This window comes from Mytilus edulis, chromosome 3 (assembly GCF_963676685.1).
Source record: "Mytilus edulis chromosome 3, xbMytEdul2.2, whole genome shotgun sequence".
Lineage (NCBI taxonomy): Eukaryota > Metazoa > Mollusca > Bivalvia > Mytilida > Mytilidae > Mytilus > Mytilus edulis.
In genome coordinates this window covers 74,363,383-74,435,471 of record NC_092346.1, presented here as the reverse complement: position 1 = coordinate 74,435,471, position 72,089 = coordinate 74,363,383, and the positions used below count along the sequence as shown (strand labels likewise).

The following is a 72,089-nucleotide window of genomic DNA, read 5'->3' as shown; positions in this document are numbered from 1 at the left end:
AGGCGATTTCCTTCGTGTGTATCGCCAATTAATATATTTTACACAGAAGCAAAAGAATTAGTTTCGGCAACATGGTTAATCGAAGTGTAAAACCTAAAATTTTCATCCCTAGGTTTACATTTCGATAAACCATGTTGGCGAAACTATTTCCGTTACATCTGTGTAAAATGTATCCAGGTACACACACTAATGATATTCACCGCTTAAAAAAACTTTGGTAAAAAATAAAAAATAAAAATATTTCGGTCAAGAAATATGAGAATTAGACAAGTTTCCCCCCAGAGAGTTTCGGTGTGTAAACTGGGTCGCTGGCTAATAAACCCACCCGTTTACACGACAAAAATTTCTAGGTATAGTGTAAAATGCGTTAAAACTAAATTGATTGCGGTCAAGTTTGTTTCACTTTGTCAAAAAGGTTTTAATGATTTTTGTAAAAGTAATAAACAGCGATGGGTGCAGAGTGAGGAAGAAAGCTCTCTTAATTCTGTGTGCCATGTGATTTAAATTCGTGATTTCGAATTCAAATAATTTTATACTTTTGGGAGGTCCTAAATGGGCTTCCGTAGAAAGCAATACTACTGAATGTTTCACGATTGTCATGTTAATAAGATAAGAAATCCAAAAATTAAAAAGATAAAGACAAATATTTTATGTATTGATATCAAACATTTTAATCCAATTCTTTTTACACGGGAATAGTTCCGCCTACTGCATTGAGTGACAGTTTTTCTGATTAATATAAATAGTATATCTTGGAGAATTCTTACAGTTGTTATAAACATGTATAAGCAGTTAATTATTTAAGAGGTAGAAGATTCTTTTCAGAATTATCACAGACTTATTACCTAGGGGTTGGGTAAGCGTTTGTCAAAGACAAATTCTCGTCCATTTTTGAGAATATACCGTCCACTTTTAAGGGTATGACGTCACTTTAAAGGGTAGTCTGATGCAACATTAAGGTATAGCGTCCAAGTTTAAAGCCCAAATATGGCGTCGGTGTCTCGATGTCCGAATCATACGGTCCAACCTGAAATTCGTGTCCCGATTTCATAGTCGACCATGGCGTCCGCGTTAAGGCCCAAATATGGCGTCGGCGTTTACACCCAGGTCCAAATATAGCGTTAGCGTCCGACGTCCACCTTTATGGGTTCATTCTGTCCCACAAACACTACTGACAACTCTCCACAAGAGACCAAAATGGCACAGAAATTAACAACTAGAGGTCACCGTACGGCCTTCAACAATGAGCACAGCCCATACCGCATAGTCACCTATAACAAGTCCCGAAATGACAATGTGAAACAATTTAAACGAAAAAACTAACGACCTAATTTATATACAAAAAATGAACGAAAAACAAATATGTAACATATAAACAAACGACAACCACTGAATTACAGTCTCCTAACTTGGGACAGGCACATACATAGAGAATGTGGCGGGGTTAAACATGTTAGCGGGATCCCAAACCTCCAATAATCTGGGACTATGGTGTAACAGTACAACATAAGAACGAACTATAAAAATCAGTTGAAAAAGGCTTACTCATCAGATGGAAAAAAATACAAATATATCAGATCCATACAATACATACAGACCATATATCGAAACCAATATATACTAAGCATTCAGCCAATCAAACAAAATGCATCTTAGAACCAAAGATCATTTTCACACTGTATATGGGTTAGAGATCTTAAAACAGTTTTTTTGGACACTGTATATGGGTCAGAGATACAGTTTGTATACAGACTGTATCTAAAAATTAGACCCATAGATAAAGCATACAGAAAATGCATACAGACTGTATATAAGAGCCACAGGCAGTGAAACACTTTATCTTGCAGTAACAGGCAAAACATACAGACTTTTATTTCAACTTGGAACAACTTACAATGCATACATACTGTGTCTCTGGTTCATAGACAGTGTTAACCGACTAAATCTAAGATATACCGACAATAGAAGTATCTTAGACTCATAGTCAAAGCATATAAACAATGTATAAAGACTAAGAACGACGTACAATACATAAACTTAGAAAATGCATACAGACTGTATCTGGGAAGCACAGACAATGCATTGACTGTGTGTAATCAAAGAACCTTTGTGAGCACGCTCACATACTTCACAGCCCGACATTGTCACTAAGCAAACAAAATTTCAACAGATTATTTAGTTCAAACACGCATGAAATTCTGTTGTGTAATTTCAGAAGATATGCAGAAGTATATTTAGGCCGAAATTCTAAGTTCAGAAGGCATAGTTCCTAATTCCTAACAAGAGTACAAACGTTGAAATTTCTCTCCTTATTTATGTTGATAGACCTAAATATAAAGTTTTACTACAATTATCACATAAACTTATTAATAACATGACCAAAGAAAATGAGATCAAGGTCATATGACCAAAATGAGGAATACATTTACACCTTACAATCATTCAATACAAATCAGGTCAAGGTCAGATGACACTTGGCACAAAAACTAAACACTGAACAATGAACCTCGAAAATGAGGTCAAGGTCAAATGAGACTTGCGAGGCTGACATCATAAGATATTTTCAGACACCAAATAAAGTTGACCTATTGCATATAGTATTAGAAAAAACGAACAAAACTCAAAAGCTTAACTTTGACCATTGAACCAAGGAAATGAGGTCAAGATCAGATGACACCTGCCAGTTGGACATGTACACCTTACAATCCTTCCATACACCAAATATACAAGACATATTTCATATAGTATCTGAGATATAGACTTGACCACCAAAAACTTAACCCTTTTCACTGATCCATGAAATGATGGCGAGGTCAAGTGAAAACTGTCTGATGGGCATGCTGACCAAGGTACGCAAATACTAAACATAGTTACCCATAATATGAGAGAAATTACAAAAACTCTTAACTTTTTTTCAAGTAGTCACTTAACCATGAAAATGAGTTCAAGGACAATGGACATGTGACAGACGGAAACTTCCAAACTTAAGGCATCTGTATTTAAAGTATGGAGCATCCATGTCGTTCGCCGTCTAAAATATAAAGCTTTTAAGAAGTGAACTAACGCTGTCGCCGCCGCCGCCGGATCACCATTCCTATGTCGAGCTTTCTGCGACAAAAGTCGCAGGCTCGACAAAAACAAGAATGTGTCCATCGTACACCGTTCCCCACTTGCCCTATCATTTTCTTTGTTCAGTGGACCGTGAAATAGGGAAAAAAACCTTCTTTGGTATTAAGCTTAGAAAAAAACATATTATTGGAAACATATGTACTAAGTTTCAAGTTTATTGGACCTGACCTTCAACAAAAACTACCTTGACCAAAACATTTAACCTGAAGCGAGGACGAAGGAGCGGACGCATAGACCGGAAAACTAATGCCCATTTACTATCGTAGGTGGGGCATAAAAAAAATTAATCATGATTTTCTGCCAATATGCACATTTACATAGCATGTCCTAACTATCTAAAAAATTCATGAAACTCTGTTGTGGTCTTTAGACAGATTTTATGACAAACTGTTGTAGGAGTATATAGAAAATCAATGAATTGATAATTTCATAATTTCCTCATTATCTACAAAGATTTATAAAACTCTGTTATGTGGTTTCAGAGGAGTTGCAATAACGAGAACAGGACTGACAGACCGATGGATCAAAAACATTGTACCATAAAGAACTTTGTTTGGTTTGGTATAATAAAAGGTCTGCTAAATAATGGAAGGCTGAGATAAATTAGTCATTTGGTCACAACAGTTTTTTGGCGAGGTTCGTTTTGTTCAGTCTGTGATGTTCTTTGTTGTGTTTTGCATTCTGTTGTTTGTTTTTTAATCCTTCTCTTTTTTTTTCCCCGTGGTTTTGTCAGTTTATTATTGACTTATGTGTTTGAATAAGCCTTTAGTATCTTTCGCCTCTCTCTTCGGTCAATTTGATTATGTGGGACATACAGATTTAGACCCAAACTTGTCTCTGATTGTTTCGTGATTATTGCAGATGTAAATCATACTATAAAATTGAGTATGGAAATGGGGAATGTGTCAAGGAGACAACAACCCGACCATAGAGCAGACAACAGCCGAAGGCCACCGATAGATCTTTAATGTAGCGAGAAACTCCCGCACACGGAGGTGTCCGTCATCTGGCCCCTAAACAAATATGTATACTAGTTCAGTGATAATAGACGTCATACTAAGCTCCTAATTAAACACAAGAAACTAAAATTATAAATCATACAAGACTAACAAAGGTGAGGCTCCTAACTTGGGACAGGCGCAAAATTGCGGCGGGATTAAACATGTTTTTTGAGATCTCAACCCTCCCCTATACCTGTAGCCAATGTAGAAAAACAAACGCGAAACAATACGCACAGTAAAACTCAGTTTAAGAGAAGTCCGAGTCCGATGTCAGAATATGAAACAAAAGAAAATAAACAAAATGACAATAATACATAAATAACAACAGACTACTAGCAGTTATTGACATGCCAGAACCAGACCTCAATTAAACTGATTGAAAGATTATGTCTTCATCATATGAATATCAGGCACAATCCCTCCTGTTAGGGGTTTAGTATTATACCGTCATGAAATATACAACCCTCTTATTTACAATATCATTTGATCAACACCTATTTACAAGGGTCTATTTGATATGATTTTTCTCATTGTTGAAGGCTGTATGGTTGCATATAACTGCTTACATCCACTTTATTTGAACTTGAGTGGATACATGTAGGCGTCTCATTGGCAATCATACCACATCTCTGTATTTTTACAGTATTGTATCAGTACTGTTACCTAATAACAGGACAAAACAAGACAACAATTTGACAAAACTAAAGACATACATACTTGATTTTACTTCTCTAAATAAAGGCAACAGTAGTATACCGCTGTTCAAAACTCATAAATCCATGGACAAAAAACAAAATCGAGGTAAAGATATAAACAAAATTTTCATAGTTCGTATCTGAACATGTACACAGCCATGGGAATTTTAAGGGACTATATTTCAGTGTGCATATATTTAGTAGCTAATCTAGCTACTTCCTGTTTATCAGACCGGTACCTTAGAAAAGAATTGTGACAATATATCCAATCTTTTCAAAAACCAAAGACTAACGTCACTAGGAGCAGCAGTTAGTTGTCATAGATACTCTAGATAGAAAGATAATCTGCCACTTTTATAAAAAGGACTACACATAGTTTTTGAAAGGGTATAATCGGTTTGTGCCGAAATTACTTTCTTTAGTCCAGAAACTCATTTGTGCTAAATGGTAATCTCCACCCACATTTAGGACTGGCAGTTATTTGTAGTTTTTATCAACAGCTTGCACGTTTTCTAAATTATATTTGCTTCTTTTAAGACTGTCAGACCAAAACTGTTTTTTTACCATTGTGGTTTGATTAAGGTAGTGTATATCAAACAGCTGTTGCAAATATTTTGGACAACCCTTTTATTTACAATATCATTTGATCAACACCTAGTGGTCTTTGGTGGTATCTCGCATAACATTAATAAGGTCTTATTTAAAAGGCAACTTGAAATTATTGGTCCCATATTTATGTGCTATAGCAAATGTATGGGCTGCTGATCTGCATATATGATAGCAATATATTCTTATGTTTTCAATGACCCCTTATTTCTTCACTCCACTTTATAAGATAGAAATAAATATTATTCCATATTTTATTGGTTTTTTTAAAGGTATCATAATTTAGACATAAAGACAAAACTAAGCACAGTGAAAAAAGTCTACTCTGTCCTGTAAAGTTTGAGATGTTTTTGTTGTTCAATCTTTGTCACTTGTATGGAAACACTAAATCTTGATAACCTACAACAGAAATATTATCACTTTTATTTCAATTCAATTGTTGCAGTTATCATGCATGTAATAAAGAAAATGATAAATTAGACCAGATCTCCACATTAATAATATCAAAACTAGAGGCTTCAATGAGCCTGTGTCACTCACATGATACTTTTATTTACAATTGATGCATGATACAGAAATTGTCCATACCAACCGTCAGTGTTTACCATACAATACAGTACTTCTATACACTGTCTGTATACAGTATTTGTTGGATTTTGTCCATACCTATCGTCGATGTTTGACATAAAATACAATACTCCTATATACCGTATATCAACAGTATTTGTCTATACCTACCGTCGGTGGTTAACATACAATACAGTCCTCCTATATACCGTCTATCAACAGTAAATGTCTATACCTACCGTCAGTGGTTAACATACGATATAGTACTCCTTTGCACCGTCCATCAACAGTATTTGTCTATACCTACCGTCGGTGGTTAACATGCAATAAAGTGCTCCTATATACCGTCTATCAACAGTATTTGTCTATACCTACTGTCGGTAGTTAACATACAATATAGTGCTCCTATATACCGTCTATCAACAGTATTTGTCTATACCTACCGTCGGTAGTTAACATACAATATAGTGCTCCTATATACCATCTATCAACAGTATTTGTCTATATCTACCGTCGGTGGTTAACATACAATATAGTGCTCCTATATACCGTCTATCAACAGTATCTGTCTATACCTACTGTCGGTAGTTAACATACAATATAGTGCTCCTATATATACCGTCTATGAACAGTATTTGTCTATACCTACTGTCGGTAGTTAACATACAATATAGTGCTCATATATACCGTCTATCAACAGTATTTGTCTATACCTACCGTCGGTGGTTAACATACAATATAGTGCTCCTATATACCGTCTATCAACAGTATTAATCTATACCTACTGTGGGTAGTTAATATACAATATAGTGCTCCTATATACCGTCTATCAACAGTATTTGTCTATACCTACCGTCGGTGGTTAACATACAATATAGTGCTCCTATATACCGTCTATCAACAGTATATGTCTATACCTACCGTCGGTGGTTAACATACAATATAGTGCTCCCATAAACCGTCTATCAACAGCATTTGTCTATACCTACTGTCGGTAGTTAACATACAATATAGTGCTTCTATATACCGTCTATCAACAGTATTTGTCTTAACATACCGTCGGTGGTTAACATATAATATAGTGCTCCTATATACTGTCTATCAACAGTATTTGTCTATACCTACCGTCGGTGGTTAACATACAATATAGTGCTCCCATATACCGTCTATCAACAGTATTTGTCTATACCTACTGTCGGTAGTTAACATACAATATAGTGCTCCTATATACCGTCTATCAACAGTATTTGTCTATACCTACCGTCGGTAGTTAACATACAATATAGTGCTCCTATATACCATCTATCAACAGTATTTGTCTATATCTACCGTCGGTGGTTAACATACAATATAGTGCTCCCATATACCGTCTATCAACAGTATTTGTCTATACCTACTGTCGGTAGTTAACATATAATATAGTGCTCCTATATACCGTCTATCAACAGTATTTGTCTATACCTACCGTCGGTATTTAACATACAATATAGTGCTCCTATATACCATCTATCAACAGTATTTGTCTATATCTACCGTCGGTGGTTAACATACAATATAGTGCTCCTATATACCGTCTATCAACAGTATCTGTCTATACCTACTGTCGGTAGTTAACATACAATATAGTGCTCCTATATATACCGTCTATGAACAGTATTTGTCTATACCTACTGTCGGTAGTTAACATACAATATAGTGCTCCTATATACCGTCTATCAACAGTATTAATCTATACCTACTGTGGGTAGTTAATATACAATATAGTGCTCCTATATACCGTCTATCAACAGTATTTGTCTATACCTACCGTCGGTGGTTAACATACAATATAGTGCTCCTATATACCGTCTATCAACAGTATATGTCTATACCTACCGTCGGTGGTTAACATACAATATAGTGCTCCCATAAACCGTCTATCAACAGTATTTGTCTATACCTACTGTCGGTAGTTAACATACAATATAGTGCTTCTATATACCGTCTATCAACAGTATTTGTCTTAACCTACCGTCGGTGGTTAACATATCATATAGTGCTCCTATATACTGTCTATCAACAGTATTTGTCTATACCTACCGTCGGTGGTTAACATACAATATAGTGCTCCCATATACCGTTTATCAACAGTATTTGTCTATACCTACTGTCGGTAGTTAACATACAATATAGTGGTCCTATATACCGTCTATCAACAGTATTTGTCTATACCTACCGTCGGTAGTTAACATACAATATAGTGCTCCTATATACCATCTATCAACAGTATTTGTCTATATCTACCGTCGGTGGTTAACATACAATATAGTGCTCCTATATACCGTCTATCAACAGTATCTGTCTATACCTACTGTCGGTAGTTAACATACAATATAGTGCTCCTATATATACCGTCTATGAACAGTATTTGTCTATACCTACTGTCGGTAGTTAACATACAATATAGTGCTCCTATATACCGTCTATCAACAGTATTTGTCTATACCTACCGTCGGTGGTTAACATACAATATAGTGCTCCTATATACCGTCTATCAACAGTATTAATCTATACCTACTGTGGGTAGTTAATATACAATATAGTGCTCCTATATACCGTCTATCAACAGTATTTGTCTATACCTACCGTCGGTGGTTAACATACAATATAGTGCTCCTATATACCGTCTATCAACAGTATCTGTCTATACCTACTGTCGGTAGTTAACATACAATATAGTGCTCCTATATATACCGTCTATGAACAGTATTTGTCTATACCTACTGTCGGTAGTTAACATACAATATAGTGCTCCTATATACCGTCTATCAACAGTATTTGTCTATACCTACCGTCGGTGGTTAACATACAATATAGTGCTCCTATATACCGTCTATCAACAGTATTAATCTATACCTACTGTGGGTAGTTAATATACAATATAGTGCTCCTATATACCGTCTATCAACAGTATTTGTCTATACCTACCGTCGGTGGTTAACATACAATATAGTGCTCCTATATACCGTCTATCAACAGTATATGTCTATACCTACCGTCGGTGGTTAACATACAATATAGTGCTCCCATAAACCGTCTATCAACAGTATTTGTCTATACCTACTGTCGGTAGTTAACATACAATATAGTGCTTCTATATACCGTCTATCAACAGTATTTGTCTTAACCTACCGTCGGTGGTTAACATATAATATAGTGCTCCTATATACTGTCTATCAACAGTATTTGTCTATACCTACCGTCGGTGGTTAACATACAATATAGTGCTCCCATATACCGTCTATCAACAGTATTTGTCTATACCTACTGTCGGTAGTTAACATACAATATAGTGCTCCTATATACCGTCTATCAACAGTATTTGTCTATACCTACTGTCGGTAGTTAACATATAATATAGTGCTCCTATAAACTGTCTATCAACAGTATTTGTCTATACCTACCGTCGGTGGTTAACATACAATATAGTGCTCCCATATACCGTTTATCAACAGTATTTGTCTATACCTACTGTCGGTAGTTAACATACAATATAGTGCTCCTATATACCGTCTATCAACAGTATTTGTCTATACCTACTGTCGGTAGTTAACATACAATATAGTGCTCCTATATACCATCTATCAACAGTATTTGTCTATATCTACCGTCGGTGGTTAACATACAATATAGTGCTCCCATATACCGTCTATCAACAGTATTTGTCTATACCTACTGTCGGTAGTTAACATATAATATAGTGCTCCTATAAACTGTCTATCAACAGTATTTGTCTATACCTACCGTCGGTGGTTAACATACAATATAGTGCTCCCATATACCGTTTATCAACAGTATTTGTCTATACCTACTGTCGGTAGTTAACATACAATATAGTGCTCCCATATACCGTCTATCAACAGTATTTGTCTATACCTACTGTCGGTAGTTAACATACAATATAGTGCTCCTATATACCGTCTATCAACAGTATTTGTCTATACCTACTGTCGGTAGTTAACATATAATATAGTGCTCCTATAAACTGTCTATCAACAGTATTTGTCTATACCTACCGTCGGTGGTTAACATACAATATAGTGCTCCCATATACCGTTTATCAACAGTATTTGTCTATACCTACTGTCGGTAGTTAACATACAATATAGTGCTCCTATATACCGTCTATCAACAGTATTTGTCTATACCTACTGTCGGTAGTTAACATACAATATAGTGCTCCTATATACCATCTATCAACAGTATTTGTCTATATCTACCGTCGGTGGTTAACATACAATATAGTGCTCCCATATACCGTCTATCAACAGTATTTGTCTATACCTACTGTCGGTAGTTAACATATAATATAGTGCTCCTATAAACTGTCTATCAACAGTATTTGTCTATACCTACCGTCGGTGGTTAACATACAATATAGTGCTCCCATATACCGTTTATCAACAGTATTTGTCTATACCTACTGTCGGTAGTTAACATACAATATAGTGCTCCTATATGTACCGTCTATGAACAGTATTTGTCTATACCTACTGTCGGTAGTTAACATACAATATAGTGCTCCTATATACCATCTATCAACAGTATTTGTCTATATCTACCGTCGGTGGTTAACATACAATATAGTGCTCCTATATACCGTCTATCAACAGTATCTGTCTATACCTACTGTCGGTAGTTAACATACAATATAGTGCTCCTATATGTACCGTCTATGAACAGTATTTGTCTATACCTACTGTCGGTAGTTAACATACAATATAGTGCTTCTATATACCGTCTATCAACAGTATTTGTCTATACCTACCGTCAGTGGTTAACATACAATATAGTGATCCTATATACCGTCTATCAACAGTATATGTCTATACCTACCGTCGGTGGTTAACATACAATATAGTGCTCCCATAAACCGTCTATCAACAGTATTTGTCTATACCTACCGTCTGTGGTTAACATACAATATAGTGCTCCCATATACCGTCTATCAACAGTATTTGTCTATACCTACCGTCGGTGGTTAATATACAATATAGTGCTCCCATATACCGTCTATCAACAGTATTTGTTTATACCTACTGTCGGAGATTAACATAGAATATAGTGCTCCTATATACCAAGAGGGATAACGGATCTGCATCTAGAATTTATCATGCTGCCCTTTTTTTGGATTTTTTAAATTCTTGTTATCCCTCAATTTTTACATTCATCCCAAATAATACAACAGTAGTCAATTAGGGGCAGAACACCCATTGTATTATGTTTTCTTGCAGTTATATAAAAAAAAATGTATTTAAGAAAGATGGGTATATTCAGGATGATATATTACTAATAGCACAACCTTGGTCAATTTCATTTCTCCAGTTACTTAGTGGGCTGTCAATTTTGAAACTTATATTTTTTCACATGAAGAATTTTGTAATACTTTAATTTATTATCAAGTTTGGTTGAAAAGTCTGAATAGTTTCTGCTTTGTTCCAGTAATCAAACATTTTGTTTCATTTGCATCTATGAACATGTTATTCATTTTACACCACTCTTCAACCCTGTATAAATCTTCTTGAACATCATCATTTATATTTTCTAGATGTTTCCCCCTGATTTATGAATAGTGGTGTCATCAGCATATACAACGATATAGGTCTGTTTCACAATTTTTAATGCATAAGGGAAGGTCATTTATAAATAGCACAAACAATAGAGGACAAGGTATAGAACATTGGGGAACACCAAATTTTACATGTTGTTGTTCAGAGTTAACATTACAAATGTATACCTTTTGTTATTCAGGTACGACTTAAAAAAACTAACAGTAGTCTCACTAAATCCATACATGTCGAGCTTTAAACAAAGAAAGTCATATTCTACCAAATCAAAAACTTTTTTTTAAATCTTAATAAAATTGCTAGGTTTAAATTACCATCTTTCATTTCTTGCAACCATGTGTCAATGATATTAAATAAATGTCAAGCTCAATCCAGTATATATTCCAAGTTATGGACAAATGATAATGCTATTAAAAATACCAAATCATAACCAGTGCTTTTCTCTTTTTCTATTTACAGTATATGACTAGGTAATAATGATTACTTTTTTCAACTATTTTCATACTTTTTTGTTTCCTCTGCTTTTGTATCAAGGGCATAATTGTTTATGGCAAACTAAGCATCTGCATAATCAAACTATTCCTAACTATACTCTACCTCAAATTCTGGAAACTGCAGAATTTTTGTCATAGCAGTCTTATGGTAGCTGAACTATTTCTATTTTTTGTAAATCTGGATTAATAAGTCTTTTGTCACATTCTGGGGCTATAGAAAAAAAAAACATTACAGAATTATCAAAATTATGTGTGTATAATGTTTGTGTACAGTCATTCAACTAAAAAAGGACAAAAATTATTTTTTTGTGTATAAATAAATAATTGTGATTTTAATGTCTTAATATTATAAAAAAAACTTCAAAAGATTAAATTTAAATTATAATCTAAACATGAAAGAGCACATATAAATCAACCTTTTACTCAGATTTATATCTAAAACCAGTTATAACTAGCTATAATATCTTTGACTTCACAAATATCATCATCTAATTTTACAAATCAGTATTTATTTGGTGGCACTTCCTGCACACTAAGTATGTTATGCCTTAGGTTTAATTTTGATGCAATCACATTTCAGAAGGTACATGTCTTGAACTGTTTTAATGAATAAATTACAGTTTTAAACTCAGTTTAGGCTGACCTGAGGTCAATAGTCTTAAACAATGTCATCAAACTATCAGTTTTACTGTAATATATTGATATTGTGACATTTATGGGAAAGAGCATATGAGTTAGTCATATTGGTCAATACAATGGAAAGTTTATAGCTGAGACTACTATAACACTATGTGTTATACTAGTAGTCTCAGTTTATAACTATGTTAATGTTAATTATATACATGACATAATAATTAAATCATTTAAAAAACTATTCCAAAGATTTCTCTCAAATCATGTTTACATTTTTTTTAGAGAAGAGTCTGTCTGAAATATATTCAGGGGTAGTCCAAATAATTATGACTCCTTAAAAAGCTATATTATGGGGAAAAAGGGGGGGGTCTATTATGTTTTTTTCATACAGGAGGAAGACGTCAAAGCAAAAAAAAAAACCCAACAAAACAAAATAAAATAATAGCCTGTCAAGACGTCCTTATATCATAATAATTTGGTCTAATTTTGGGATAATACATTTAACTTCCTTTGATGTCGGGGAGGGGAAAAGTTTCGACGATTAATTATTCTTGAAACTAACCATCGCGAAGAGAGACTTTGCAAAAAATGCAAAGTACTAGATGATGAGAAACATTTCTTAATAAATTGTTCTCATAATTCAAATATTAGATTAACAGAGAAAGTAATTCATTTGCTAATCTCACTGACAATGACAAAGTTATATATATACTTAACCCATCAACACCAACACAAGTGAATAAACTAGGATCCTTTATAAAAAAGTCAATGGAACTGAGGACAGGGGACCCTTTAATATTTACCTGAATTTGTGTATATATATTGAGTTACTTAGTTATTGTCTTTATTTGTTTTTGTTGTTGTTGTATGTCACAAAATGTATAGTTTATATGGCAATAAAACTTTGAATTGAATTGAATTGAATTATTATTTCTTATTGTTACTTTGTTAAGCGAGCGCGATGTGTGGTTCTCGAGTTATTCAAAAAAAAAAGGGGGGGGGTTGTTACTATATATCAAATTTACCCAGTTTGGAGACAATAAATATTTAAAATCTAACCATAAACTCCAATGTTCCTGCTTTTTTTAGCAGAACAAACACGATGGCATTCTCGTCTCTGTTATAATCAATAGTTAACTCATTTCTTCTTCCAGGTTATTTCTTAATCAATTATGATTATCAGCTGTCTATCTATTTACCATGTTTATGTTCAAAAACTGGTCCGTAATTCCATCGTAGTGTATCGATAAGTGAACACAACAGGGATCCAGTTTATTAAACGTCTGTAAACCGAGGTATATAATATACAAGGTTCCTGAGTCAGTAACCGTAACTATCACCGTGCTTTGTGCGCATGCGCAAGAAACACCAACAATAAGGATAAAACAGGGTACATAGTTCCGTAATTTCGTATATTTTTCTTACCTTCATACTAAAGAGCTCCAAAAGTAGGCGTGCTTAGGTGCACTGGGCGGGTCTAAAAACCGACTCTCGGTGGTTAACGTCTCTCGATGGTTAACTTTAAGTGCCTACCTAGTTCGTTCATGCTAAAGAACCAGACGATTATATCAAGTTAATACGTCCACCGGAACCAATTACCGACAGGAAATTAGAAAACTATATCATTCCAAAAATATTTGTTAAAACAAGTAAAAAAAAAAGTGTTTCGGCATTCCAACAAGCGTAATTTCTCAATATTTTAACTCCATTTTTGTTTAAACATTGATGGATAGAAACAATCATTATCTAGAAGGTACTAGTGCTCAACTGTCTGCTACATCAAACTGTCTGCTACATCAAATTATCGGGACAAAAAACAAAATTATCGGACAAGAAGCAAAAGCGGACACCAAGCAAATTCGGACCAACAGCATCGTATCACCCGTAGATAAATTTGACGGCACTCTCTGCATCATTGTATTCATTGGCATCAATATATAACTTCTATGGTATCAACAACGTTTTCAAACAGAACTGTTTGCTCTTTTATTGACACTTGCATAATAAAGAGGATTAACCATGCAGTATTTGATTGGTATAAACAGAGACATATATAGTTTTATATGTCTCTGTTATAAATAAATGACTTGACAATACAACTATTTGGAAACTGTCTCAGTGGCCCGGATGAAAATGTATATGATATGACACTGCAACCGACAAATGCGTGTCATATATAAAAGAGGAACGAAATATATCAGATGAAAGTGAAAATCATAGATTGAAAATAAACTAACAACGCCATGGCTTAAAATAAAAAGACAAACAGACAAATAATAGTACAGGAGACACAACGTAGAAAACTAAAGACTAAATACACGAACCACACCAAAACTGGGGTTGATCTCAGGTGCTCCGGAAGGGTAAGCGGCAGATCCTGCTCCACAAGTGGCACCCGTCGTGTTGCTTATGTTCAAGTTATTACAAATTTGGTAAATGATCTAATTCGGTAGGGCACATTCGTGAAAAGGGAAGGGTATAGTTGTTACGACATAAGGAACATATCCGATATCATCTGTGAAACGGTTATTCCACAATGGTCAACCTACTACTAAAATTTACGAAGGGATGATTTCAACATCACCATTTGGAACTCTTGGTTTAATAGCTTCCTTGCAGAGGGGGGAGGGGCAGGCCAGTCATTGGGCCCCCACTTATTCAAATTTCTGGATCCGCCACTGCCTTGTGAGTAGCAATCCATTATCAAGGAAATCATGATAGGAAATACAAGCCGGGGAATGTCGTATCAATTGGGAGATATATACTCCGTATGCTGGCGCTGCTGGAATGTTGCTACATAGAAATGGAAAGTTCACAATTGGGAAACTGAAATCATCTCTTTTGTCGTTCAACCGACCCTCAATGTCAATTTCTTGATGTTAGTCAAGATATGAGGCAGACTTAATTGCATCTGCAGTATCCTCTTTCAGTAGTTCGATGGGATAGATTCGTTCAACACAGTCACCAAATTTTGTATTATTTAGTGAGAGAACATCATCTATACAACGGAACATAAGGTTAAAGGATATTGATAACTTCTTATCTTTCTTCCTAAAACGTTCCTGTATGAAGCCAGCCTCATAATAATAAAGAAACAAGGCGCCAAAAAGAGTGGCACAATTGATTCCCTTTAAAATTCCGACAGTCTGTTGAAAAATATGTCCTCCAAACGTAACAAATATGTGGCAGTCAAGAAATCAAGCATCTTGATAATGTCAGTTTCAGAGAATTTTTTGTTTGAAATCAGAATGATTCTTTACAAAGTAGGAGTTATTCCTCCCCTTGGACAATAATGAAACAAAGTAATACCAACTCTTTCAATTTGTCTTTTAGTTTAGAATGGGGAATACTTGTGTAAAGTGTAGAAAAGTCAAATGTGTTAATACTATTGCAAGATTAGAGAGTCTTAGATTGTTTGTACTATAAGGCTTTAATGTCAAAAATTAAAATATCGTTCTTCGCTATCAGATTAAGAATAAACTATGACACTTCTCAATCAGATTATTATTCCTCACAATCAAATAAAAAATAAAATATATTGCCTCGAAACTGAGACTGCTATAACACATATGTTAAAGAAGTCTCAGCTCGAAATCAAAAATAAAAGTCAGCGCATCCTTCTCCCTCCCCCCAAAAAAGTTATAACAATTCGTTTATAATCTCGATTAACAGTCGTCGATCCCCACCTTGGTCAACTGGCAATTATCGATATATATATATTGACATATATATAATTACATGTGGTATACTAATACATATATGGTACTACATGTCTGATAATATCTTTAATTGGCTGACAGAAAATATCATGCAATTCTGCTTTCGCGCTCACTGTTTTCCGATTGATAAGAAACAAGTCTGAAATAACATGAATCGACGTACTGCTTTCTTTGTATAATAAATTATTATTTTATTCCGAGGCTTTTATTGATCAGTATAATTATCAGTTTGAATTTTTCATTATCACTTCATCTGTAGTTCAGCTGTGAATCAATACACTGATTCACGACACCAGATCAGAAGAACTGTGGTTATATATGACTTTTTAATGGTTACATATCTCTTTTATCAACAATGTGTATGTTTATAATCGGTACATGTAAACATAAATAATAGGTGTGTAGGACATGACCTACAGGTATACTGTTTTAAATGGACTACTTAATATGTACGTATACAGTTAATGTACCTGTATTGTCACCAGCTTTGTGTATGCATTTTACCCCGAGTATAACAATCAAGGACGCGTATTATTACACAAACATTTAATCCAAAGTCTATAGATTACAAGAAAATCGGATTAACTCGATGGATTGATCAATATCGGAATTCTATTACTATTCTAAACATGTAAAATTGGAATATATAAAGAGAACAAAATGTGGAAGAAATTTAGAGAGGCGTCCTCTGGAGTAACATTTACTTCGGTGACAAATTTACTACGTGGTAGGAGTTATTCTAAATTCAGTGAAGAGAACGAAATAAATGATGATCACAGTACAGCTGGAAGTGTTCTGGATCAAGACAATAATGTTATAACATGGACAAAAAATACTCAGATGTCTGACCATAATGATTTCCCTGTACGCGACAGTACAGTTCAAAATGACGATTCGTCTGACGATGAATACGGGTTTGAAAACAACCAGGAAACAGCTACAAAGTCAAGATTTCATGTTGAAAAGGATAATACAGATTGTTCAAAACAAACATCGAGGCCAGTTAAAAACAGTCCGACGCTGTCCCAGAGAAGTGGAAATATTCCAAACCCTAAAAATGAAATGAAAGAAATTGTGAACAGTTTTTCTCAAAAACGTTACCAGCATTTAGATGATTCTGGCGAGTTTTTCAATGACCGTGAAGATGATTTTGCGTCCAGTCAGTCAAAAGGTGAAAATACTAACGGTGTCTTTCACAAGGCAGGAGATGTACACCAAAATATTAAGCAACCAAATCCCTCATTGAGAAATAGTCTGAACTCAAGTTCTCAGTCGAACCAAAATGTACTCATACGAACTTTTGAAAACGGACATAGTGTGCCAAACCCCAAAAAAGAAGTCAAACAGCTTGTGGACAGTTTCTCACAAAGAAGATACCAACAATTAGAAGAATCCGACGAATCAATTGATAGCAGATCTTCAACTGCAGAAAGTGCAGAAATTGAAAACATAACATTTCACAAAGCTGAAGATGTACATGAGGATATAAGACATAAATCAAGCAAACTGAAAGGAACAAAGAAGGTACAATTCTTTAAACTATTCCGTCGAATGCCATGTGTCACGGGCACTAATAATATGTCACTGAGATAAACAAACAAAACAGAATCATTCCAGGGCTTATTGAATCAGGAATCTCAGGCAAAACTTCATTTCTCATGACGCCAACTCATTGTCATGACGCTTTTTAACATTTATTAACTGTTACGATTTTTTTACATGTATTGTTAAACTTGTTGCTGACAGCTGTTTATTAATTTCATTAATGCTCGATCAAATTTTGTTTCGTTTGTTTGTTACAAAAAAAACCAACAAAAAAACATCAACACAAAACTGCCCATTCATTGTCTAGCTCTAAAAACAAAAACAAAAAACAACATATACTTGTATATATATGTACATCGACTTTAAAATAATATAATATCAAAGGTACTCTGTTGGACTTGTGATATACTGATGAATGGAACTAGATGAGATCAATCTTTTAAACGGGTGGTAACAAAGACGTATACATATCAATGGCTAAAATATACTAAAAATTGGGATAAATATCCCCAAATGCATGTGATATGTACTTTAGGTGCAAAAACATATTGTTGAAAATATCAAGAATTGATTTCATAAGAAGCAGCAACTTTTGTCAAAAACTTTCTGGAAACATAATGGTTTATTAGAAGATTGGAATTTTTTGAATGTATCACTCTAGCAAATAGTTATATCATAAAAATACTCCGAGGAGAATGAAAAATGGAAAGTCCCTAATCAAGTGGCAAAATAAAAAGTGCACACATCAAATGAATGGATAACAACAACCATATTCCTGACTAGATACAGGCAAATTATTCACTGGAATTTTTTTAGACCCAAAACTAAAAGCCACTTTTGATTATTTTTGCTTAAAAATTAATATTTTAAGTCTTTTTTAATTTGCACTGTAAATATAAATTTCTTTTGCCCGAATATTATTCCCAACTGGTATGTTATAACACTTATGGGGAACTGTTCCAACGTTGAACCTGTACCAGTTCATCACTACCTTTTTGGGGAGATGGCTTAGTTTACATATCAAAATTTCATCTCAGTGAAGACGGTCAAACTCGTTCAACATGAAAATAGATGGACATACATGTATAAGGTAAAATGTTACAAAATAAATTGGTTGAAGATCAATCCAAATGTCAAAAAATACACGAATAGTCATGCTGAAATGTCTCGCCCACTTACTTATGAATTAATTCATGTTGAAAGTCTTAGACAAAAAGGTTAAACAATAAGTATTTATTAAAATACACATTATCAATGATCCATGTAAAGGCAAAGGTCAGTTGAACCCCGCCTGATGAACATGTACATCTTACCATCATTCCATACAGTAACACTAAATGTAGTTAACGTTTTTCTTATAGTACAGTATCTGAGAAACAGCACAAACTAAGAATACTCAACTCTGATCAATTAAGCATGACGATAAGTTCAAGGTCAGATGAAGTCTTCCTAACCAAGAATTCTAAGCTGATCAATGAACCATGAAAATAAGGTGAAGGTCAGATGAACTCTTCCAGACAACTTGAATTCTTTGTAAATATCACATCCACCACCTATAGTAATCCTATTGTTTTACTATCCGAGAAACGAACTCAGCCATCAAAACATAAAAGTTGACTTTGAATCATGAAAATGATGTTAAGGTCAGATGAACCTGCCAGACAGACATGTACACCATGCAATCATTCCATACACCAAATATGGTTTACCTAATGCTTATTACTAGCGTCGGAATAGACCGTACTGATCCGTACTTAACATGAAGAATTAACATTCACCAATGGGTCATAAAAATGCCGTGGGAACCTGCCTGACGGATATGTTCACTTTACAACATACACCAAATAAATGTGTTCAACTGCATATATAGTATCTGAGATAATAATTGACCAAGAAAACGTAACCTTTCATTCCTGAATAATGAACTGAGATGGAAGGTGAACACAGTCTGAAGGGCATGTGGCCTTTGAAGGTTTAATTCATCTACCAAATATAGTTATCATATTGGTCATATAAATGTCAAATTCACATGAACAAAAATAGTTGTTTTAAGTCTTCACTGAACCGTATTAAAGATCAGGTCAAGGACAATGGCCATATAACAGACGTATACTTGGCAAAGACGTTAATAATGTAATACAAATAGACCGGAAATACACACCAAAAAAATAAGAAAAAACATTTACAAAATTATAATCTTTTAACTTATGGCTCATAAAGGAAGAAATAAAAAAAAGAAGTTATACTTATAAATGAAAGAAAAAAGACACCTAGAGGTCTACATACAGTCAGATGCATATACTACAATGATATATGTCTCATAAACTGTCTTCAACAATGAACAGGTGTCTTATAATATAACTACTGGAAATAGTATGACTCTACTAGAGTCCAGATATTTGTTTAATGAATCAAGTGCATTCATGGAATTTTTATCTCCTCTAAGGTATAGCAACCATTAAGTTAACTTCAAGTTTTTTTTCGAACAATTTTATTTAGTTTTTCAAAGCTATCGATCAGATTATTTTTTTCAATATATTTACTACTATAAGGTATGGGGGAAAATCTGGATTTAGAATAAATTTTTTTGTCATCTGCTTGACCAGAATATACTTTTGTCATCAAATTGGGGATCAGAACTGAATATTTTTTTTTATTGAAAAAACATAACCCTCCCCTTGAAGTTAAATGGTCGTTCCCTAGATATGGCACTAAAAAAATACACAACGCAAAAATAAATATGTAGGCTTTCCAAATATGAATTAGCTTGATTTTTTGAGACACAAACTACAACATGATACCCTCAGGTAAAATACAAGGTATGTTTTGTAGATTTGGTATCATTTGAAAAGTGCAGGTTATAATGTTCTAAATACTCTGAAAAAATCGTTTATATATGGATATGCTACTCCTATATTCATGTCTAAAGATATGGAATTTCCAAAGAGAAACAAATAAGGTAACATTAAAACAAGTGCATGTCCTATGTTGTATTTACTAGTGGCAAACAGTGCATGTTGTATTTTTTTGTTTGTTTACTAGTGGAAAAAGGGTTTGTTTTTCGTTTACTAGTCGCAATCAGTGCATGTTGTTTTGTTCGCTAGTGATAACCAGTGCATGTTGTTTTGTTCACTAGTGGCAACCAGTGCATGTTTTTATTTGTGTTTTGTTCACTAGTGGTAACCAGTGCATGTTGTATACCGGTATTATTTTGTTCACTAGTGGTAACCAGTGCATGTTGTTTGTTGCTTTATTTACTAGTGGCAATGTGCTTGCTGTTTTGTTAACTAGTGGTAAACAGTGCATGTTGTTTGTTGTTTTGTTCACTAGTGGTAACCAGTGCATGTTGATTTGTTGTTTTGTTTACGAGTGGTAACCAATGAATAATGCATTGTTCACTAGTGGTTAACAGTGAATGTCGATTGTTGTTTTGTTCGCTAGTGGTAACCATTGCATGTTGATTGCTGTTTTGTTTACTAGTGGTAACCGGTGCATAATGAATTATTCACTGGTGGTAACCAGTGCATGTTGTTTTTTTTTGTTTTATTTACTAGTGAAAGTTGTTTTATTCACTAGTGGTAACCAGTGTGTGTTGCATGATTTTGTTCACTGGTGACAACCAGTACTTGTTGTATGTTGTTTTGTTCACTAGTAGCAACCAGTGTTTGTTGTAATTTGTTATCACTAGTAGCTATTGATTCGTTCATGTTGTATGTTATTATTCACTAGTGTTAATCAGTGCTTGTTCTATGTTAGTTTGTTCACAAGTAGTTACAAGTGCCTATTGTATGTTGGTTTGTTCACTAGTGGTAAATAGTGCATGTTGTGTTGTTTTGTTCACTAATGGTAACAATTGCATGTTGAATGACGTTTGATTCATTAGTGGTAACCTTGGTAACCAGTTATTTGAAATTGTTTGCTAGGTGTAACCTTGGTAACCAATAAATTGTTCACTATGTGTAACCTTGGTTGCAAGTGTATGTTGTGTAATTTTAGCAGTAATTTTGCTAATCAATGCATGTTGTATATTAGTTACGAGTTTTGAAGTTTCTGTTCACCACATGAGTGTACTTTCAGTTTTGTGCACAGTTTGTTTAGAATTTGTACCTTTTGTTTTGTTGAATTATGTATGCAGTTTTGTTTCTGTTCAATATCATGTAGAGTTTTGTTCCTGTATAAAATTATACACATTTTTTCTTTCATATCTAAAGAAAGCATGTTCATCTTCTTGCATAGTCAACCAAAGTAAAAGTTAATGACAACTGTTTTAATTTGCCGTTTGCCTGCAAAATGTCTTTCAGTGAAGTATCAATCTGCAGACAATATTTAGAAAATGCAGAAACTATCAATTTAATTCTTAATTTATTTCTTGAATGGTTAAGATCATTTTAAAATGTGATAAGTACAAATCAAATACAATATGTTATTGGTGATAGAAGTTTACATGTTTCAGTCAATGTTTAATATATTTTTCAGGTTTGGCAGTTTACATGTTTCAGTCAATGTTTAATATATTTTTCAGGTTGCCAAACGTACAAGAAAAATAATAAGAAGATCCTGGAAATGGTTAAGACATGGATTTGCGGCATATGCACAGGGAATTCAGTTTTCAAATATATTTGTAATGGTACATAAACGAAGCTGATGCTATCAAGTAAAGCAACCAGATTTTGTGAAATTGTTTACAATTTGTATTTTTGATGGCCCAGTAGCTTATCACCTGGAGAATTAGAAAAAAAAAACACCGTTGTATGACAAAATGTTTACAAATGACAACTTCATGCTTCCAATATATATCTTATATTTTGTGGTGCTACAACTTCAGATAATTTTATATGCAAGATTCTAAATCAAACAATTTACACCCATTATCACATAATTCTTTAATTGGTTGATTTGCCTGCTGTTATTCATTCAAATAATGTTCACATAACTAATCCATATACAATGTAATTCAATGAGAACAATACAGGTCCATCTCATCTGTATATTTTATGTAAAATTCATGATGAGAAATTCAAGAATTATATTTCACTTGAATGAGAAAAATATTAAAATCTCATTCTCTTTCAACATGTATCATAAAGATATAATATCAACTGTCCACTTTGTAAATGATTAGTCCAGTATTAACAGTAAACCTCATATTCAAAATGTGACACAGTTGAAATGGTATTGTGGTAACTATGTAGATATCCCTTGCAATTTCAGTAAATTTCTTATGTAAATATCACTTTTCAAGTCGGTGCTTTAATCAGTGAAATCCAATCATATTCTTTTTTTTTTAATATATATCATGTATGTTGAAGATTTTATTTATCAAAACAAAAATGAAATCCAATGGTTTGATAGCTTTATATATATTATATGTTATTTAGATTTTTATTAATAAATGATGTTATACTTTTCTATAGCTAGTTTTATTCATTTCTTTTTAAGGTATAGCTTTGAATTGGACACAGACTCATCTATTCTGAACCCTTTAAAAGGAGGCTCGAGGGTACAAAAATTTCAGTCAAATTTTAAACATTTTTTTTTTCATTACAAATTTAATTTATTACACTTTAACATGTTACTTGATGATATGATACAAAAACCAACCAAACAAAATAGTTCGTTTTGGCCCCTATGGCCATATGCCTATTAAAATGTTTATATCATTGAAAAAGCTCCAAATTATCTGCCTTTGGTGCAAAAGTGCCATTTTTTTTGCAAACATGACATAAGAAAAACCTGGACTACCTTCACAAGCTAAGGCTTTTAAATCTGGGCTTCTTTTTACAGAAAATTTTGACTAAAATTGATTGTGAAATATACTGCATCAGTCATGACATACAGCTAATTTTTCCGAAAAAATGGATATGGGAAAAAACCATAGCATTTTATGAGAAGAAGACTTGAAAAATTGCTCATAGCAATAATGCATAACTGTTGTGTAAATATTTTTCATCACATATGATTTCTTTTTTAGTTAGATTGCTAAAAAATAAAAATACATTGTGTATAAAATAATAATATAACATCTTCCCACACTTAAAACACAGGTCTTATGTCTATCTGTGACAAGGTAACACTACGACTATTGAAGTTATATTTTTATAAAGCATAAATGGTTGAGTGGTCTAGAAAGCTGGACATGAGGCTAAGCGATTGGTGCTCAGGCGCGGATCCAAGAGGGGGGGGGGGGGGGGGGGGTTGGTCCGGGGGTTGGAACCACCCTTTTTTGGGACGATCAATGCATTTGAATGGGGACTTATAGTTGAAACCCCCTCCCCCTTTTGTCCTTGGTTAGGAACCCCCCTTTTTAAAATGGCTGGATCCGCCTCTGGTGCTGTAGTGTATCAAAAGTGTGAGTTCGAATCCCGCTGAGGCTCAGGGACAGACAACAAATTGTCAACAGAAAAATCTAATTCTAACACTAATGGGTGTAATTTTCGGACTTACATAATAAATTGCTTTGCTGAGCACAGCTGTGAACGACCGCAAATGTTAAAACCTGAAAAGTTGGGGCCAAAATGAACACAATAATCACGCTTGATACAGGTCTGAATTTGGATTGTAATTAAATTTTTGACACATAACAGGTTTCTGATACAGAATATGATTTGAACTAATATCCAATCTTTATACGACCGCAACAAATTTGCGGTCGTATATTGGTATGACGTTGGCGTCGTCGTCGTCCGAAGACACATTGGTTTTCGCACTATAACTTAAGTTTAAGTCAATAGAAATCTATGAAATTTAAACACAAGGTTTATGACCACAAAAGGAAGGTTGGGATTGATTTTGGGAGTTTTGGTCCCAACAGTTTAGGAATTAGGGGCCAAAAAAGGGCCAAAATAAGCATTTTTCTTGGTTTTCGCACAATAACTATAGAAATCTATGAAATTTTAATACAAGGTTTATGAACACAAAAGGAAGGTTGAGATTGATTTTGGGAGTTTTGGTCCCAACAGTTTAGGAATAAGGGGCCAAAAGGGGCCCAAATAAGCATTTTTCTTGGTTTGCGCACCATAACTTTAGTTTAAGTAAATAGAAATCTATGAAATTTAAACACAAGGTTTATAACCATTAAAGGAAGGTTGAGATTGATTTTGGGAGTTTTGGTCCAAACAGTTTAGGAATTAGGGGCCCAGAGGATCCAAAATTAACCTTTGTTTGATTTCAACAAAAATTGAATAATAGTCTAAACACGTACTTAGATTTTTGATTATGGTTTTCAAGTTGGTCCAAGTCGGGGTCCAATATTAAACTTTGTTTGATTTAAAAAAAAAAATGAATTCTTAGGGTTCCTTGATATGCCGAATCTAAACATGTACTTAGATTTTTGATTATGGGCCCAGATTTAAGTTGGTCCAAATCGGGGTCCAAAATTAAACTTTGTTTGATTTCAACAAAAAATGAATCCTTGGGGTTCTTTGATATGCTGAATCTAAACATGTATTAAGATTTTTGCTTATGGGGCCAGTTTTCAAGTTGGTCCAAATCGGGGTCCAAAATTAAACTTTGTTTGATTTCAACAAAGAATGAATCCTTGGGGTTCTTTGATATGCTGAATCTAAACATGTATTAAGATTTTTGCTTATGGGGCCAGTTTTCAAGTTGGTCCAAATCGTGGTCCAAAATTAAACTTTGTTTGATATCAACAAAAATTGTATCCTTGGGGTTCTTTGATATGCTGAATCTAAACATGTATTTAGATTTTTGATTATAGGCCCAGTTTTCAAGTTGGTCCAAATCGTGGTCCAAAATTAAACTTTGTTTGATTTCAACAAAAAATGAAGCCTTGAGGTTCTTTGATATGCTGAATCTAAACATGTATTAAAATTTTTGCTTATGGTGCCAGTTTTCAAGTTGGTCCAAATCGTGGTCCAAAACTAAACTTTGTTTGATATCAACAAAAATTGAATCCTTGGGGTTCTTTGATATGCTGAATCTAAACATGTATTTAGATTTTTGATTATAGGCCCAGTTTTCAAGTTGGTCCAAATTGGGGTCCAAAATTAAACTTTGTTTGATTTCAACAAAAATTGAATATATGGGGTTCTTTGATATATGCTGAATCTAACCATGTATTTAAATTTTTGATATTTGGGCCCGGTTATCAAATTGGTCCACATTGAGGTTTAAAGGGTCCAAAATTGAACTTTATTTGATTTCATCAAAAATTGAATTCTTGGGGTTCTTTAATATGCCGAATCTAATCATGTATTTAGATTTTGGATATTGGAACATAATAGGAAAATGTCCAATTTAAAATTTTTAAGTTTTTAAGTTTAAGTTCTTAGACCACATCCATTCTGTTTCAGAAACCTATGTTGTGTCAACTCATCTGGTTTGCTTTTGCGCAAGACACTATGTTGTTGTGAATTTACCCCACCCCCAAATAATACACTGTGCTGTTGAAATTTAACCCCCAAAAATTATTTGAGGTAATTTTCTTTTAATTTCTGAAATCTGAAATGAGAAAAAATGTCACCTCTCCAATTTTGTTCACCTCCCCCTTTCAAAACAAAATCTTTCTCTCAAGATAAGGTCAGTATCGCAATTCAAATTTCTAATGGAGTCTGCAACCATAATTACCCATTTAAATACATCATAAAAGTTTTAAAATATAAAATGACATACATAGTCGTGGCTAAAATTAATATTAATTAAAGAACCTTAGTGAGCGTGCTCATATACCCCACGTCTCCACATTGTCATTGGAGAAATAAGATATTGAAGTGTAAGATGAAAAAATTGTACAAGAAAAAAAAGTTGAATCGTAATTTCCTGTCAATATGCACACCTACATAGCATGTCCGTATTATCTACAAAGTTTCATGAAACTCTGTTGTGTGGTTTCAGAGGAGTTGCAATGACAAACTGTTCCAGAAGTAATTGAAGAATTATGTTCAAAGGGGCGTAACTGCTAGAAAAAAAATTATATCATAATTTCCTGTCGATATGCACATCTACATACTACTGTCCTTATTATCTACAAAGTTTCATGAAATTCTGTTTTGAGGTTTCTGAGGAGTTGCGATGACAAACTGTTGCAGTAGTACATTAAAGCAAATAAGTTCAAAGGGGCGTAACTCCTAGAAAGAGCCTGTGTCGCTCACCTTGGTCTATGTGCAAGCAGCAATTAAACAAAGGACACAAACTATCGAAGAGAATAGAATTCATGATAAAATTGTGTTTTGGTGATGATGATGTGTTTGTCAATCTCACTTTACTGAACATTCTTGCTGTTTACAATTTTCTCTATCTAAAATGAACTTAGCTCAAAGTATCAAAGGAATACATTTTGTAAAAGTTTACAAAAATTTACGAAAATTGTTTAAAATTTACTATAAAGAGCAATAACTCCTTGAGGGGTCAATTGATTGTTTTAGTAAAGTTGACTTATTTGTAGATCTTACTTTGCTATACATAATTGCTGTTTACAGTTTATCTCTATCCAAGATACTAAGTAATATTGAAGATATTAACCAAAAACTGCCATTTTTTTTTAAATTACCAATTCAGGAGCAGCAACCCAACAACAGGTTGCCTGGTTTGTCTAAAAATTTCAGGGCAGTTAGATCTTGACTTAATGAACAATATTACTACTGTCAGATTTGCTCTAAATGCTTTGGTTTCAGATATATGCGCCCAAAACTGCATTTTACCCCTATGTACTATTTTCAGCCATATTGGCCATCTTGTTTGGTTGGCGGGGACACCAGACATATCTTTTTTAACTAGATACCCAATGATCATTGTGGCCAAGTTTGGTTTAATTTGTCGTAGTTTCAGAGAAGATTTTTTTTTAAAGATTACTAAAATTTTAGATAAATTGTTAAAAACTTACTATAAAGGGCAATAACTCCTTAAGGGGTCAACTGACAATTTGGTCATTTGACTTATTTGTAGATCTTACTTTGCTGAACATTATTGTTGTTAACAGTTAATCTCTATCTATAAAATTATTAAAATAATAACCAACCAGGTGCTCCGCAGGGCGCAGCTTTATACGACCGCAGAAGTCGAACCCTGAACAGTTGGGGCAAGTATGGACACAATATTTACGCTTGATGCAGCTCTGAATTTGGATTGCAATCAAATTTTTGACATCATATGAGTTTCTGACAAAAAACAAATGTCAAGATCTTACAAATCTATTGCGCAATATTGTGCAATTAAAGATTTCTTCTTTTAACTTTTCAAAAATTTGAAATTTGAGAAATTTGTAAAAAAAAAATTTAAAACAAAAACCACCCTTTTTTCGCAATTAGTCCAAAACCTGACATTTCTTTATACATAATATACAAGTAGTGTAACGGAGGTAAATCCAAACATACCTAACATTGTATGTCAAATGTTTTAGAATTACCTCCCTTACACTGCTTTTAAATTGTCTTAATTGTCCATTGACCAGAAATACCTAGTTTTCCCCTTTTTTGCCCCTAATTCTGAAACATTTTGAACCGTAACACCCCAGAGTCAATACTGACCATCCCTTCATTGTAAGGAAACTTGTGGTTTAATTTCAGAGAGATTCATACACTTAAACATAAGTTATTGTTTGAAAACTACAAAAAATTATTAAGTAGGGCCCCCTTTTTGGCCCCTAATTCATAAACTATTGGGATCACTTTCCTTAAAACCAATCCCAACTTTCCTTTAGTGGTATTGAACCTTCTTGTAAAAATTTATAGAGATCCATACACGTAAACATGATAAACACAAATTAATGTCTGTAAACTAGAAAAATTCGTAAGGGTTCCACGGAACCCAGTGTCTCGCCTACTTTTGCTGTTAATCGCAGACTCAACAAAAATGAGGAAAAACATCAATAAAAATTTCCCTCTCAATACTGTCTTTTGATTGAAAGAAGCTTCCAAGTTTGGTAAAAAAATCCAGGATAGTTTATGAATCTAATAAATGTTTTATAAACTTTAACTGCAGACTGTATGTAATGTTTCCTTGCAGAAAAACTAAGTCCATTTATAAGTCAAATACGGAAAAAGTGAATTTTTTTTTTACAAAATTTACTTCTGAATAATATCTTCTGATCAGAAACAAGCTTTTGTCTAAGTTTGGTAGAAATCCAGGATAGTTTAAGAACATTATAAAAATTTTAAAACTTAAACCACAGAGTGAATGTTTTGTTTCTGGCAAAAAAACTAAGTCCATTTATAAGTAAAATACGGAAAAGTGGAAATTTATTTTTACAAAATTTTCTTCTTGATACTATCTTATGATCATAAACAAGCTTCTGTCCAAGTTTGGTACAAATAAAGGATAGTTTATGAAACTTATTAAAATTTTAAAAACTTTAACCACAGAGTGAATGTAATGTTTCCTTGCAGAAAAACTAAGTCCATTTATAAGTAAAATACGGAAAAGTGGAAATTTATTTTCACAAAATTTTCTTCTGGATACTATCTTATGATCATAAACAAGCTTCTGTCCAAGTTTGGTACAAATCAAGGATAGTTTATGAAACTTATTAAAATTTTAAAAACTTTAACCACAGAGTGAATGTAATGTTTCCTTGCAGAAAAACTAAGTCCATTTATAAGTAAAATACGGAAAAGTGGAAATTTATTTTCACAAAATTTTCTTCTTGATACTATCTTATGATCATAAACAAGCTTCTGTCCAAGTTTGGTACAAATCAAGGATAGTTTATGAAACTTATTAAAATTTTAAAAACTTTAACCACAGAGTGAATGTAATGTTTCCTCGCAGAAAAACTAAGTCCATTTATAAGTAAAATACGGAAAAAATGGAATTTTATTTTTATAAAATTTACTTCTGGATACTTTCTTATGATCATAAACAAGCTTCTGTCAAAGTTTGGTAGAAATTCAGTATAGTTTAAGAAAGTTATTAAAATTTCAAAAACTTTAACCACAGAGTGAATATTTGTGGACGCCGCCGACGACGCCGATGCCGAAGCCGACGGAATGTAGGATCGCTTAGTCTCGCTTTTTCGACTAAAGTCGAAGGCTCAACAAAAATGTTTCATTTTGGCCCTTTTTTGGCCCCTTATTCCTACATATTCGGGAAAATTAACCCCAAACTCAATCCCAGCCTTCCCTGTGTTATATGGAAACTTGTGGTACAATGTCAGAGAGACCCATACAGTTACACACAAGTTATTGTCTAGAAACTAGAAAAATGCTTGTTTTTGGCCCCTTTTTGGCCCTTAATTCCTAGACTGTTTGCCTAATAACCCCTTAAAATAAATCCCAACCTTCTACTTATGGTATGAAACATTGTGGTACAATATCAGAACAATTGAAATACTAATACACAACTTTCTGTCCTGAAACTAGATAAATGCTGTTTTTGGACCCTTTGGACCCCTAATTCCTAAACCTTTGGGACCATAACCCCCAAAATCAATCCCAAGCTTCCTTTTGTGGTCATAAACATTGTGTTAAAATTTTATTGATTTCTTTATACATATTTAAAAGTTATTATCCGGAAACAATCTGTCTTTGGACAACACTGACGACAGCGACGCCCCTCACGCAGACGATACTGACGATGACGACGTGATATCAATATAAAACCAAATTTTTAAAAATTTTTGCAGTCGTATAAAAACTGCAAAATTTCCTTAATATTATTAATTCACGGGCAGCAACCCAACAACGGGTTGTCCAATTTGTTTTAAAATTTCAAGGCAGAGAGATCTTGATCTAATAAACAACTTAACCCCTTGTCAGATTTGCTCTAAATGCTTTGGTTTCAGAGATATAAGCCAAAATCTACATTTTACCCTTAGTGTTCTATTTTTAGCCACAGCGGCAATCTTGGTTGGTTGGCCTGGTCATTAGACACTTTTATTAAACAAGATAACCCAATGATTATTGTGGCCAAGTTTGGTTAAATTTGGCCCAGTAGTTTCAGAGGACAAGATTTTTGTCGGACACCAAGAGATGAGAAAAGCTCACTTGGACCTTCAGCCAAGGTGAGCTAAAAATTGAATCATAATTTCCAGTCGATATGCACAACTACATAGTATGTTATTATCTATCAAGATGCTCCACAGGGTGCAGCTTTATACGACCGCAGAGGTCGAACCCTGAACGGTTGGGGCTGAATTAGGATTGTGATTAAATAGTTGACACAGCATAGGTTTCCGACACAGAATGAATGTGGTCTAATGAACTTAAAATGTTTTTTTTGCTTTTGAGAAATTGACTATGCTGTTGAAAATTAATCCTTTGATATTTGAAGAAATTTTCTTTTTCATTTCTGAAATCTGAAATAAGAAAAATTGAACCCCACCAATTTTTTTTCACCTCCCCCTTTCCCTTATTCCAAAAATGATCACAATTCAAATTTCTAATGGAGTTTTCAACAATAACTACTCATTTAAATACATCATAAAATATAAAATGTCATACAGTAATGATTTAAGTTGATTTGACTACTATTCTGGACAAAGAAAGATAACTCCAATGCAACATTTTTATATTGGCAAATTTCCAATGAAGTTCATTAAACTAAAGTTTTTGGCAAATTTCCAATTGAATTTATTTTAAATAACAAAGTTTTTGGCAAATTTCCAATATACATAATTTAAGAGCAGTTTAGGTGAGCTATTAAATTGAGTGTCAACTACTAACCTTACACTGCTTTTTAATTATGTTTTGTACTTAAGTAATTGTCCATTTACCTGGAAACACCTTTCCTCCCTTTTTTGCACCTTATTCCTTAACGGTTTGAGCCATAACTCCCAAAGACAATTCTTACCATCCCTTTGTGGTATTCCAATATCCAAAATCTAAATACATGGTTAGATTCATCATATCAAAGAACCCAAAGAATTCAATTTTTGATAAAATCAAATAAAGTTCAATTTTGGACCCTTTAGACCTCAATGTGGACCAATCAGATAACCAGTCCTAAATATTAAAAATCTAAATACATGGTTAGATTCAGCATATTAAAGAACCGCATATATTGAATTTTTGTTGAAATCAAACAAAGTTTAATTTTGGACCCCAATTTGGACCAACTTGAAAACTGGGCCCATAATAAAAAAACTAAGCACATGTTTAGATTCAGCATATCAAAGAACCCCAAGAATTCAATTTTTGTTCAAATCAAACTAAGTTTAATTTGTAGACCAATTTGAAAACGGGACCAAAAATTAAGAATCGAAATACACAGTTACATTCGGTATATGAAAGAACCCAAAATAGTTCAATTTTTGATGAAATCAAATAAAGTTTAATTTTGGACCCTTTTGGCCCCTAATTCATTTGGACCAAAACTCCCAGAATCAATCTAAACCTTCCTTTTGTGGTCATAAACCTTGTGTTAAAATTTCAGATTTCTGTTAACTTAAACTAAAGTTATTGTGCAAAAACCAAGAAAAATGCTTATTTTGGGACCTGTTTTTGGCCCCTAATTTTAAACTGTTGGGATTAAAACACCCAAAATCAATCCCAACCTTCCTTTTATGGTCATAAACCTTGTGTTTAAATTCCATAGATTTCTATTTACTTTTACTAAAGTTAAAGTGCGAAAAACCAAATGTCTTCGGACGACGACGAAGACGACGCCAACGTGATACCAATATACGACCAAAAAATTTTCATGAAATTCTGTTAAGTGGTTCGAGAGGAGTTGAGATGACAAGAAACAGGACTGACAGAGGGATGGACAGACAGACGGACAGGTCAAAAACATTATACCCTCCGCAACTTTGTTGCTTGGTTTGGGTATAATTAATAGTAACAGCTAATCACCTCAAGACAATCATCATTTCTCAATACATAATTTACAAGCAGTGTAAGGGAGATAATCAAACATTGTTCTTTAAATAAATTTGGATTGCCTCCCTGACATTGCTTTTAAATTGTCTCAATTGTACTTTAACCAGAGAAACCTTCTTTTTCCCCTTTTGTTGCCCTAATTCCTAAATAAGAAATGGTTTGAGCCATCTTCCTCCAAAGTCAATCCTAACCATCCCTTTGTAGCATGAAAACATGTGGTATAATTTCAGAGATTCCTACACTTTATTTTTGCGGTCGTATAAAAACCTACCGTACAATACTAGGACTATAAAAATAAGTATATTGCCAATCAGACAGCTATCCACCAGAGACCAGAGACCAATGATGTAAAACACCACAAGACATTCAATAATAAGCACAACCCATACTGTATAGTTAGTTATAAATGGCATTGGCATGAAAAAATGTGAAGGAATAAAAAAGAGAAAACCATCATCCCTATTGATGCTACTTCAGTTAATGAAAAACAAATATAAAAGACAGACTAACAACAACTTCTGATAGCACACCCCTCACTTTGGAATGTCACATAAATAATGAGGCGGGTTAACATGTCTTTCAGTGCATAAACCACCACTAACCTTGGAAAGTGGTGTAATAACACAATATAACAAAAAACTGTAAAAATCAGTTGTAAAAATCATGTCTTTACTCATCACATCAGCATGAAGAACAACACAAAATCTAAACAAATAGGCAAAAAACACAAATTATCGATCTTATATAAGTACATACTGGATGTAGGATTAAATGTGTCAGTAACTGTAATGTTTGGTTTGGATTGGCCTGTCTTTCTCTTTATCGCACCTCTGATGACATTATGATTCGTTTAACTTTGTCACGGGGTGTCCCCCTATGCATCAATAGCTAGGGGGGGGGGTCAGTAGATTTTATATGGGGTTTATGACTCATGTTTACTTTCAATTGTCATCTACAGTATTGATGTTGTATTTCATAGTAATTTTTTACAAAACGCAGTTCAAAAGAAACCTTTGATGTGTCTTTGTAACAAAATAAGCAAGGAATCTCATGAAGAAGTTTCATTTTGTAGTTCCAGAGACAATATTTAAACACTGACTGACGGTGACTGACCCCTGATAATCAAGCATTGCCCCTTATGGCCATGCTTTTCATCCAAACTTAACAAAATGATTAATTTTTTTGTAATACCTTTCACTTAACCTTGCAGTTTCAAGAGAGTTGACAGAATCATAAAAGTTAAGATGCATTTGAAGTGATGCAAAATGATGGCAATTGCTTACATGTTTTTCCCTCTTTTTATTGAAAAGTAAGAAACTCTGCAATGATAAACTGTTATACAAGTTTCAAACTTTATGAATTGATTTTTTTAATTCTATCATCTTAAATAAAGACAGGAATGCAAATCGAACAAAAATAATATTCATACAGTAAAACAATATTTTATAATATAAATAATCACAAATATCAAAAGATACCATTAATGAAAATTCACTTAGTTTTCAGACAAGCATTGATCACTCCCCAATTTCCATTTACAAGCCAATCTTTATCCTGAGCCATAACTTCTTCATCCCTACCCTCTGGTAATCCAACAAGAACATCAGATTTACTGGTTCTTAAAACACATAATGGAGCAGGATAGAAACCACGTAAACATGTCTCAAATGATGATGTAAATGGCCATTTTAAATCGCCTAACAATTTTCTATAATTAAGGTCTCCTTTGAAAAATATCATGTCTGACTTCTGGAGTGACTGGTATAAATCTGGAGCATAGGTTTCCATTTGGCTGTAATCATAAGGCAAGGTCCAAAAATCATCAACTTGTAAAATCCATGTATTGTTATTTAATCGTTCTTTCCAAAGTTGAGCAAAGCTACTAACAGCAATATGATTTATCTGGCCTAACATTTGTAAAGTCCAATCGAAGTCTTTCTTTGTGACATCAGAAACAAACCATGGAAATGCTTTTGCATGTAAATATATTGTTGAGCATAAGCCAGCAGATAAAAGGAATTCGGCAAAACACAAATCTGATATCAATTCAAACCCTGCATTGTCCAATACGATATCTATTCTTTCACACTTCCTGCTACGTAGATGATTTAGAACTTCATCAGAATCATTAATCAGGATGTTTGGTTCTAGTTTATCTAGCTGTTCTAATGGTGAGGATGTCTGGGCGTTATCTTCTCCACCAGATATTGATAGGTCACATTTATTACCCCATAGACATACCTAGTTTAGAATTAAAAAAAATCCATTTTAATCAGGGGCTGGTATCATTTCAAAATGTATGTAGATATATAAGATGTGGTATAAGTGCCAATGAGACACCTCTCCATCCAAATCACAATTTGTAAAAGTAAACCATTAATAGTACATGTATATCCAAGGTGTATAAAATGCAATACACTCAAATTGAAATATTAACTTCAATCATTTCGTTTTCAGCATATTGCTATGGGCAGTTGATAAGATGCACCACTTTAAGGCTTTTCACCATTACTTTTTTTTAATACAATTGAAATCAAGTGGTGGTGACACTTTCCCAAGCTTTACCTTTTTGACATACCATAGATAAAACATTATTTACAACAATTATTCAAGTGTTGTCTTGCTAAGCATACCCCAATCTTTGTCAAGGTATTTGCAAGCAGGAATTGGGGGTTTGACATTTGAAATTGCTGAGCTCAGAGACCTTTCAATAGACATATTTACACTGGAATGCTAATTTATCAGCCATTACGTAAAATCACCATACCATTCATACCTTATAACTATGTTATTGGCCAGTGTTTCTGTCAAGAAGGTGTCATAAATGAAGTTTTAATCAAAAAGAACCCATAACCAAACTTTAAGCAATGTTGAATTTTAGACAGCAAAGAAAATAAGTTCCGGTGTTCCTAACCCTGAAAATGAACAAGAGGTGACTTGATTATACAAACCTTTAAAAACAGTTTGAAAGCTTCAGGTATTAATTCTTCATTCTCTTTAATCTTCTGTTGTGTTTCTAGAAGATGCATCATTACTATTTCAGTAGGATACACAGAATCTGTAAAAGATTTCTCTTTCTGCTCTCCAAACACATCAAACTCCTTCATCATATTGCTGAAATTAGGTAAATCTGAATACTAGTAGGTCAATTGACACTAAATGGAAATTAAGGTTACTTACATTCCTTTAAATTAGTAACTATCAGAGAGGTATTAAAAGCTCTGCTTACCCAAATGAATTGTTCTAAAAGCTTATAAGCAAAGGGAACTAGATCATAAAGCAAAAGGTATTTAAATTTCATTAATCCTTCCATCTTGATCATCTTATTTTATCCAACCCTTGTCTAAAATGCTTCTTCCCATATAGGTTCTGCAGTGATTGTATAAACTACAAAATAAAATTCATTAGGTTGTGGCAATACCTTCAAGCCATCAATGTAACACCATAATTTGAATTGACTTTTGATTTTTGCTGAAGACCACTGCTTTACTAACTTTTTTCAAACAGGAACAGGGAGATAGATGTATAAAAGAGTGTTGTGCTAGAAGGTATTGGGGGAAAACTGGGACACAACTGAGGCTCCAGCTTGAATATAACGTAATAAAGGGACATAACTCTTACTCAAGAATGGCAAAGTTGGTGTCCTGATCTGTGTTTTATGGTAATAAGCATTGTAAATAAGTTTTATAATATGTTGGTGGGTCAAATTAAAGTTGGAAGAGCGAAAACTAATTTTTCGACGTATGTACACAGGTATGGACCAACTTAATGCCTCTAGTAAATTTGGAAATATTTTTAAAACTTGTCTAAAAAAGTTGATGATGTAAACTTAGACATAAATTTGATTAAACTTGTATTAGAAATAATTTACAATATTCATTAATCTATAATTTCTATAAAAGTTCAACATTTACCACTTTTCAACAGATTCCTGAATTCTTCTATACATATAGCATTCCATATAAAGCCATGCAGATTTAAACCAACTAGGAGGACTCCCTTCTCTCTCTGTAGCTGCCTGAAGATACCGGTTCCATACCTGTGTATCATTTCTACTGTCTTGTAAAGGTACAGCTACTTTATTGGTTTGTACTTCATTTCTAAGCTTTGAACAAGATCCTATAATACTTTTCAATTCTTCACTTACATCCTGAAAAAGGTCATACTAAGTCTTATTCATTTGTTAACAAATATTACCATGGTATGAGAAAGTACATTGCACTAAACTTCATGCTAAATGTAAATACATCTTGGTTGCAAAAAATATCTGCCCCAAATTAAAACCTGAATTATTCCTACTGCGAATTTACATTGATTTTTTTTTACAGAGATCAGAAAGTGATTCATTTTATTTAATTTCTTATTTTTTAGCTACTGAAATAAAGATGTTTATTCAATAGAAACTGTATATATAAACCACTTTCTTTTGCAGGCAAGTGGATAATAGGGGATGGCTTTAGATAGGCTGTATGAATACATGTACTCATAAGCTTTTAAATTTTAAAACAAGAAAGCAAAAAAATACACTTTTATTAACTAGAAGCTTATAAAATTCTCTTTAAAATGCAAAACAGAACTTTCCTCGAATTGTACAAAAGCATAACATTACCGGTGATGCAAATGAAATGAGAGATTGGAAATTGCTTATTCAATAGGAATATATGATACTGTAAAACAACTTTTTATCATGTTTCATCCTTTTAAGTTCACTTCACGGTTAATTAATTTTGTGATTTTCTAATTTACTTCTTGTAGTTTAACTTCTGTAAGTTTAAAGTGTAGAAATTATCCAAGTATTACATAGTCTACTTGTGAAAGTTGCAAAAATAAATTGCTCGTGAAAATAAGTTGGTTTGTCTTTAATTAAAGAAAATTTTGTTGTTAAACATTTCAACTACATGTAATAAGTCAGACAGAGTCTTACCTCCTGATATTGACTTTTGATCTTATCCCTGGTTCTATACAGAGTATCAGCGATCTTGGCTAGAATTACAGGAAGTCTTTCCTTGATTGTGGGGTAGGCAAACGAACTGAAATTAAAACATGAATATTTTATTAACTTAAAGAATAAACTTTACTTTTGTGAGAATTTTATTTGTATTTGTAGTGTGACAAAAAATGTGTATTGATATTTATCTTTCTTTTGGCTTAAATAGTGCTGTGGTTGAGAACAATTGTATGCCAGAAAGTTTTGTAATTACCATAACTGGCCATACAATTCATCAGTTCAAATACATATACATATACATATCAAAAATTAGTTTTGCATGCTTGTGGCTACTTGGCCATACATTTTTACTACTCGATGAATTTAGTCCTACCAACTTATGCACTTATGAAAACGGGTAAAAACCTGTTGAATATAGGACTGCCAACTCATCCCACTTATGACAGGAATTTAATACCACTGAATTAAAGTCAGCCAGCCCGCCCCACTATTGAATAAAAGAATTAAACTGTACATAGTTTAGGTGTACCAACTCAACCCATTTATGAATTAAATGAATACTGACGAAAACCTTACAAATGTATTGTGTTTTTTATAAATCTTTTCTTTTGATTGAAATGAAGAACAAAGAAGTAAGAACCAGCATTTCAGCATTTCAGCATTGTTCAGTGTGATGTAAAATGATATTGACTATTGCAGGGGCGTTTCTAGGATATTTGACAGTGGGGGCAAATTTTTCGCTGAGAGCTAGGAGCTTGGCAAATAATTTTATGGACCTTTTTTTGCTCAAAAAAGTGAATTTTTGAATCACTTATTTGAGTAGCAAATTCGAGGTTTTGTCACAAATTGGGATTTTGTAGTTTTTTCAAAATTTTAAACACATAGGTTTAAATAACATCTTTTAATTAGTAAAATTAAAAAATATGAACTTTTTGCTTCTTTTACATAGCAAGTTTTATGCCATTGATGCTATCATTTACCTGAAAATTCTATTTTAGTTGAAAAAAATGCTATAATAATGGCTTTACATAATGAACTGATACTTTCTTAAAAGCAGTGGGAGTATTTTTCCTGTGAAGTTCAAGGTTTCATCTTTCAGATTATGTAATAAAATTCTACTGTTCGCGATAATAATTTCACTGTTCGGGGGTGTTGAAATTAGTGGGGGTTATTAAAAGAATGATACTTAAAGAAGTGATTTTTGGGAAGGAAATTGAGGTCTGATACTTAAACAAGTGATTTTTATGTCATTATCCTAGATTCAGTACAAGGTCATCACCTGAAATGACCTGGTCATCATAGACAACACAAATGTTGGTTCTGATAAGTTTAGAAACATAATTAGTCCCTGGATCATTAGTATTCTATATTTAAAGCTAAACTGATATTAAATCACTTCTTCTTAAGTGAGTAATTTGTACTATACTTAAATATAGGTGATTTTTAAAGAAAGACAACTCTAACTTCCAACCTTTATGGAAATAATGTTACTTGAATCAGTGATTTAGAAAATCACTTGTTTAAGTAAGTCCCCTGACTGACAATAGTCAATACAAGGTTATGGATAAAAACAAAGAGCTAAGCTCTTAAAATTGGGTCTAAGCGTGACACAGAATTGCCTATTTTGTGAGCGTGATGCAGGATTGCCTATTTTGTAAGCGTGACACAGGATTGACTATTTTGTAAGCATGACACATGAAAATCAAATTATTGTGCTGTGAAATGGGAAATGTAGTCTAGTCGGGACAGGGGAAATTACAAAAAAAAAGATATTTGCTTACGTGCATAGTGTAAATGGGATACAGGAATCTGACAAAACAGTAAGTGAGATCCGGGATTAGAACCCCTTAATGAGACCCCATACATTAGCTTTTATGATCTTTTATTTTTGCTAGATTTTGAAATCGTATTTCCAGATGCAGCAGCTACATAAAATAAACACGCCCCTTTCTCATAGTCATACTTAGAAGACATGAATTTATAAATTATTATAAGTTGTAAAATGCAAACTTTAACGAATAAGTGTTATCTAGGATTCTAATAATCCTTGGCGTCGTCAAACTTGCTTTTTGTCAGCTGCAGAAAGTGGAGGTGGCACATCCATTGCGTGTGGTTATCTCCCCTTGTTAGTTGATTTCTCGGGTCGAGGCTTTTGAAGGAAGGATGTTTCTGTAGAAGTTGTTGAGAATACAAAACAGTTTTTACAGTATGCATATATGTGTACTACATAAACATAATCAGTATTTAGAAGAATGTGCCTCTGTATTAAACGAAGAATGGCCTCGGAGTAAAACTGCAAGGTGCGTGTTGTGGCTAAATACCGAAAATAAGTAACTGTAAAGTGAAAGTAGAATGTACATTATATTTAAAGAAATAAATGTATAATATATCAATAATATGATAATAACTTTGAAAATTTATTGTATGTTATTAGTAATTTGATATTAATCTGTTTTATTTCCACTCATTTCATTCATGTGAAGTGAGACTCTTATTTTTTTTTAAACAAAATCAATCCATAGAGGTTGCAATTTTTATATTTATACATGGAGGATTAAGTTAATTGTCACTGATTATAGCAATAAACAGCAACCTCACAGCTTTCAACAATCAGAAAAAATCTTACCGCATACTGACTCCTGCCTTTGGACAGGCACATATAAAAGAATGTGGCATGGTTATAATTGTTTGAAAGCACCAACCCTCCCTATGATCTGGGACATTGGTGTAACATAAAAACAAACTTTTAAAGAACCTGTTAGGGTGAAAGAAAATACTGGTTTTCGTGCAGATGTCGAAACCCAGAACAGTTGATCAAGTATGACGCACAACATTTAAGCTTAAAACTGCTCTGAATTTGGATTGTGATTGAATATTTGACAGTACAGTGCAGGTTTGTGACACAAAATGAATGTAGTCAAAGAACTGAAAAATTTGAAATTGGACATTTACCTATTATAGCCCAATAGCCAATATGTAAGTACATTGTCAAGGGAAATAACTCAAAATAAACAAGAGACCAATGACATAGAAATAAATCATAAATTTCTGTTCAAAATGAAACAACTCAAATTAATTTTGCTATTGAAATGTCTACAACTCAGTTTTAAAAATACATTAAAATTGAACTTGACATTCATTTAGTCAAAGCAAATAACATATTTAAAATTGATTAGATTTTGTCAAAGTGTTTTTTTATGTTAATGAACGGACACTGTTTGGCAGCAGCCCGTCTGTGATACATTTTGTACATCCCCAAATCAATAACCAATTTTTCTTTCAAAAATGTGGTTAATCAATAAGTGATTTTTCTTTTGAAAATCAGGTTGAAAATAGTTAAAAAAACACTTAACCCATCAGATTCATCGAAAGAAGAAAAATTTAACAAAAACACAGAAAGGAAATGATTGACAGGGTACATGTATTTATACATCCATAACAACAACAAAAATCTTAAGATACAGATGTAAGAGTAATTTCTTGCAGTTAATGACAGTAAGCTCAAAACCCCAAAACAACTTTAAAATTAAAAAATCATTAACCTAAAGAATCATCAGTACACATCCAACATCCAATTGATTTAGTTGAATTTGTCTAACACACTGAAGCTTATTTACTTAAAAATATGTACCTTTATGGTCAAGTTAAATAATGTTCTTCATATTAATCTTCAATTTTTACCAACTTTGATACAGGAATATTATAATAGATTAATTAAATAAACTTAGAAAATTGGATGTATTTTGAACTAATTGATGTAATTTATCAATTAGTTCCAGGATATATGGAGATTGGAGAGGATATTTACATTGGAAAAAAATATTGATGGCATGCATGCAAACACAGGAAAACTAGAGTCTTAAACATAAGAAAATTCTTAAATGTAAACATACAACTTCAACTATTTGAATTGTTATATTTTAGAATCCACTCCTTGGAAAAATCCTGTGATAAATATCCTGTAAATTTAGTTCTTGTCACCGATGAAGATATACCTGTTGGTCACAGTCGGTTGGCTATTGTAGTTGGAAGAGAAAAATCTTGCTTTGTTGAATCAGGTAACAACTTTTCCTTCACATGTACTAGCAACATTTTGTAAGACGAGTCATAGATGTAAGAAGATGTGGTATGAGTGCCAATGAGACAACTCTCCATCCAAGTCACAATTTGTAAAAGTAAACCATCTAAGTAGTCTTCAACAGCCTTTAAAACATGCATAGATATGTGATATCATCATGATCATACATCTTAAGATTAATTAAAATCAGTAATTTATATGTTAAAACATAAAAATGTTTTTCTCCTTTGAATTTCGTATTTAAAAAAAGAATATTACGTGGCAATTTCATAGCATTCTACTGCGTTCTACTGGACTGGAATTTGAAGATTTGTAAAATGAAGTTTTTTTTCGACAAAAGTCATGTGCAAACCTTATATTTTACTTCTGCTTATAGGACTTTTAATTTACTATTTCTTGTGAAGAATGAAAAGAGACATCAAATATTTTTGGTATATATTTAGATGCATTTGTGCATGATCCTGGCAAATAAGTGTTGTTTTTTTTTTTAAATTTATTAGATCCATAGGATTTACATAATTTTCCAACCAACAACTTTTCATCTTTTTTCTTGATTATTTTTTATTACTATAGTACCTGTTTTGGTATGAATTGAATTTGAATATGTTCATAAATTAATAATTTTAAAATATTAAAATAATCCACAGACATTATATTGTATAGAAAAAATATGAAGATAATCATATGTAGTGAAATATTTCAGTGGTTGTGAAGAGGTCCCTGCGAGGTAAAGGTCTGGGAAAACTACTAATGCAAGAAACAGAACATTTTGCAAGAAGGTAACTGGCTCTAACCCTCTTGCTGCCAGAGGGACACATATGTCCAAACCGGCAGTGCCGGAGGGACACATATGTCCATGGATAAATTTATGCAAGCTTCTTATCAATGCTGTATCTCTTTCAATTAAAATACGGAAGAATAAACAGGGTTATGTTTTTCTCCAATTGGTCCCAAATGTAGTGGTCATTTTGTCGTGACGTCATATATCGAATGACGTTGTTGTTTGGCATGTTACGTCACAGACGTTGAGCTGTCGTATTTTCCGGCATATGAAATGCAACCTTGAAAAACGGTCGGCAGCAAGAGTTAAGTTGTTTTTACCATGTTTATAACAAATGTTTATCATAAGTTTTAAAATGATATAGAGAAATTTATTAACATACATGAAATATTGTACAATTTGAAAAAAAAAGGACAGATTTTAAATGAAGAATTATATCGGGCACAGTATTAAGTCCTATAATATAAGACTCTGCAGTTTCATATCATTTACACTCAACGTTTGCGGTTCAACATTGACAGTAAAAAAAAATATCTGATAAAAAACATTTAATCTAAATGAAATGAACCTGCGGAGTCTTATATTATAGGATTGGCACTGTATTAACTTCTTATCTAAAGGTCACACAAAAATCATTTTGCATCTATTTAAAAGTTGTGCACAAAGAAACAACTAGAGACTCTAACAAACTTATTCCACTCACCATTCAAATATATGCCAACTTGACATTTATTTTCACAATCTTTGACCCAAAAAATTGTGTTTGTTTTCTTCTGTAGGATCTTAACTTTAAAGTTATTTTTAGTCCAGATTGATCTACTAACCTGGCAACCATTTCTAAATATAGCACAAAGGGGTAAAGCTACAGTTTTGGCTAATATCTCTAAATCTATAGCAATTAGAGAAAAATTGTTAACCTGGTTTTGAGTTATTGCCCCTAAAATATTGATATTTTAGTTTTTGGCTGCTATAAAAAAAAAAAAAAAAATCATCAACAAGATCTGTTACAAATGTGTTAACCCTGTAAATTTCAGATAAAAAATGTCACATTTTTGAGTTATTGCCCCTGAATTATACATTTTTTTCAAATTCTTTTGCTGTTATTTTAAAATTGTAGGAACAATATTGAAGTCATATGAAACGAGGGATTGTTGAAAAAAATGTTTATCCAATTCTTAAACCAATGCATGTATTATATATATCATAAACATAGTCTTCTATGCAAGATTTTATCATTTCTTACACAAAAATATTGTATAATTGTCATTTTTTTTTGTCTCTGTCTGTTACTATTTAACAAATATGGCAGCTCATTAATTGACTTGTTTTGAAGCTGTAGTTTACCAATTGTCATCTTATTGTAAACAATCTACAAAGAAGCATGGATATTGAGCAAGTGTATAACATGTATAATCAGTTAATAGTTTATTTCAATGACAGATCCATGCCTATTGCAATCACCTGATTTTTATGAGAAGGGTCACGCTTAGGTCACTTGCATGCGGAAAATGTTTCGGTGAATTGCTTCCTGGAAGCAAACAATTAAAAAAAGTAAACTTCTTCTAGATGTGGACAAATTAAAGAATGTTCTTTAAAAAAAGTATATGTACATAAGTTTTATAATGAAAACTATATATATATAGTTATAAAAAACATATGCATAATTTTTTTTAAATTTTTTTTTAATTTGTTATAGCAAAAATTATCAGCATGACGAGAATAATCATTTCTGAACATTTGACAACCAATTTTGGAGTTGTTGGCCTTTAAATGTTGTTTTTACTGATTTTCAGCAGTTTCAATTGTTGTCTTAAAATATATAGAAAATGTATAGGGGTGGGTAAAGTTGAAAATTTGTACAGTACCCATTAAAATGAATGAATCAAAAGTACAATAAATATCATTAAAAATGAATTATAAAAGAAATCTTTTATAATGTGGTCATTGAACTTCATCTTTACCAGAATAAACAATTTTTGTCGGAGAATTGTTTCTTCATTTTAGTGCATTTATTAGGTGTGTCTTGTAAACAATTAAGATAATTTTAAACAATATTTTTAAATTTGTTTAACAGAACTAAATATTCTAAGTAAGATTTAAGTAGATTTTATCAAAAAAAGATATAAATTATTAAAATATTGTGACAACATTTTTAACCGGATTTTTGTGACAAAAATGTCGGTTATTGATTTGGGGATGTACAGCGGGCAGTCGGCAACCAAATGTTGTCCGTGCATTTAAGAGATAACTGTATTGTATTTGAAGCTTTAAGGACGTCCATCGGTAGTTTTACTGTCGCAAATTTAGTTTACCTGGCGACGCGGAGCGGAGACAGGTAAACGGGTATTTGCGACAGTAAAACTACCGATGGACGTCCGAAAAGCTTCAAATACAATACAGTTATCTCTATTCTAATGCAAAACAAGTTCATAATTAAATTTCAATCATAATTTCAGTGTAAAATCTTCATTAAAGAAAACTCCGCGAAAAGATGTTATCTTCTTTGGTCCCTACACTACGTGACGTCATAGGTATGCTTCCGCCGTCAAACATAAACACCGGGCTTTTTCTGGCTTCTGTGTCGCTTCAGAATGTAATAAAATTTGATAAAAAGAAGATTTTTAGTTAGGCGCAACAAGTGAGTCTTTTGTTTATTATTGTAGAAATAACATGTCTATACATTCCGAAATTCAAAATGTCGGCTTCCTTAGTTACAGACAAGGAGATAGAGAATTTTACGCTTGCTGTAATCCAATCAAAACAATTGTTACAAAATAATTGCATTAGAATTACTCATGAACCATTCAACCAAAGCTTTAAAAATTTTAATATGTTGTTACTGACAACAAAATGAAGGTCAAGTGCAGTAATGACGATTTTGACTTTTACCGTTCAGGAGTTATAGTTCTTGAAAGATTGAAAAATGGCATTTCAAGTCGTGTCCATTCATTTACCCATAAACTGTTCAACCAAAGCTTCCCAAATTTTAATATGTTGTTACTGATGAAAAAAACGGAGGTCAAGTTCAATAATGACGATTTTGACTTTTAACGTTCAGGAGTTATGGTTCTTCAAAGATTGAAAAATGGCTTTTCCAGTCGTGACCGTGCATTTACTCATGAACTGTTCAACCAAAGCTTTTCAAATTTTAATATTTTGTTACTGATGACAAAATGTGGAGGTCAAGTTCAATAATGTTGATTTTGACTTCTACTGTTCATCAGTTATGGTTCTTGTGATATTGGCAAGACACAAATAAATGTTAATAAATCTGGTTTGCTGTCGTTGTGACAGCCTCTTGTTTTTTCAAGTTGAGCTGGTTAGTTGTAACTGATTGTTTCAGATTCCAAGGGGAGGGGTGTTTGAGGTTCCCTTCTAATGACTGAAGATTAAAACAATTAAAAGGTTTTCTGATATAAGTGCAAACAATCTAAAATCCTGGATCTGCCACTGGATTGTATATGTATGGATTATCATGACACTAAAATTGTTCAGCAGTTGAACTTACCTGTTCATGAAATATAAACAAATATTATGGTTACATTTCTTTGTGAAAATGCCTACAATCTTTCAATATTAAAGTAATCAGGATTTTAATAACTAAGTATTTATTTCATCATTTTTCAGTGAAGGATTTGAGATAATGTATCTCAGTACTCATGATAAACAAGATTTTTATCAACATGTGGGTTACAGCTTTTGTAAACCAGTTGTCAGTTGTGGAATACAACCTTCCAATATACCAGATAGCTTTGTAAGTATTTTATTTATTGGTACATAAAAAGATAACTTGATTAGAAGAGTACTCCAACAGTTATACTTTACCAATAATACTATGTATTTATTTGGTTTCAAGATGATAAGTAAAAGTACACATGGACAACTTTACCAACTTTGTTTTAAAATTTGAACACAATGTCATGGATCATTTAAACAGGTTTGATTTTGAATACTTTGACTAGAGTTATGCCCCTTATTTAAATGTAATAGTATTCAGTGTGTTTTAAATTTCTGGATATAACTAAAAGTACTGTCTGACCATATCTTTTAAGGATTGAACACTACACCCAGCTCACAGGTCAAGTTAGATTATGACATTAACTGGCTTGGTTTCCTGCCCAATCTTATACTCGGTCGATATATTGTCAGCATTAGTAAGCAGTGAGCCAAGACCCTAGGCTAGACATTTACTTTTCGAGTGCTGCCCCCTTAATTAAGTTTAAAATTAAGATCTTTTGTTTAAATGTGAAAATGAAAATGAAAGTTCTGCTTGACATTCATAATTTTAGCACAATTTAATGAAGCAAAAATACTGGTCGTATGTTCTGGATCATCTGTGATCATAACTGGTTCAATTTTTTCTAGTGTTTTATTTTTCTATATCTAAATGAAATGCTTGCCAGTTTCGAGTAGATCAGAACAATACTACACAATTGTTGTTTACATGTATGCAAAATGTGAAGTTTAGTCATGACTGATAGTGACTCCTTGATCAGGCAATGGTTAGAATCTGTGCATAATTTCATTATTATCTTACCTTGCTGAAAGGTAAAGTGATTTTTTTTTTCAACATATGGTGTCTGTCATCTGTTGTCGTTGTTCTTCATATATAAACTTTTATAAAATTTTCTTTGAAAATACTGGGTCAAAACTAACAAAACTTGACTACAATCATTATTTGGGTATCTTGTTTAAAAAAATGTTTCCATGATCAAGATGGCTGACATAGCTAAAAATACAACATGAGGTTAAAATGCAAATTTTGTCTATTATCTTGAAAACAGTGCAATTTTCTCCCTGTGTTGAAGACCCAATGGTGACCTTCAGAGGTTTTCTGCTCTTTGGTCAGGATGTTGTCTCTTTGACATATTCCCCATTTCAATTCTCAATTTTATGAATACAGAAAATCTGACAGGTTCCGAAATGTTGAGAATGTTTAAATCTATACCAGCTGTGAATTAGCATCAAAACTGTCAAACGACTACTTATATGAGTTATTGCCCTTAAATGTCAAATTTTATCATTTTTTTTGTGTCTATTAACATGATTAGTTTGTAAACTTTTTGAGTAAAAGACAAATTTTTATTAGGAAAAATCATCAGCAAGACAAGATCTACAAATAAGCCATCATGGCTGATATCTTGAGTCAATATGTTATTGTAGTTATTTTCCTGTAAAGGTGTTTTTAATAACAAAAAAATTGCTATTGTTGAAGATATAGGTTAGTGACACAGGCTATTTAGAGCCTATAGTTATTTAATTGTTATTTATTTATTTTATTTTATTTTAGTTGAACAAACTGGCAGGTGCAACATTAGATGACGATAAGAGTCAACAAAAAAAATTAAATACAAAAAGAAAAGACAATACTAGTGAAACTGCATTGGCCAGATCATCATTGACAAGCCCTTTGGATGCTCCATCAATACCACCAAGTGCACCTGCTCCATCAATACCTCCACCACCAAGTGCACCTGCTCCACCACCACCACTACCTCCTGTGGTACCTAACCCACCAGTTGACCATACAATACGAAATAAATCTAACACTGACTCAGATATATCGAAGTGGGATCCAAGAGAAATATCATGGATGAAAAAGAATATAACTTGACAATAATAGTGTTACTCAAAACAATTCCTCAATCTTGATTGTTCCTGTGCAATATGTTATTTATCATCATTGTTTAAATTACTGGATAGTTATATTTCTGAATTGTTGTTCATGATGTGCCTGTTCAAAGTCAGCTACCTCGTCAGTAGTTGTCCTATCATATGGTATATTTTTGAGTGTACATATTTATGCACAACTTATATAATAACAATTTAGAAGTTAGTGTATTGTGTAAACTCTTAGTCTCCTGTTATTTATATCCAAAACTATTTAATTTGAAATTATACCAAAACAAATTCAAAGTTTCTTTAAACATGTATAATTTGTAGTCAGTATCATTTCCTGAGTTTAATTTATAATACTTTTTTTTTACTTGAGAGTATTAAACCTAGGGTAAATTGTCTGAACATGTTAAAAGCTTTTTGAAGAAATATGATACCACATATGAGCACCTGCATTCATACACAGTTGTTATATAGGGTTTCCTCTCAATAAATCTCTAGGCCACCATTTAGTTATCTTTAAAAAAAAAATCAAACCTAATGCCTAAAAGTAACATTTTATTTAACAAGAATTAATTATTGTCTTATACTTTCATTCAGTTTATGTTTTACACTTTTCTCTAATTCAAATAAATGTTCATCAGTTTCATCTGGGAATAACTGTCGCACTGCATTAGCCAAATTCAGTAGGTAATCTATATTTTTCCCACTTGGTCCAACTGAATCATAGATTTGTTTGGCAATGTCCTCTATTGGTGCTGGTCCAAGGTATTCTTCATTATCTGAAGTTCCTATGTAGATCTTTAAGTGTATTGGAGATTCTATTTCCTCGCTAGGATAAAACACAACTTCTGTTTGAGTATAACCATTCTTTTCACGAAAATCTAGATGAGCTGTGACATCAGCGATTTGTTCATTTGCAATCTCATAGGCTATGCCCCAAACTTTTTCCTGAAATGGATAATGTGAATTTTAGATGTTTTGGTAGAAAGTCTGCAAATAAAAGTATCTGCTGCTGAATAATAATTTATTGTCACAGTTTTGTTTTCTTTTAGATGCAGGTATTAACATGGGACAACTTATTACAAATTAATGACAACAAACTGTATGCCTCCTACAGGCTTTCATGTAAGAAAAATATCTCACTCAAAATTATAATGTTACTAGATTCTTATTTAATATGACCAAGGGGTCTCCATGAGCACCACACCAGGAGCTGCTTACCCTTCCAAAGCATAGGTCTTCATCTTCAGTTTTGGGTCACAGTGATCATGGTGATACGTTAATTGCTTGCACTGTTTTTTTTGTATGTACATGCTAGTGTGTCATAGACTTGTCTTTTCATCCTTTTTACTTTGGCCATTGTGTTCGTCTTTCTTTATCTATGATATTTATTCCTGTGGTATCATCATAATTTTTTTTACACTTGTTTCAATTACAATAATTTCTACAACACATGTGACCTAACATAATACAAATCAATCATTTTATTAATGTATTAATATATAAATCTGATGGTCCTACTGGATATGAAAGTTGTAGTCTATTCATTTGATGTGTTCAACTTTTGTTTTTGCCATTTGATATGGGACTTTCTGTTTTGAATTTCCCTTGGAGTTTAGTATTTTTTTTAATTTACTTTTTCTAGGCAGGTATGTTTTATTTTCTTTTTTAAAACCGGTCCTGGCATTTGTTAGCATATTTTTCGTTTTTGTTTGTGGTCTTATTTTGTTAATGTATTTAAACAGTGATGTCTATGTGTACTAGTAAGTTAGTAATGAACTTTATCTATGATTAATAAGAAATTTACCAAACAGAAACTGAATTTCATTGTGTATGCAAGCCTAAGTTAAACATTTGATGCAAAATAATAAATTTTTAGGGTTAATAAATATAGTATACTAGTACCTACATCAGGGATGTTAGACTTGACTAAGGTAACTACTCTTCCAGGCTATAAAAAAACCATTTACTATAGATATAAATTTATGTTTATATAAAAAATTATATATATATATTGTATACATTTCAAAAAGAAATTGAAACATTTACTGTATGGTTCTAACTCAACATGTGTTGAAAGATGTGTACAGAATTGTTTGTAGTTTATTTGTAAGTTTAGTCACAGGTCTGTCTTCATTTGTCTGTTTCCTCCTCACATGAATGTGAACATGCATATGTTTTCTGCTTTTTCTTCTGGTTGTTGTCTCTTTGAAATTCCCTGTTTCCATTCTCAATTTACTTTTTAGCTCACCTGGCCTAAAAGGCCATGTGAGCTTTTCTCATCACTTGGCGTCCGTCGTCGTCGACGTCGTCGTCGTCGTCGTCGTCGTCGTCGTCTGTCGTCGTTAACAATTTTTCAAACATCTTCTCCTCTGAAACTACTGAATGGATTTGGTTAAAACTTAACATGATTGTTCCTTAGTATATCCTGCACAAAATGTGCGCTTCAATTTTTGATACGTCAAAAAACATGGCCGCCGTTACTTAAAATAGAACATAGGGGTCAAATGCAGTTTTTGGCTTATATCTCAAAAACGAAAGCATTTAGAGCAAATCTGACATGGGGTAAAAATGTTCATTAGGTCAAGATCTATCAGCCCTGAAATTTTCAGATGAATCAAACAAACCATTGTTGGGTTGCTGCCACTTAATTGGTAATTTTAAGGAAATTTTGCAGTTTTTGGTCATTATCTTGAATATTATTATAGATAAAGATAAACTGTAAACAGCAAAAAAGATCAGCAAAGTAAGATCTACAAATAAGTTAATATGACCAAAATTGTCAATTGACCCCTTAAGGGGTTATTGTCCTTTAATGACAATTTTTCACAATTTGTTCATCATATTTGCTAACTTTAAAAAATCTTCTCCTCTGAAACTACTGAATGGATTTGGTTAAAACTTAGCATGATTGTTCCTTAGATTATCCTGCACAAAGTGTGTGCTTTGATTTTTGATCCGTCAAAAAACATGGCCGCCGTTACTTAAAATAGAACATAGGGGTCAAGGGCAGTTTTTGGCTTATATCTCAAAAACGAAAGCATTTAGAGCAAATCTGACATGGAGTAAAAATGTTCATTAGGTCAAGATCTATCAGCCCTGAAATTTTCAGATGAATCAAACAAACCATTGTTGGGTTGCTGCCACTTAATTGGTAATTTTAAGGAAATTTTGCAGTTTTTGGTCATTATCTTGAATATTATTATAGATAAAGATAAACTGTAAACAGCAAAAAAGATCAGCAAAGTAAGATCTACAAATAAGTTAATTTGACCAAAATTGTCAATTGACCCCTTAAGGGGTTATTGTCCTTTAATGACAATTTTTCACAATTTGTTCATCATATTTGCTAACTTTAAAAAATCTTCTCCTCTGAAACTACTGAATGGATTTGGTTAAAACTTAGCATGGTTGTTCCTTAGATTATCCTGCACAAAGTGTGTGCTTTGATTTTTGATCCGTCAAAAAACATGGCCGCCGTTACTTAAAATAGAACATAGGGGTCAAATGCAGTTTTTGGCTTATATCTCAAAAACGAAAGCATTAAGAGCAAATCTGACATGGAGTAAAAATGTTCATTAGGTCAATATCTATCAGCCCTGAAATTTTCAGATGAATCAAACATCCAATTGTTGGGTTGCTGCCACTTAATTGGTAATTTTAAGGAAATTTTGCAATTTTTTATTCATTATCTTGAATATTATTATAGATAAAGATAAACTGTAAACAGCAAATATGATCAGCAAAGTAAGATCTACAAATAAGTCAATTTGACCAAAATTGTCAATTGACCTCTTTAGGAGTTATTGCCCTTTAAAGACTTTTTTCACAATTTGTTCACCATGTTGACTTACTTTAAAAAATCTTCTCTTATGAAACTGCTGTATCAATTTCAGCAAAACTTATGCTAAATGAGTTTCAGAGTTTCAGAGTATCTAGTATAAATTTTATATTTCATTTCCTTGTATGTCAAGAAACATAGCTCCTATGGCTAAAATAGAACATAGGAGAAAATGATTTTTTTTTGCTTTTGAAGAAAATAGGACGATTCAAAGAACATTTAAATAAATTGAAAAGCCAAAATAATCATTGATGAGAGATTAAACCAAAAAAATTCAGGTGAGCGATTCAGGCTCTTGAGAGCCTCTTGTTTAATTTACTATTAAAAATAAGAGCAATTTTCAGGACAAAAATAAGTCTTATGTTTTATTTGAACCTCATCAGAAAATATGAAGTTTCAGAAGTCACAACAAAGACATTTACAAACAAATCTGTGACAATTTTGCTTATACATGTTCAGTTAATGAAATCTTACCAGATATGAACTCACAATGTTTTTGGAAGAAAAAAAAAGTTTTTGGGGAAAGACGGCTTAGCCGTCAATCCCCTATGTGGATGGCCAGATTGACATCGCCTCACGTCATTAATTTTGTTTTAATAGTTTGGAAAACCCCCTAAAATCTTACTGAGATTGACAAGAAGGAGACACAAAAATGAATACATTAGATTAATACACTTTTTTACACATTTCCTTTCTGTTTCTTATGAAATTGTCGTATTTTGAGCTCTCCCTTACACTATTTACGTTTCTTTTACAATCTGGAAAAATCTATATTTCGAAATATTCTAATATATCCAATCTACATTGTAATGACGTCAGTGTTGGAATGCCGCACTACTCAGAAGCAGGGATATCCTTCTACCAATACGCGGCAACCATCAATAAGTTGATTATTTTGCCACTTTTGGATGCGCATTTAAAATTTTGACAAGAAATAAGTATTAATTGATAAGAATTTGTGCTATACATCATATATACAGGGATTTAAAAACACTTTGGAGTTGGTCTAGTTCATCTAATGTAGGTAAGTCTTGAAGCATTCAAGACTACCTGCATTGGTGGCAGTATGTGGTAGGGCATTCCAGTCTCGTATCGTCCTTGGGTAAAAAGATTCCTTCCACACTTCGGTCCTACAAGATGGTACTTTGTATCCATTTGTGTTGATGTTTCTGGATAGCCTGTCTGTTGGAATGAGAGTATAAGTGGTGACAAATTTCACCATCCCGTTGGCAAGTTTATACATCATTGTGAGCCTTGATATCCTCCTACGGCCTTCGAGGGGTTTCCACTCTAGTTGGTTAAGCATGTCACTAGCAGATGATGTGTTATGATATTCATTAGCGACATATCTGGCTGCTTTCCTCTGTACCATTTCCAGTCGGTTTTTGCTTTTTTGTTGATAGGGATCCCAGACTGTACATGCATATTCTAGAGTCGGTCTTACAAGTGATTTGTCTGCAGTATCTTTTATTGTGTTGTTATTGATGTTCAAGTTACGTTTGGGGAAGTCTATGGTCTTGTTTGCCTTAACACATATGTTTTTGATGTGTTCATTCCTATTTAAGTCGGAGCTGATGGTGCAATCAAGGTACTTTGCAGAGTTAAAAGATTCGAGGATGTGGCCATGCAGTACATATTCGTTTATAATAGGCTTATGTTTTCTTGTTGTGGTAAGAACATTGCATTTATTTGGATGAAATGCCATTTGCCATTTGTTTTCCCAAATTGCCAGCTTATTTAGATCTTCCTGAAGGTGATCGCTGTCTGTGTCTGATGATATTGTGAGATATATAATTGTACCATCAGCAAAGAGTCTTACCCTTGATCGGATTCCCTCTGACATGAACATATCCTTGTGGGACGCCTGAATCGACGTTGATTGTATCAGATTTTTCCCCTTCTACAACTACGACTTGTTTTCTGTTGGCCAGGAAGTTCGTGATCCACCTGTTGGTTTTCCCTTTTATGCCATAATGATCCAATTTGTGTGTAAGTAGGCTATATGACCTTCTTTATCAAAGGCCTTGGAAAAAAATCCATAATAAGGCAGTCTGTTTGTTTTCCTGCGTCCAGGTTTATGGTGATATCGTTAATAAACTGAACCAGTTGTGTTTCGCAGGACATGTCTCTCCTGAATCCATGTTGAAGTGGATACAGTATGTTGTGTTTGTCAGCATGGGTCATTATTTGTCTTGTTACGACGTTTTGCAACAAATGCAGGTAAACCAGACTGGGCGGTAGTTTACTGCATCAAACCGTTTTCCCTTCTTGAATATTGGGCTTACGTTAACCTTTTTCCATATGTCCGGTAAATCGCATGTTTCATATGATCGCCTGAAGATGGTGGTAAGGATTGGTGCAATGTCTATGGCTAATTCCTTCAGCACCCTTGGTGTAATGGTGTCTGGACCCGCAGCTTTAAATGGGTTTAGGTTGGATAATAGTTTTGCTATTCCATTTTCGGTTATGTTCAGGTCTTTAATTGAAGGGTAGTTGTTGTTGGTCATATCACAACGGTTTTTGAATTCGGTTTCTGTAAAGTTGTTTTTTTTCTTCAGAAAAAGCTGATTGGAACTGTTAATTTAGTATGTTAGCCTTTTCAACTGACTCAGGATGGAGTAGTCCATTGTTCCTTAATGGTGGTATTTGGTTTCCGTCTGATATTTTGTGCTTGATGAATGTCAAGAAACGTTTTATGCAGTTTGGCTCGTCTTCTTTGCGATCAGGTGTTATTATATCCTCTATATATTTCCAATATGCTTTCTTATCTCTCTCTGTACCAGTCTTTTTAGTTCTTTATATTTCATGTTATGCTAAGCATCAGCTGATTTTTTTCTTTTTCTTGTAATGTTTGTTTCTTTTCTTTATTAGGCGTTTGATGTCTGCCGTAATCCAAGGGTTACCGTCTTTTGTTCTAGCTGTTCTTTGTGGTATGTTGGCATTTATAGTATTTTAAAGTTTACCTTGAAAATAGTCCCATATTTCTTGTGTACTACATTCTTGATGGTTCATCTTGGTAACTTCCGTATTTATTAAATTGAGATTTTCTTTGATGTTTATCCACTTAGCTTTATTATATAAGGATATTTTCCTTGGCTTTTGAGTTTGTTTAGATGGTATGGTGTTCAACTCTGAAAAGACGATGTCATGGTCTGATATGCCAGGCAAGGTTTCGACTCTATTGAAGCAGTTTGGGTAGTTCGTGATTATGAGATCAAGTGTGTTTGATTCTCTTGTTGGTTCCTCTACCATTTGTTGTAAGTCATGATCGTCCAGGATGTCAGTGAACTTATGGTGTATGTTGGTATGCTGTGTATTGGGCTTCAGTGATTTGGTTTTCCAGTCCCAACCTGGTAGGTTGAAATCACCAGCCATGATGATTAAAACATTTTTTATATTGTTCGCTCTGGTTAGGCTCTTCTCAAGTTCTAAGTACCCATTCTCGTTTGATGTTTTGGGGTTGAAATATGAGCTTAAGTATATGGCTTTGTGTCAAATGAGTTCAAGTTTGCACCAGACAATTTCACAGTCAGTTTGTAGTTCCGGTACGGCTGTTGTTATATATTTATCTTTAATATACTTATCCTTTACTGATTATTAAAAACATTCTCAGAATTAGTGCACTAATTTAAAACCGGTATTTATTTACCGTACTATGGACATAATTACGTTTGCTGTAGTTGATTCAAACATCAATATGGTGCATTGCTTTTATTTCTAGGTCAGCTTATGTGATTTTTATAAGTACATGTATCCCTGTGATGAGAGTTGTAACTGGGAACTTTATCAATTGAAATGTAAAACTGAATAGATTTTTCAGTCCTGACTTTCTTGAGAAAAAAAATCTTAGAGTACTGTCACAAAAAATGGAGAATGACCCTAGCCTGCAGTTCAGTAGTACACAATTAAAATTTCATAAAATATTGTAGTAGTTGTTAAATGATAGAATTCAGTTGAATTTTAGATAATTTAAAATTTTTATCTTTAATCAAATGTTTTGTTTGCAATTATCTTCCATTGGTCCAAATTGATTCTATGATGAAATCTTAACTAAGGAAATGAAATTACATTAAACAACAATTGATTGCAACATTGTCTTAGTGGTTCGTAGGCATTGCACGGTAAAGGATATTAAAATCATTCACATTAGAAATGAGACCTTCAAGTTGGGAGGATGTTAAAAGCCGAAGGAATACTTGAACTGGATTTTCTGAAGTAAAAATGCGTATTCGAATTGTGTTTGAAAAGCTATTTCTCGGAGAATCTCAGATACCATTAATATTTATAATATAAAAATTAATAAATGTGTTCCTGCTAGGCTGATTAATATGAAACAAGATTCACAAGGTTCAACAATTGGACAAGTACATAAGATTGAATCTGTTTGTGGGGACACACATACGGATTTGAATAGTCAACAATTATTGGAATTTCGCTAGGATCTGAAGAATTTTCATGATAAGACTTGTGAAAATTTAGATGTGATCAGTTAAAATTACTTATTAGCAAATAGGAAGGTTTATTTATTACATCTGATAAGGATTTAGGAATATTTATTACATCTGATAAGGATTTAGGAATCACTAATCTTGTGAAACAGAGAATCAATACTGGGAATACGCAACCAGTCAAAAAACCTGCTAGGCGCGATTGTGGAGAATTTACGATAAGAAGTGGATAAGAACATTGACGAAATGATATAAGACAATAGTCCTTGATCATCAGGTGACGGATTTTATCACTTCTGTGTTGATTTTTGAAAATTGAACAACTTGAAGGTAAAAGATGCCCAACCTCTACCTCGTATTGACGATTCCCTGCACCAACTTGCTGGCAGTGCCTGGTTCTTAACGTTGGACTTATGTTCAGGTTACTGGCAAGTTGAAATGTATCTAGATTATAGTTACAAAACAGCTTTCGCTACAAGACGAGGCTTGTTTCAATTCAGAGTTATACCGTTCGGTCTATGCTGTGCATCCAGTACATTTGAAAGATTGATGGAAACGGTTCTTGCTGGATTTAAAATGGGACACGTCTTTAGTTTACTTAGAAGATGCCATTGTAGCTGGAAATTTTTTTAGTGACATGCTCATTGATCTTGATCGAGTATTTGAAAAGCTAGGGTCGGTTGGTCTTGAACTTAAGGCAAAAAAATGTTCTTTGTGTGAAAAAGGGGTATTATTTTTGGACGTCATCTCAGAAAAGGGGATTGCCACAAATCCATCAAATATTGAAGTCGTGAAAAACAAGCCACCCCAAGCAATGCGACTAAAATAAGTTCGTTTTTGGGACTATGCAGTTAGTATATGCGGTATGTAAAAACCTTTTCAAGTATACCCAGGTATTTACATGGTCTTACAGAAAAGGGAAAACCCTATATATTGAGTTAAATGCAAGGAATCGTTTGGAATTTTGAAAAACCATCTGGTAAAAGCCCCGATTCGGGCACACCCGGATTTTATTTTAGAAACAGAAGCATGACGTAATGTGTCCGTTTGTGTCTTTCTATCACAACTTAATGAGCAAGGGTTGTGATATGTTATGCTAGCCGAGCATTAAGCAAAGCTGAAAGGCGTTACTGTGAAACGTGAAAAGAGGCTGAGCCCCTAGCGGTTGTTCACTTTGTAAAACACTCTGTACAATATATTTAAGGTAGGCGATTGGTAGATCATTGTACTTGCTTATGTAGTTTAAAAATCCAGAGGGTGAATTAGCTCGCTGGTTAAAAGTCTTAAGTGAGTGTGAAATACAAATAGGGATTCCTCCAGGTGTGCAACATCGAAATGTCGTGTATCTGGCAAACAGTCTGCATGGTTAATTCCCCAAACTGGGACGAAAAACGGTAGAAAAAGGAAGCCAATGTTTGAGTGTTAACGGATAACTCAAACGAATTTAAGGATGATCAATTATATCTCAAAGGATTCTAAAAACAATGACAAAGATCTCCTTTACATGAAGAACTGTTTACCAAATCAAAAACGTCCCATGTTTAGTGAAGTATCAGGTAAGGGGATTGTTGTTCGAAGCATGTGGTCTCAGAAGGAGAATCTGCAACTAAAAGACGAAATTCTATGCGGAAATTATGAGAGTGAAAACGAGGAGTGGTTTTAAAGTTTACAGAACGAAGAAATGTTTTTCATCAATGTCATCAGTACATTTAAGCAAAAAGAAAACATTAGAAAACATACGACATAGCTTTTATCTGCAGATTTACGATCAGATGTAAGATTGTACATCAGATGATGTGTTGTTTGCTCTAGAAAGAAACGGCTCATTCCAACAAAAGAGCACCGATGGGAATAGTACAAAGCCTTTTTCCAATGGATAGAATAGCGGCAGACACAGTTGGAAAATTACCCAAATAGAAACATATATACCCTTGTTTTAGACTATCTCAAAAGGGACAGTTTTCCAATAATAGAAGAAGTAGTAACAAGGTTTGTAATGCCAGTATACTTTCATCCCGATCAGGGACGACAGTACGAAAGTGACTTGCCCTATGAAATGTGCAGAGTTTTAAACATAAAGAAAAGAAGAACAACGCCATATGTCACACCCAATCCGATTGTATGATGCATACATTCAATGGAACACTTGCGAAAATGCTGTAAGAGTGCATATGTGAATGACAAGCATGATGACTGGGACAAATATCTACCTTATGTAATGATGGCATATCGCAGTGCCGAACATGAGACAACAGGTTACAAGTATCGCCAAACTATTCGGTGTTTGGTAGAGAAGTATCAACCCCACTTAAAATTATTTACGAGTTGTCGCTGACACAAAAAGAAGTACCAACCAAATATAAGTGAGCTTGGAAATGAAAAAAAAAGGATGGAAATTGCACATTCAATAGTACAAAAGAATGTCGATACAGCAATGCGTCGACAAAACAGATATGACAACTTTTTAAAGCTGTCGTGGCAAACATTTGAAAAGGAAGTCGAAATGTATGTTTATTTTCTTTCGTGAAATAGTGGATGTCCACCAAAGTTTTACTTCATTTTGGAGAGGTCCATTTAAGATAATAGATCTGTGTACAGAAGTTACATACAAAGTCAACTGTGCTTATAGAGGAAAAGAGCAAGTTATTCATGTTGAAGTGGTCCGTAAGTAGAATATGCAAGGCTCCGAGACGGCTCGATAGAAAGTGAAAAACAGACAGGAACGAGAACCTGTTAACGATGCATGTAGTACGGTAGGTTTGAGGAACATGCAAAATGAAGAACAGATTGTGACAAGTGACTCAGTAACAAAGTTTTTGGACGAGAGTAGTAATGAGCGTGAAAAGAGAAGGCGTTGTTAACCTGTATGGAGCGGAAGGATTAGTCTGTTGAATAGGCGTTCAGGTGTATTTTTCGTGTATATAAAAGTTTGAATTTCATGATATACATAAAATTGTATACATAGTTATTTGTTTTTGTAGTTAATGTGAAGATAAACATTGTGTTCTTATTTCTGTAGACATCATGCAAAATACCAAGAAAACACTGAGGAAGGTTGTATTTATAAAACAGTATAAAATTTAATGTCCATTCTGTCCTCTTGAATTTGGAAATAAGGAAGATATAAACCACCATTTAATAGAGGGCACATATTCAAATCTCTTCTGCGAGTTATGTTCCTATTACATATACAAGAAAGCACATCTGAAAAGGCACATAAAAAGATCCATTCAATGCAGTACGAATGATAGAGATGAATCTGAGGACAATGAGGCAGAAGTGGAGAGTGAGGTTGCTGATAAGACAACCAAAAAGCAAAAGCCACTGACAAAACCACTGGTGATAATGGTATAGACGAAACCAACCATAAGAAATCTGGATCTTCAGGTGAGCCATCAGCTCAAAAAGATGACACAAACAAAACAAACGTTGTCACAGAACACGAAGAGGGAGAAGTGTTAGATGATACAGTTAAGGGCAGATTGTGATAATTGGAAAACAATGCCGGGTACAACCTGGTTAAACCAGTATGAATACAGCTACTGTGGGGTCGGATAAAATGCCTCACGGATGTCAATGTTATTGTAAATATTGGATAATATGAAGACTGCATATGTGAAGAAATTTACAAAGTATTGGAAAGATAACGAGCAAATGAGTGTTGTTGAAAAGAAGGTTCCAAAGTGAATAACGAACAACAATTTGTGATTTCATGAACTAGTTTAATTTGACTTTGTTTAATTACATGATTGTGTTGCTATTTTATATAATTTTGTTCAGAAGAAAGAGATGACTGAAAATGAATCATATATTTGTCCCATGTTTTATTGTTTTAATCATTATATGTTCTACGGATGGTGACGTCAAATCCGATGTCCCATGTATCTGAAAATATAAAGACCTGAGCAGAGTTCGTTAAGAGAAAGGTCTTATTGTCGTTGCAGGGGCTAACTTAGTTCAAACCTATTTTGTGTAATATATTTCCCAGTGGTTATCAACATTTTGATATGCTTTCGCATCAGGAAATTGTGTCTCAACATTTTTTAAGCCTGTATGTAGTACTGGTTGTATCAATGGATAGCAAATAATTTACATTTACTTTTTGACACGAAATTTCGTCTTAGTTCACTAATTTTTTTGTAAAAAATAAGTTGTCCTATCTGTTGAATGTGTTTCTATTTGTTCTCGGTGGTTGGAATACCACTTATCCCTGTATAAGTTAGTATGTGCTTGGTTTTACCTTACCACCCCTTTAAAATATAATTGACTGATCCAGATGGTAGTATATATACCAGCTCAAGACAGTGAACCGCTATACACTGTCACGTCCGTCTCAGTCATTACAACTGAACGGACGTGCTGGGCCAGCTCTCCTTTACCCGCTATCTTCGATGAGGGTTTACTTGAGGATGGATCAACGACATACTACTTTAGATGACAGAAGCCAATCCAACGCTGTACAGTAAACGTTTGTTGTTGTGCGTTTATTCCCGCGTCAACATGAACTCCAAAACCCATTGTAGATGGGGAAGTGTTATGCCGATTGACGTCCGAAGGCTGTATCCTATGTGTTAGATGACGGACCTACCTTTCACTGTCTTACAACTTTGGTCCTGATAATGCTTCCGGTCATCTTTAACACTACGTCCGGGACTCATCTACCAGTACTCCATCATCGTGGTTAGCGGGCTGCCAAGCTGACCAAACACAGGCTGACCCTGAAACCGGCCGTTGTGAAGGCAGTAAACAAACCAGAATAGTCAACAAACCAAAAGAACTCACCAAAACCAAAATGGCGGCCTATTAAAATGGCGTCCTCCACCACCTGTTCCTGACTCAATGCAGAAATTATTCAAATGCTCACCAAACGCCTTGTACGAGGGCTGTATAGCCAGTTCGAGTCGTTAATCACTTCCATCATCGAACCGCTATAGGAATCCACAGTCGCGTCTCAGTCATTACAGCTGAACGGTCATGCTTGATCAGCTCTCCTTTACCCGCTATCTACGATGAGGGTTTACTGATTCACAGATCAACGACTTACTACTTTCGATGACAGAAACCAATACAATGCTGTACAGTAAACGTTTGTTTTCTACGTAAATACCCGCGTCAGCATACACTCCAAACCCCATTTTGGATGGGGAAGTGTTATGCCGACTAACGTACGAGGGCTGTATCCTAGGTGTTGAATAATGAATCTCCATTTTACTGTCGCACGACAGTGGTCTTGATTATGCTTCCTGTCATCGTAATTATTTTGTCCGAGACTTGTCGACCAGTACCACAGCATCGTGGTTAACGGGCTGCCAAGCTGACAAACCTGGCCCTGAAAGCAGTCATTGTGAAGTACAAATGAAACATCAAAATAGTAAACAAACCAATAACAACTTAACAAAACCAAGATGACCGCTTCCAAAATGGCGCCTTCAACCCGTTCCTTATCACCAACTGCAGAAAATATTTAAACCCCACCAAACGCCCTCGGGCACCGAGCCGACCATGCGAGGGATGTAAATCCAGTCAAGGTCGTTAAACACTTCCATCATCAAGATACGCTATCCCGACCGTGCAAGGGCTGTATAGCCAGTCAAGGTCGTTTAAAACTTCCATTTGTGAAATGCTATCAGTTTTATGGGGGCTATTGAAGGATACACTTCACCTACAATGTACTATTATAACATTTTATATTCCAACAGGTAAGTAGAGTGGATCTATGTGAATATTTTCAATATAAGTGAAACTTATATAATAAGTTAGTGTACAGTGGAAATAAAGGGTATATACTTGCTGGTGTTACAAGTCCTTGTAAGTAGTGATATTGTGGAAGGGTGGATTCTTTCTAGAATTATATAAGTGAAGTGCACTGGGTTTAATCTTACCCGTTTGGAGTATATTCATTTCGTTCTGATTCATAGTGATAATTAGTGTGCGAGTTGAGCTGTCTTCATAGAAATTTCTTGTGCATTGAAGGATTTGTGCAAGTGTCATTGCGGTTAATTGAACATTAATAAGGTGATATTACAAAGTTGTGGATATTTTGAATAGATGTTGTATGTATTATTGTGTTCATACGTTTTGTGTGATACTCACATGATGCTTGTTGCATAGTAATCTATTGATGACATTGTGTAATAAACACCTGATACATAATGTTGCATAGTGATCTATTAATGACATTGTCATGTTGTGGATATAAGGCTTAATCATGAAACAAGTTGCATAGTGGCAGTGTGTATATACCCCCCCCCCCCCCACACACACACACACTGTTAATTCATTTAAGGGTGTGTTAATTGTTTTAAATGGAACAACTGGTTAGGGTACAATATTTATGTTAAGCCTTGAAATCCCGATTAATATTAATATCCTTTGATCGCCCATTACACGTTAATATTTCATTGACCTTTTGAACCAATCCCCCTTAAATCATTCTGAATGTATGATCATGTAGGTATAGCTTTTAACAAAATTTAGTAGAATGACAAGAGTGTACTTGAAAATGGATTTTCTATTGAAAGTACTAAATCTTAACCTGTTCCACAGAATTGTAGTTTAAAAAAAATATAACATCTGCATCTATCAGCACTTATATGATTATGTAAAAAATATGAATATTTGAATGTTTTATATATTTGAGAATGGTTTGCCATTCAAGAAATCATAAAAAAAAAGACATCAGTTCTTCTATGATAACTATACTAATCTCTTTATAATTTAGAACTAGTGCAAGTAGTGCTTACCTTTCCGGGGATACCCCTGTGATCAGTACTTCCTTGCCAGAATCGTCTGTGAAATCCTTTTATGTAACCTTTCAATGTTCTCTTATAGGGGAAATCAACTTTCCATATAAGAGAACCATAACCAAAAACCCACATGTTTCCTAGTTTCCCTTATATGTCATATATCATATATGTGGGTTTGTTTACACCGGAAACTGTATAACGAAAAATGACAATTTAAGTACTCTAATACGAACCCGAAACCAAAACGTTCAAAGTTCAAAATTAAAGACGAATATTAGTATGTTGATGTATACATAAATCAAAAGGTAATTATTCATATCTTATAACGTCATAAAATAAACATGGTATTGATATAAATCATTGTCATAAAAAGAAACATGGGACATGTCATGCATCAATATTTTAAAATGTGTAATATAAATACGGATAAGCGTATATTCTTGAAAAAAGAAACCATGAGACCGGAGGGTGTTGCTTTCTTTTTCAACATTAATTAGAAGGTATTGTAAGTGAATATATAACTCGAATAATTCAGCGCCCTCTATCCACTACTTTTCTCGGAGTGATCGAAGTGATCGTAATATAACGACTGGATACTAGTGTGGATCTAGCCGTCGATAGCAGCCGGCGTTAATATTCATGAGGCCAGCCTTCAATAATATTCATGAGCCGTCAATAATATTCATGAGATGACTTGCGTTCGAAGAAGTGTTGTTAGAAACTATGAACGATAATTATAATTAAATAACGTTCCTATTTATATTTGATATTACTTCAAATAGGCATGTCAGTGGGTGTCTTCTTCGAGGTCCGCGTTTATTGAATCAACTTTGGGTCTTCTTCAAGGTCTGCGTCTTTAAACAACATTGTAAATGTAATAAAAAAACAATGTAAATGCCTCCATAAATATAAAACAAAGAAACGGTCTTTTAACATTCTGTGATTAGAGAAATAATGTAAACTAAAGCAATAACAAGTTTTAAAAAAATATAATTAAATATAGAAATTAAACGGGACATTACAACAAACAAATAAAGTAAAGAACAGTTCTTATTAAAATTTTGTGATAATTAAATCAATGTAAGCTACAATAAATTTAAAAAATTGATTAAATATAGAAATTTAGGAATGACAGAGAATTGATGGTCATTTGTTCGTTGTCTACTAATAAAGTCCAATCATGAAACTAAAACATACAATATTACGACAGTATTTTCTATTTAAACATATCAGAAAAATAGAAACATAGTTAATTGCAGAAATAAAAAAAACAGAAAAATAACAACTGTCAATTACTATTTCAATGACATATGATTCTTCAAAATTATGGAGACCAATCTGAGTCATTATTAACAATTCATATTATTGCCTCTAAAATGGCCATAGCACTTATGCCCTAGACCCGTACGAGTTAGTCAGGAGAGAATAAGGGGGTACCCTGGTATATCACAAATTCGAAAATGAACTATTGCCGGCTGGCCAAACGAAGAGATTCTCCACGTGGGCAATGGTATCAGACGAAGAGGTACTTATTGCCTTTAAAATGGCCCATAGCACTTATACCCTAGACCCGTACGAGTTTGTCAGTAGAGGGTTCAAAGGGGGGATATGGTATCCGGTTTACAACGAATTCTTACTGAACTATTGCCGGCTGGCCAAACTAAGAGATTCTCCACATTGACCATCATACCAGAGGTAGAGGTGTGTATTGCCTCTAACATGGCCCATAGCACTTATGCCCTAGACCCGTACGAGTTAGTCAGGAGAGGATAAGGGGTACCCTGGTATATCACAAATTCTAAAATGAACTATTGCCGGCTGGCCAAACGAAGAGATTCTCCACGTGGGCAATGGTACCAGACGAAGAGGTACTTATTGCCTTTAAAATGGTCTATAGCACTTGTACCCTAGACCCGTACGAGTTTGTCAGTACAGGGTTCAAAGGGGGGATATGGTATCCGGTTTACAACGAATTCTTACTGAACTATTGCCGGCTGGCAAAACTAAGAGATTCTCCACATTGACCATCATACAAGAGGTAGAGGTTGGTATTGCCTCTAACATGGCCTATAGCACTTATGCCCTAGACCCGTACGAGTTAGTCAGGAAAGGATAAGGAGTACCCTGGTATATCACAAATTCTAAAATGAACTATTGCCGGCTGGCCAAACGAAGAGATTCTCCACGTAGACAATGGTACCAGACGAAGAGGTACTTATTGCCTTTAAAATGGCCTATAGCACTTGTACCCTAGACCCGTACGAGTTTGTCAGTAGAGGGTGAAAAGGGGGGATATGGTATCCGGTTTACAACGAATTCTTACTGAACTATTGCCGGCTGGCCAAACTAAGAGATTCTCAACATCGACCATCATACCAGAGGTAGAGGTGTGTATTGCCTCTAAAATGGCCCATAGCACTTATGCCCTAGACCCGTACGAGATAGTATGAAAAGGATAAGGGGGTACCCTGGTATATCACAAATTCGAAAATGAACTATTGCCGGCTGGCCAAACGAAGAGATTCTCCATGTGGGCAATGATACCAGAGGAAGAGGTACTTATTGCCTTTAAAATGGCCCATAGCACTTATACCCTAGACCCGTACGAGTTTGTCAGTAGAGGGTTCAAAAGAGGGATATGGAATCCAAGATACAACGAATTCGAACTGAACTATTGCCGGCTGGCCAAACTAAGAGATTCTCCACACCGACCATTATACCAGAGGTAGAGGTTGGTATTGCCTCTAAAATGGCCATAGCACTTATGCCCTAGACCCATACGAGTTAGTCAGAAAAGGATAAGGGGGGGGGGGTACCCTGGTATATCACAAATTCGAAAATGAACTATTGCCGGCTGGCCAAAAGAAGAGATTCTCCATGTGGGCAATGATACCAGAGGAAGAGGTACTTATTGCCTTTAAAATGGCCCATAGCACTTATACCCTAGACCCGTACGAGTTTGTCAGTAGAGGATTCAAAGGGGGGATATGGAATCCAAGATACAACGAATTCGAACTGAACTATTGCCGGCTGGCCAAACTAAGAGATTCTCCACACCGACCATTATACCAGAGGTAGAAGTTGGTATTGCCTCTAAAATGGCCCATAGCACTTGTGCCCTAGACCCGTACGAGTTAGTCAGAAAAGGATAAGGAGGGGGTTCCCTGGTATATCACAAATTCGAAAATGAACTATTGCCGGCTGGCTAAACGAAGAGATTCTCCACGTGGGCAATGATACCAGAGGAAGAGGTACTTATTGCCTTTAAAATGGCTCATAGCACCTGTACCCTAGACCCGTACGAGTTTGTCAGTAGAGGGTTCAAAGGGGGGATATGAAATCCAAGATACAACGAATTCGAACTGAACTATTGCCGGCTGGCAAAACTAAGAGATTCTCCACATCGACCATTATACCAGAGGTAGAGGTTGGTATTGCCTCTAAAATGGCCCATAGCACTTATGCCCTAGACCCGTACGAGTTAGTCAGAAAAGGATAAGGGGGGTACCCTGGTATATCACAAATTCAAAAATGAACTATTGCCGGCTGGCCAAACGAAGAGATTCTCCACGTGGGCAATGATACCAGAGGAAGAGGTACTTATTGCCTTTAAAATGGCCCATATCACTTATACCCTAGACCCGTACGAGTTTGTCAGTAGAGGGTTCAAAGGGGGGATATGGAATCCAAGATACAACGAATTCGAACTGAACTATTGCCGGCTGGCCAAACTAAGATATTCTCCACACCGACCATTATACCAGAGGTAGAGGTTGGTATTGCCTCTAAAATGGCCCATAGCACTTATGCCCTAGAGCCGTACGAGTTAGGAAGAAAAGGATAAGGGGGGGGGGGGTACCCTGGTATATCACAAATTCGAAAATGAACTATTGCCGGCTGGCCAAACGAAGAGATTCTCCACGTGGGCAATGATACCAGAGGAAAAGGTACTTATTGCCTTTAAAATGGCCCATAGCACTTATACCCTAGACCCGTACGAGTTTGTCAGTAGAGGGTTCAAAGGGGGGATATGGAATCCAAGATACAACGAATTCGAACTGAACTATTGCCGGCTGGCCAAACTAAGAGATTCTCCACACCGACCATTATACCAGAGGTAGAGGTTGGTATTGCCTCTAAAATGGCCCATAGCACTTATGCCCTAGACCCGTACGAGTTAGTCAGAAATGATAAGGGGGTACCCTGGTATATCACAAATTCGAAAATGAACTATTGCCGGCTGGCCAAACGAAGAGATTCTCCACGTGGGCAATGATACCAGAGGAAGAGGTACTTATTGCCTTTAAAATGGCTCATAGCACTTATACCCTAGACCCGTACGAGTTTGTCAGTAGAGGGTTCAAACGGCGGATATGGAATCCAAGATACAACGAATTCGAACTGAACTATTGCCGGCTGGCCAAACTAAGAGATTCTCCACATCGACCTTTATACCAGAGGTAGAGATTGGTATTGCATCTAAAATGGCCCATAGCACTTATACCCTAGACCCGTACGAGTTAGTCAGAAAAGGATAAGGGGTGTACCCTGGTATATCACAAATTCGAAAATGAACTATTGCCGGCTGGCCAAACAAAGAGATTCTCCACGTGGGCAATGATACCAGAGGAAGAGATACTTATTGCCTTTAAAATGGCTCATAGCACTTATACCCTAGACCCCTACGAGTTTGTCAGTAGAGGGTTCAAAGGGGGGATATGGAATCCAAGATACAACGAATTCGAACTGAACTATTGCCGGCTGGCCAAACTAAGAGATTCTTCACACCGACCATTATACCAGAGGTAGAGGTTGGTATTGCCTCTAAAATGGCCCAGAGCACTTATACCCTAGACCCGTACGAGTTTGTCAGTAGAGGGTTCAAAGGGGGGATATGGAATCCAAGATACAACGAATTCGAACTGAAGTATTGCCGGCTGCCCAAACTAAGAGATTCTGCACACCGACCATTATACCAGAGGTAGAGGTTGGTATTGCCTCTAAAATGGCTCATAGCACTTATGCCCCAGACCCGTACGAGTTAGTCAGAAAAGGATAAGGGGGGTACCCTGGTATATCACAAATTCGAAAATGAACTATTGCCGGCTGGCCAAACGAAGAGATTCTCCACATGGGCAATGATACCAGAGGAAGAGGTACTTATTGCCTTTAAAATGGCTCATAGCACTTATACCCTAGACCCGTACGAGTTTGTCAGTAGAGGGTTCAAAGGGGGGATATGGAATCCAAGATACAACGAATTCGAACTGAACTATTGCCGGCTGGCCAAACTAAGAGATTCTCCACATCGACCATTATACCAGAGGTAGAGGTTGGTATTGCCTCTAAAATGGCCTATAGCACTTATGCCCTAGACCCGTACGAGTTAGTCAGAAAAGGATAAGGGGGGGTACCCTGGTATATCACAAATTCGAAAATGAACTATTGCCGGCTGGCCAAACGAAGAGATTCTCCACGTGTGCAATGATACCAGAGGAAGAGGTACTTATTGCCTTTAAAATGGCCTATAGCACTTATACCCTAAACCCGTACGAGTTTGTCAGTAGAGGGTTCAAAGGGGGGATATGGAATCCAAGATACAACGAATTCGAACTGAACTATTGCCGGCTGGCCAAACTAAGAGATTCTCCACACCGACCATTATACCAGAGGTAGAGGTTGGTATTGCCTCTAAAATGGACCATAGCACTTATGCCCTAGACCCGTACGAGTTAGTCAGAAAAGGATAAGGGGGGTACCCTGGTATATCAAAAATTCGAAAATGAACTATTGCCGGCTAGCCAAACGAAGAGATTCTCCACGTGGGCAATGATACCAGAGGAAGAGGTACTTATTGCCTTTAAAATGGCCTATAGCACTTATACCCTAGACCCGTACGAGTTTGTCAGTAGAGGGTTCAAAGGGGGGATATGGAATCCAAGATAAAACGAATTCGAACTGAACTATTGCCGGCTGGCCAAACTAAGAGATTCTCCACACCGACCATTATACCAGAGGTAGAGGTTGGTATTGCCTCTAAAATGGCCCATAGCACTTATGCCCTAGACCCGTACGAGTTAGTCAGAAAAGGATAAGGGGGGTACCCTGGTATATCACAAATTCGAAAATGAACTATTGCCGGCTGGCCAAACGAAGAGATTCTCCACGTGGGCAATGATACCAGAGGAAGAGGTACTTATTGCCTTTAAAATGGCCTATAGCACTTATACCATAGACCCGTACGAGTTTGTCAGTAGAGGGTTCAAAGGGGGGATATGGAATCCAAGATAAAACGAATTCGAACTGAACTATTGCCGGCTGGCCAAACTAAGAGATTCTCCACACCGACCATTATACCAGAGGTAGAGGTTGGTATTGCCTCTAAAATGGCCCATAGCACTTATGCCCTAGACCCGTACGAGTTAGTCAGAAAAGGATAAGGGGGGGTACCCTGGTATATCACAAATTCGAAAATGAACTATTGCCGGCTGGCCAAACGAAGAGATTCTCCACGTGGGCAATGATACCAGAGGAAGAGGTACTTATTGCCTTTAAAATGGCCCATAGCACTTATACCCTAGACCCGTACGAGTTTGTCAGTAGAGGGTTCAAAGGGGGGATATGGAATCCAAGATACAACGAATTCGAACTGAACTATTGCCGGCTGGCCAAACTAAGAGATTCTCCACATCGACCATTATACCAGAGGTAGAGGTTGGTATTGCCTCTAAAATGGCCCATAGCACTTATGCCCTAGACCCGTACGAGTTAGTCAGAAAAGGATAAGGGGGGGTACCCTGGTATATCACAAATTCGAAAATGAACTATTGCCGGCTGGCCAAACGAAGAGATTCTCCACGTGGGCAATGATACCAGAGGAAGAGGTACTTATTGCCTTTAAAATGACCTATAGCACTTATACCCTAGACCCGTACGAGTTTGTCAGTAGAGGGTTCAAAGGGGGGATATGGAATCCAAGATACAACGAATTCGAACTGAACTATTGCCGGCTGGCCAAACTAAGAGATTCTCCACACCGACCATTATAACAGAGGTAGAGGTTGGTATTGGCTCTAAAATGGCCGACAGCACTTATGCCCTAGACCCGTACGATTTAGTGAGAAAAGGATAAGGGGGGTACCCTGGTATATCACAAATTCGAAAATGAACTATTGCCGGCTGGCCAAACGAAGAGATTCTCCACGTGGGCAATGATACCAGAGGAAGAGGTACTTATTGCCTTTAAAATGGCCTATAGCACTTATACCCTAGACCCGTACGAGTTTGTCAGTAGAGGGTTCAAAGGGGGGATATGGAATCCAAGATACAACGAATTCGAACTGAACTATTGCCGGCTGGCCAAACTAAGAGATTCTCCACACCGACCATTATACCAGAGGTAGAGGTTGGTATTGCCTCTAAAATGGCCCATAGCACTTATGCCCTAGACCCTTACGAGTTAGTCAGAAAAGGATAAGGGGGGGGGGGGTACCCTGGTATATCACAAATTCGAAAATGAACTGCTTTAGTATTGCCGGCTGGCCAAACGAAGAGATTCTCCACGTGGGCAATGATACCAGAGGAAGAGGTAATTATTGCCTTTAAATTGGCCTATAGCACTTATACCCTAGACCAGTACGAGTTTGTCAGTAGAGGGTTCAAAGGGGGGATATGGAATCCAAGATACAACGAAATCGAACTGAACTATTGCCGGCTGGCCAAACTAACAGAATCTCCACACCGACCATTATACCAAAGGTAGAGGTTGGTATTGCCTCTAAAATGGCCCATAGCACTTATGCCATAGACCCGTACGAGTTAGTCAGAAAAGGATAAGGGGGGGGGGGGGGGTACCCTGGTATTCCACAAATTCGAAAATGAACTATTGCCGGCTGGCCAAACGAAGAGATTCTCCACGTGGTCAATGATACAAGAAGAAGAGGTACTTATTGCCTTTAAAATGGCCCATAGCACTTATACCCTAGACCCGTACGAGTTTGTCAGAAGAGGGTTGAAATGGGGTATATGGTATCCCGGATACAACGAATTCGAACTGAACTATTGCCGGCTGGCCAAACTAAGAGATTCTCCACACCGACCATTATACCAGAGGTAGAGGATGGTATTGCCTCTAAAATGGCCCATAGCACTTATGCCCTAGACCCGTACGAGTTAGTCAGAAAAGGATTAGAGGGGTACCCTGGTATATCACAAATTCTAAAATGAACTATTGCCGGCTGGCCAAACGAAGAGATTCTCCACGTGGACAATGATACCAGAGGAAGAGGTACTTATTGCCTTTAAAATGGCCCATAGCACTTGTACCCTAGACCCGTACGAGTTTGTCAGTAGAGGGTTAAAAGAGGTGATATGGTATCCGGTTTACAACGAATTCTTCCTGAACTATTGCCGGCTGGCCAAACTAAGAGATTCTCCACATCGACCATCATACCAGAGGTAGAGGTTGGAATTGCCTCTAAAATGGCCCATAGCACTTATGCCCTAGACCCGTACGAGTTAGTCAGGAGAGGATAAGGGGGTACCCTGGTATATCACAAATTCTAAAATGAACTATTGCCGGCTGGCCAAACTAAGAGATTCTCCACATCGACCATTATACCACAGGTAGAAGTTGGTATTGCCTCTAAAATGGCTCATAGCACTTATGCCCTAGACCCGTACGAGTTAGTCAGAAAAGGATAAGGGGGGTACCCTGGTATATCACAAATTCGAAAATGAACTATTGCCGGCTGGCCAAACGAAAAGATTCTCCACGTGGGCAATGATACCAGAGGAAGAGGTACTTAATTCCTTTAAAATGGCCCATAGCACTTATACCCTAGACCCGTACGAGTTTGTCAG

At 34.7% G+C, this 72,089-nt stretch overlaps 4 protein-coding genes and 1 long non-coding RNA gene across 7 annotated transcripts; 2 read left to right on the top strand and 3 right to left on the bottom strand.

Moving 5' to 3' along the window:
• Positions 1–5,667: 5,667 nt before the first annotated feature.
• LOC139517429 (uncharacterized) lies at positions 5,668–13,967 on the bottom strand. Its single transcript, XR_011663140.1, has 3 exons — positions 13,791–13,967; positions 12,202–12,309; positions 5,668–5,830 (listed from the first exon to the last, which is right to left on the bottom strand). It is a non-coding gene; the product is annotated as an uncharacterized lncRNA (long non-coding RNA).
• A 2,763-nt stretch (positions 13,968–16,730) lies between these two features.
• On the top strand, positions 16,731–23,408 carry LOC139517428 (uncharacterized). Of its 3 annotated transcripts, XM_071308436.1 has the most exons (3): positions 16,731–17,974; positions 20,828–20,954; positions 22,518–23,408. In XM_071308436.1, the coding sequence occupies exons 1-2, from the start codon at positions 17,111–17,113 to the stop codon at positions 20,951–20,953; spliced, it is 990 nt and encodes a 329-aa protein (XP_071164537.1). In that variant the 5' UTR covers positions 16,731–17,110; the 3' UTR covers position 20,954; positions 22,518–23,408. The 3 variants fall into 3 exon arrangements, with proteins under 3 accessions (XP_071164537.1, XP_071164538.1, XP_071164539.1); XM_071308437.1 differs by lacking the exon at positions 20,828–20,954 and having other exon boundaries at positions 16,733–17,974; XM_071308438.1 differs by lacking the exons at positions 20,828–20,954; positions 22,518–23,408 and adding an exon at positions 19,357–19,721 and having other exon boundaries at positions 16,733–17,974.
• A 10,784-nt stretch (positions 23,409–34,192) lies between these two features.
• On the bottom strand, positions 34,193–39,916 carry LOC139517404 (damage-control phosphatase ARMT1-like). The gene is made up of 5 exons (XM_071308390.1): positions 39,781–39,916; positions 37,691–37,796; positions 36,681–36,916; positions 35,718–35,880; positions 34,193–35,007 (listed from the first exon to the last, which is right to left on the bottom strand). The coding sequence occupies exons 1-5, from the start codon at positions 39,816–39,818 to the stop codon at positions 34,258–34,260; spliced, it is 1,293 nt and encodes a 430-aa protein (XP_071164491.1). The 5' UTR covers positions 39,819–39,916; the 3' UTR covers positions 34,193–34,257.
• Positions 39,873–48,289, top strand: LOC139517405 (N-alpha-acetyltransferase 80-like). The gene is made up of 5 exons (XM_071308391.1): positions 39,873–40,014; positions 41,639–41,772; positions 42,496–42,571; positions 46,201–46,327; positions 47,864–48,289. The coding sequence occupies exons 1-5, from the start codon at positions 39,923–39,925 to the stop codon at positions 48,185–48,187; spliced, it is 753 nt and encodes a 250-aa protein (XP_071164492.1). The 5' UTR covers positions 39,873–39,922; the 3' UTR covers positions 48,188–48,289.
• Positions 48,290–48,729: 440 nt separating this feature from the next.
• Positions 48,730–63,433, bottom strand: LOC139517406 (putative glutathione-specific gamma-glutamylcyclotransferase 2). The gene is made up of 3 exons (XM_071308392.1): positions 63,225–63,433; positions 50,102–50,143; positions 48,730–49,140 (listed from the first exon to the last, which is right to left on the bottom strand). The coding sequence occupies exons 1-3, from the start codon at positions 63,357–63,359 to the stop codon at positions 48,766–48,768; spliced, it is 552 nt and encodes a 183-aa protein (XP_071164493.1). The 5' UTR covers positions 63,360–63,433; the 3' UTR covers positions 48,730–48,765.
• Between the last annotated feature and the right edge of the window lie 8,656 nt (positions 63,434–72,089).

Coding starts and splice junctions, on each gene's coding strand:
- LOC139517404 (XM_071308390.1), bottom strand. CDS start 39,818: ATGGATGTGCCACCTCCACTTTCTGCAGCTGACAAAAA. Junction 36,917..37,690: donor TCAAAAGTCAATATCAGGAG/GTAAGACTCTGT, acceptor GACCTTTTTCAG/GATGTAAGTGAAGAATTGAA. Junction 35,008..35,717: donor CTTTCAAACTGTTTTTAAAG/GTTTGTATAATC, acceptor ATTCTAAACTAG/GTATGTCTATGGGGTAATAA.
- LOC139517428 (XM_071308436.1), top strand. CDS start 17,111: ATGTGGAAGAAATTTAGAGAGGCGTCCTCTGGAGTAACATTTACTTCG. Junction 17,975..20,827: donor AACTGAAAGGAACAAAGAAG/GTACAATTCTTT, acceptor TATGTTTTGTAG/ATTTGGTATCATTTGAAAAG.
- LOC139517405 (XM_071308391.1), top strand. CDS start 39,923: ATGCATATATGTGTACTACATAAACATAATCAGTATTTAGAAGAATGT. Junction 41,773..42,495: donor ATCTTGCTTTGTTGAATCAG/GTAACAACTTTT, acceptor GAAATATTTCAG/TGGTTGTGAAGAGGTCCCTG. Junction 46,328..47,863: donor CCAATATACCAGATAGCTTT/GTAAGTATTTTA, acceptor ATTTTATTTTAG/TTGAACAAACTGGCAGGTGC.
- LOC139517406 (XM_071308392.1), bottom strand. CDS start 63,359: ATGTGGGTTTTTGGTTATGGTTCTCTTATATGGAAAGTTGATTTCCCC. Junction 50,144..63,224: donor ACAGGGGTATCCCCGGAAAG/GTAAGCACTACT, acceptor GTTTTTTTATAG/CCTGGAAGAGTAGTTACCTT. Junction 49,141..50,101: donor TCAAGTCTAACATCCCTGAT/GTAGGTACTAGT, acceptor TATCCATTTCAG/GAAAAAGTTTGGGGCATAGC.